The sequence below is a fragment of the Lactuca virosa genome, chromosome 8, assembly GCF_052849685.1.
Source record: "Lactuca virosa cultivar CGN04683 chromosome 8, Lactuca_virosa_CGN04683_v6, whole genome shotgun sequence".
Lineage (NCBI taxonomy): Eukaryota > Viridiplantae > Streptophyta > Magnoliopsida > Asterales > Asteraceae > Lactuca > Lactuca virosa.
Window position 1 is genome coordinate 18,152,594 of NC_136433.1, and position 72,089 is coordinate 18,224,682.

At 36.4% G+C, this 72,089-nt stretch overlaps 3 protein-coding genes across 4 annotated transcripts; 2 read left to right on the plus strand and 1 right to left on the minus strand.

Moving 5' to 3' along the window:
• Positions 1-19,659: 19,659 nt before the first annotated feature.
• Positions 19,660-22,608, plus strand: LOC145132879 (auxin response factor 16-like). Of its 2 annotated transcripts, none has more exons than XM_079067830.1 (4): positions 19,660-19,773; positions 20,340-21,459; positions 21,550-22,316; positions 22,394-22,608. In XM_079067830.1, exons 1-4 carry the CDS (start codon positions 19,742-19,744, stop codon positions 22,449-22,451), a joined length of 1,977 nt encoding a protein of 658 aa, XP_078923956.1. In that variant the 5' UTR covers positions 19,660-19,741; the 3' UTR covers positions 22,452-22,608. The 2 variants fall into 2 exon arrangements, with proteins under 2 accessions (XP_078923956.1, XP_078923957.1); XM_079067831.1 differs by lacking the exon at positions 19,660-19,773 and adding an exon at positions 19,957-20,108.
• Positions 22,609-26,458: 3,850 nt separating this feature from the next.
• LOC145129867 (Zn-dependent exopeptidases superfamily protein) lies at positions 26,459-31,342 on the minus strand. The gene is made up of 13 exons (XM_079064684.1): positions 31,161-31,342; positions 30,572-30,921; positions 30,244-30,482; positions 30,007-30,163; positions 29,860-29,937; positions 29,701-29,775; positions 29,486-29,605; positions 28,715-29,402; positions 28,473-28,629; positions 28,285-28,394; positions 28,092-28,204; positions 27,077-27,425; positions 26,459-27,002 (listed from the first exon to the last, which is right to left on the minus strand). Exons 2-13 carry the CDS (start codon positions 30,890-30,892, stop codon positions 26,692-26,694), a joined length of 2,718 nt encoding a protein of 905 aa, XP_078920810.1. The 5' UTR covers positions 30,893-30,921; positions 31,161-31,342; the 3' UTR covers positions 26,459-26,691.
• A 1,295-nt stretch (positions 31,343-32,637) lies between these two features.
• On the plus strand, positions 32,638-33,384 carry LOC145130137 (uncharacterized). Its single transcript, XM_079064984.1, has one exon. It carries the CDS (start codon positions 32,638-32,640, stop codon positions 33,382-33,384), a length of 747 nt encoding a protein of 248 aa, XP_078921110.1.
• Positions 33,385-72,089: the final 38,705 nt, after the last annotated feature.

Here is a 72,089-nt window from a genome sequence, read left to right on the forward strand (position 1 = left end):
AAAGGACTGGAAATTAGTCGTTGTACTCATACAAATGTACAGGTTTCATGTGTAGATGAGAAGAAAAACTCTAAAAAGAATCCAACATGATGTAAGCATTGAGAGTCTATGAATGCCAAGAAAAATTATCCACGGCAAAAAGTTACAGTTCATCTAACAATCTCTTATGAGCGGGATACTATGGAAAATAATGTGATTTTGTTTGCAGATTCACATATTTATACATAGATATTGGTTTGAGATGCAATGCATAATATGTAGTGAAAATTGATTTTGATAGCATATGAACTCCCGAGTATAGCCAAATTAACTAGGAAGTTAACCATGAAGCTTTCAACATTTTTAGAATGGGTTATTATAAGTGGTGATAATTTTTTATGATAGAACGTGATAAATATGTGTCTTTAGATATATAATTGTTGGTTGTGACAATGTTTTTTTATGTGGTTGCAATTTGTTTCTCATTTTATCGGATGTTGATATCTAGTGATTTGTTGGCTTATATGAATGAAGAAATCTGTCCATTATGTTGAAAAAAATAAAGCGCCTATAAAACTAGTCCACAAATATGATGTCATATTGTCTCGATCAAACATACTTTCGGGATTTGATTTTGATTTTTCTTTTGTTTTGAAGTGTAAATGAAAGTGAATTTAATTTTTGGAGAATGTGACTAATTAGGGAATGGCTTGAAAGATTAGTATATATAACTGTAATGGTTTGTCACATGACATGTTTTTTTAATTAGAAGGGTTGTGTTCTATAGATTTTACGGTTTTTCCATGTATATTTTGATATTTTTAACTATCAGCTAGTGACTTAATGTGTAAAACTTGACAACCACCTCCTCATAGGAGACTAAATTTCAAATAGTAACATGTCTAAAATTTAATATTCATTTAATGAAATTTTAGTATATTAATATGAAACATGTAATCATTTAATTGGGTAGGAAAATTTGTAAGAACAAACGTAGAAGGATAATTAGGTTGCGTTTAGTTACGGAAAAACAGTTTTCATTTTCTGTTTTTTGTTTCCCTTTTCAGTTTTTGTTTTCCGTTTTCAGTTTTCATTAGAAAATTTAGAAAACGCGTTTAGTTAAAAGTTATTCGTTTTTTATTTTCAGTTTTAGAAAATTAGAAAACGTGTTTAGATGTGTATTTTTCTATCGGTTTTTATTTTTAGAAAACGGTAGCGGTGGTAGGATGGGCGTGGGGACGGTGGCGGTGGTGGGGGCATCGACAGGGGGGGGGAGTGGTGGTGGTGGTGGTGGCGATGGCAGCGGGGTGGCGGCGGTGGTGGTGATGACAGACGGTGGTGGTGGTGGTGACAGTTGTGACAATGCTGGTGGTGGTGATGGTGATGGTAGGTCGGTGATTTTGGTAGTGGTGTTGCGTGAGTGAGTGTGTGTGTGTGTGTGTGTGTGTTTGTGTTTGTGGGGTGGGTGTGAGTTTGTGGGCATGGGTGTATGTGTTTGTGGGGGTTGGTGTGTGTGTGTGTTTGTGTGTGTGTTTGTGGGTGTGTGTGTGTGTATGTGTTTGTGGGGGTTGGTGTGGGTGTGTGTGTGTATGTGTGTTTGTGGGGGTTGGCGTGTGTGTGTGTGTTTGTGGGGGGTGGGGGTGAACTTGGGAGTGAGTGTGGGTAGGTAGGGGTAGGTGGGTTGGAGGTGCGATGGTAGGTGGATGGGGTGGGTGGAAGTGGGTGTGTATTCATATTTTAGAAAAATTTTGGAATTAGAAAAATGTGGAAAACGGTTCATTTTTCCGCAACTAAACACACCCTTAATTTCTAAATCCAAAAATCTATGTTTCAATAAGTCAAAAAAGAGATTATCTTTAGGAAACCTGTTTTAAACATAAATACTCTTTCTATATAAAAAAATATATTTTTAATTCTCTTTATTTTTCATTAACTACTTTGTTGAGAATCTATACGACACATATTTGTTAGCAACTTGTCATTGTAATCCTAAAATTGTCATGAAAATCAAATAATCAAATTAAAAAATATAATCAAATTATTCGATACAGTAAATCAGTTAATAAAAAAAATATTAAATTGAATAAAAATGGATAATTGATTATCGAGCAGTTTTATTTCTAAGATTCTGTTTTAACTAAACTCAAATAGCATAACTAATATGATTGTGAAACTTAAATACATAATGGATTATTAAAATATGTAAGTTAAAACGTTATAAAAACTTACTTATCATTTAGTCTTTACCATAAAAAAATCATTTATGTATATTCTATATAATATATAGAGAAAATATATTTTTAATTGTAGTGGGGAGCCGCATAATTTGGATCTTCTTTTAATCCCTTGCTCTTTGTCATTTTATTTTCTTTCTCATCCGAAATTATATTGTAAAATATATGTTACTATCAGTTAGACATACTTATTTAGACATAGTTAGAAACGTTTCTTCTATTATTGCATGCGTGCCATGAAGAATACGTAAATGATCATTTATGAAATTGATCGGTGTCGAAAACAAGAGTTAACAATAGGACTATGTGATTTGCTTAATTTTCAAACAAACTTAGGATTCACGCAAAGAGAGTACGAGCTAGTGAGCCATGGTTGAGCCACAATACAATTATGACGTCTACCAGTACAATTATAAAATAAATATAATATGCATTCAATATTCCTCCATAGTTTGATTGTGGGACGGAGATCAAATCTTCAAACTAAACTGAAAATTAGTGAATAGCCAAGTTAGGAGACATTTGATGAAAATATCGATATAATGAAGCAACTACAAAACATGAAGCAAGAGAACAAGCATCATCAAATGCCACTTTGTTCCCAACAAAATAATTTAAAGACAAAATTACAAAAATATCCATGTGGTTTACCAAAAGTCACAAAGTCAGTCCTGCTAATCTTTTTTGATGCAAATGGTCCTTGTGGTTAGCAAAACCTGCAAAGATGACCCTTTTTTGAAGTTTGTTTGAAAAAATGAATTAATTGGCTGAAGGAAGGGAGGAAGTGTTGGTGATTTTATATCACTAATGTTATTTAAGTGTAATCGAGTTAATTTGTTGATCAATGTCACTTTGACAATTATTGAACAAATCGGTATGGTGCGGAGTGCACATTTGTTTAATTTTGTCTTTGTTGAAAGTATACTGCTATTTAGGGGTGAAGCCGCTGAACCGACGGGAGTCCGGGGGCAGCGCCCCTGGGAGCGGGGTTCAATGGGCGGCAGCCCCTGGCGGGCTCCAAGGGTCAGAGCCCCTGGCTGGGGTCGAGCTGGATTTAAGTTGGTTTATGACGTTTTGGACAGTTTTAGGACATAAAAATTGTCATGTGGCAGTTTTAAGACAAGAAATTTTTCTGGTTATATGATCATATTCGAAGTCTGTTGTTGGTACACTTCTTGTTCATAACATGTTGAACATTCTCTCTTCTCTTTTTTCAATTCTGAGTCTTATTCGATTAAAGATTTGGAGTACCACCCAAATACTTTAATCTGAAAGTGAAACCACAATTCTCAGAATTTTCAAGACCTTCTATACACCAATTTCTTACAGGAAGGCTCAAACTTGCGACTTTCACACCTCTTATATTACAAAAGCCTTAAACAATTGAGTTGAATACTCACTTGGTTATACTTTCCTAAAACTAATTTATATAATAACAAAAACGTTAATAAATAAATAATTAATTAATTACAATAAACATTTTTTTACATAGTTTTTTTTTTTAAATAAAACAAAATGTATTTTAGTCGAATTATTAAAAAAATATAGTTTTTTACAAACAATTTGTATGTATTTTTATGTAGTTGTTTTACGTAAAATATTTTTTTTATGTCTTTGAAGTAATAACAATTAACACTACTCATGACATATATATATATATATATATATATATATATATATATATATATATATATATATATATATATATATATATATATATATATATATATATATATATATATATATTCTTTTGGGTCGCTAGTTCTAAAACCGTTTTTTTCGTTATATGTATTAAAAACAACTTAACAACGATTTTGTTATGTATATAAACAATTTATACGTTTTTTTAATGTCAAGAGTACTATTAATTATCGTTATTTCAAAAAGATATATCACTATTTCTTTTCATCTTCATTTTAACCATACGATTTAGAACTTGGTTAAGGCTTTTGTAATATAAGGGGGGTGGAGGCTGCGAGTTCAAGCCTTCCTCCCTTCCTTCAGCTAATTAATTCACTTTTTCAAACAAACTTCAAAAATGGTCCCTGTGGTTTATCAAATGTCACGAATTCAGTTTATACTTGAAAAGACGAAAATGCCCTTATAGATTCAGTCCCTAACGGCTAAATACTAACGGTGTTAGTAAAAATGGCCATCCTTGTAGGTTTTGCAAACCAGAAGGACCATTTGCATCAAAAAAAATTAGTAGGGACTGACTTTGTGACTTTTGGCAAACCACAATGACCATTTTTTTAATTTTGTCTGACGTACTCCGCCTTTACTTTCAACAATTTTGTGTCTTGATCCTTTAAGACAACTAACCCAACCTCAGATGTGACCATTCTAAGATGTCTTAACCTATAAAGTCATTGACTTTAAGCCTTTGCATGGCTAGAAAAGTACTAATGCAACAATCTTTAACTTCTAATACACTCTCATTGGCGGAGCATTATTAGGGCCAAGGGGGGCTGTGGCCCCCCCTGATTTTTTTTGGGTTCTAAATAGCCCTTATAGTTTCATTTTATACATTTTATACCCAAAAATATAAAATTTTGACATTGGCCCCCCTACTTACCAATTTTTATACATATTATATATTTGGCCCCCCCGAATCAAATGTTGAAGCTCCGCCCCTGTACACTCTAATCTAATTTACTCATGCATGAGCCAAAGGGAATGATCAAGCAACCTTTTTTATGAATCTATAGGTCCTAGAATGCAGTAAATGACAACTACAATCCCCTGGAGTGCTCCAAACTCATAAAGTTCCAATCTTGGGGACAAAAGTTCATAAAACTTCAACCATGAAGATCTAATGAAAAGCTTGCCAAGGTATAGACTTTATACCTGAAAATGATGCACAAAGAGGAAAGGTTGTTGGATCTACAAGCTTGCTAACACCCACTCCTTCTTCCACTACAAGCTCCGAAAACACTAAAAAAGCTTGCAAAAGCTCACACAAGCAACTGAACTAGAAATTAGGGTTTAGGGAGGGAGTGGTGGCTGATAAGGATGATCAAATGAGGACATCATGTTCTTTAAATAGGGAGCAACCCTAAAAATCAGGGTTTGAAGTTTGGGCTAGTACGCCCGGTGTACCACACGTACGCCCAGCTAGTCATACGTCGGGCGTACTAGCCGATCATCCGCGATCCAAAGCTGCATGAGTACGCTGCGCGTACTCTTAAGTACGCCCAACGTACAACCAAAATCGCAAGCCTTCTATTCAAAGGACCAAATGTGCCACTTTTGGCAAAGATACCAGAAATAATAGAATACTTGATATTGGGATGTTACTGATGGGTTTTTTAGCATAACAAACAAAAATCCTATATGTATATGCAACCCTAAATCTATGTTTTCTCTAATTGAACATACAACTTTGAACATCAAATAAGAAACCATGGAACACCTAGAATATTTTCGAAATTACTATGTAGGGTTAGGAAAACATACTTTAATTGTTATTGACAAATAACAAAGAAATCATTGTGTTGTTGAAGCCTTGAGAGCAAGCACCACAAATGTAGTTCCTCTAGTGGTTCACACCTAGCACTAGCAAGAGGATGAGAGAGGAGAGAGGACAAGGGAATTTCAGAATTATCTTAGGCAAAAGGATGGCCGAAAATATGAGGGGTTAAGACCCTTTATATAGGTGAGGTAGCTTAGAGCCAAAGCTAGGGTTTAAGGAGGAAACCCTAATCCCTTAGCTTAAGGACCAAGCAGCCCATGAGCCTTCATCCAGGAGCCCTTGGACGGAAATTCTAGGGCCTTCCTAGAGTTTTCGTCCAACCCCTTCTAGGGAGGTTCTAGAGTCTCTTTCCTCAACTATCAATAAATTTCCAAACAACCCCTGCACTTTTAATCAATTCAATTAATCCTAAAATTAATTCCAATTAATTTATGATTAATTACTAATTAAATAATATGATTTCTAATTAATATATTATTTTCATAATACATTAATAAATCATTCTATTCCAATTTATTAATCAAATGATAAATTTACCTTCTCTCTCCAAAAGTTATCCTATCCAATTGCTAGGTTTGAGGGCGACCTAAAAGGATTGTGCTACCATCAATTCAAGTTTATAGCAATTATAGTTATGGGCTTAGACACCTAATCCAACAGTCTCCCACTTGGAAAAGTCTAATAACTATAGTTTATAGTATAACTTCTAAGCTGATCAGCAAATTGTAGCTCTCAAAAGCTGTTATTGAACTCTAACCCAGTCAGTTACGTGTCCTAAGATAAGTGATCATATAATCCTCCGTTCTGCAAGATATCATGCACACAAATGACATGGAACAAAATCAATCTCATTGTCCAATACTTTGTTTCCTGATTTCTAATTTGTAATGACAAAGAACTACTGATCGAACACATCAATTTAGTCATGCCCGGGCCCGACACTATAAGTCAACACCAAATTATCGAGGGGCCCAAAGATATCGCTTTTTCCGTTAGGGAAAAATGAACAGATAAACTTCAAATTATATGCTGATACTATTTACTCAATAAATCATGCACAACAATATGTTTTATAACATCAAGTTAGTGATGCGTTTACATATTATCAATGCACAATTGATTTGCAAACCACGACTCATATATCTTCGTTTAAATATTATAAGATGTTATCGTCTCATATTTACTCGTGAAAAATTCCATGAAGTAATTCTCTGAGAGTGGGTTAATCCAATACTTAAATTCTCCATTTCAAAGTACTCATGAATATTGTAGCAAAACTATTGCTATGTCTAAAACTCATTTAGACAATCTACAAACCAATTCATGACAATCTTAATTCACTACTTACTTCCAAAAGTATGATCGATTGTGGATATTTGAATAATCCAATTATTCGGGAAGTAAAACATCCAAAATGAAACACAATAATAACCAGTTGACAAAAGATAGTAAACAATACTCATAAATAATTCTCCATTATTTAATCATCAAAAGTCAATTACATTTACTTTGTTACAAGTTTCTAAATAACTATCTAACTACTAAAACTAACATCATCTTTCAGACCAATGCTCCTAGCATGCTGAACGTGCTTAACCATACTCAGACCCTTTGTGAGAGGATCTATAGGATTCTCTTATGATGATACCCTCTTCACGATGACGTGAGCTTATTCTACTCTATTTCTGATGAAATGGCATTTTTTGTCGACATGTCGTGATCTGCCACGATCTCTTGGTTCCTTTGTCAATGCAACCACTCCTTCATTATCACAGAAAATCTCTGTTGGATCTTTGATGGATGGAACAACTCCAAGGTCTCCGATGAAGTTTTTCAGCCAAATAGCCTCCTTCAATGCTTCGCTCGCTGCTATGTACTCTGATTCACAGTTGGAATCAACCACCATCTCTTTTTTGGAACTTTTCTAGGTTATCGCTCCTCCATTTAAGGTAAACACCCAGCCAGATTGAGAACGGAAGTTGTCACTGTCTATCTGAAAGTTGGCGTGACTATACCCGGTTACTCTCAACGTATCACTGCCACCAAGCACAAGGACCCAGTCCTTAGTTCTTCGTACGTACTTGAGAATATTCTTGACTGCTATCCAATGAGCTCTACCCGGATTTCTCTGATATCGACTAACCATGCTAAAAGCAAAAGCCACGTCAGGGCGAGTACATGTCATAACATACATGATTAATCCAACGGCTAAAACATATGGAATCCGACTCATTTCTGCTATCTCTGCATCAGTACTCAGACTCTGAGTCTTACTCAATTTGGTATTACTTTGGATAGGCAGTTCTCCTTAATTGGAATTCTCCATACTAAAACGCTTTAGTACCTTTTCAAATTATGTACTTTGACTAAGTCCAATTAGTCTTTTACTCCTGTCTCTCAAAATCCTTATCCCTAGAATATAAGTAGCATCTCCCAAATCCTTCATAGCAAAACACTTTCCAAGCCAAGACTTAACTTCTTGCAGAGTTGGAATGTCGTTTCCTATAAGAAGTATGTCATCAACATACAATACCAGGAAGGTTACTATACTCCCACTAGCTTTGACATATACACATGAATCATCTTCACTTCTAGAGAAGCCAAACTCTTTGATCTTCTCGTCAAAACAAAGATTCCATTTGTGAGAAGCTTGTTTCAATCCATTGATTGATTTCTCAAGCTTGCACACTTTATTAGGATACTTCGCATCTACAAAACCCTCTGGCTGACTCATGTAAACATCCCCAACCAACTTTCCATTAAGGAAAGCGGTTTTGACATCCATCTGCCAAATTTCATAGTCATGAAATGCAGCTACGACTAGCATTACCCTAATAGATTTAATCTTAGCTACTGGTGAGAAAGCCTCGTCATAGTCAATCCTCGGGGTTTGAATAAAGCCTTTCATAACCAACCGTGCTTTAAAAGTGTGTACCTTCCCATGCATGTTGGTCTTCTTCTTGAAGATCCATTTGCACCCAACTGTCTTACGACCTGGCACATTGTCAACCAAATTCCAAACTTGATTGTCATACATGGACTTGATCTCGCTGTCCATTGCCTCTTTCCATTTAGCTACCTCAGGGCCTGTCGTTGCTTCGTTGTACTTAGAAGGTTCATCTAAAGTTACCAGTGTACTATAACTGATAAACGTATCACCATCTGTAATAATAAGGAAACCATAGAACTCATGTGACATTCTAACTCAACTGGAACGTCTAATAGGTAATGATTCGTCAACCGGTTCAACTGGAATTTCTTCCTCAGGTTGAGCCCTAGCGTCTTCAGAGGTTCCTTCATCATTGACTCTTGAATTTCTTCAAGATCAATGGTACTCCCACCGTCCTCTTTTTATATGAGCTCTCTCTCGCGAAAAAATCCCCTTCGTGCTACAAAGACCACGTTCTCCCTAGGTCTGTAGAAAAAATATCCACATGACTTTTGTGGGTAGCCGATGAAAGTACATCTCTCACTACGAGGTTCAAGCTTGTTGTGAGTCTCTCGTCTAACGAAATCTTCACAACCCCAAACTTTGATATGTGCTAACGAGGGAACTTTCCCTATCCACATTTCGTGAGGTGTTTTGGCAACCTTCTTTGTTGGGACAACATTAAGAATGTGGGCGGTAGTCTCTAAGGCATACCCCCAGAACGAGATTGGAAGTGAAGCTCGACTCATCATGGAATGAACCATGTCCAACAAGTTCTGATTACGCCTCTCAGCCACACCATTAAGTTGTGGTGTTCTAGGAGGTGTCAATTGTGAAGCTATTCCACATTCCTTGAGGTAGTCGTGGAACTCGATACTAAGATACTCACCGTCTCTAGCGGATCTAAGAATCTTTATCTTCCTACCCAATTGCTTCTCGACTTCTTGTTTAAACTCTTTCAACTTTTCAAAGGTTTATGACTTATGCTTGATTAAATAGATATAGCCATATCTGCTATAATAATCAGTAAAAGTCACATAGAATCGATTTGCATCCCTTGTGGTGGATCTGAAGGGCCCACACACATCTGTGTGTATGAGGTCCAACAAACCTTCACCTCTTTCACAAGAACCAGTGAAAGGTGATTTTTTCATATTACCTAATAAACAAGATTCGCATGTATCATCTGACCTCAAGTCAAATGATTCCAACACTCCATCCTTTTGGAGTTGGGCGCTGCGTTTCTTATTAACGTTTCCAAGACGACAATGCTACAAGCTCGCTTTGTCTATACCTTCAGACGAATCAGTATGAAAAAACTATTTCCTAAATTGGATACAATCATCACAGTTTCATATACACCATCACAAGGTAAAGCTTCAAAATAAAAACACCATTTTTAAAAGCAGAAATATAACCATTCTCATCATTAAAAGAATATCTAAAACCTTGTTTAAACAATGCATGAAATGAAATGATGTCTCGTGTCATCTATGACGAGTAGCAACATTTTATTATATCCAAACCTAACCCACTACCACTACTAGAAAAACAGCCTTTTACGACGTGCAATCAATGACACACGTCGATCGAGGACACGCATTTGTGCGTGCCCTAAAAATTGATGTCAGATTTCCAAAATATGAAGAATAGAGGGTACGCATTTTTGCATGCCCTAAAATTAGTGTCTAATAGAAAAAAAAACACGGAGGGCACCTTAAATAAAATGTGCATCGTCTAACTATGTCGCTTTATAAATTTTAATGAAACGCGCGTTTCATTCGAGGGGGAAATGAAATCCCAAAAATTAAAAAGTCCGCTTTGTTTCCACCGGCTGAAAACCCTAGCTCATCCCCGCCGAAAACCCCCTTTCTTTCTTTCTTCTCTCTCGATTCTCAAACCTCCACCGTTTCACTTCTCCACATCTGCTCTCCAACTTTGCATCTCCAGCGCAATCCTCCGACAACTTTGCATCTTCGTCGCTTGTGCCCATAACTTCTCCACATCTGCTCTCCAACATCTGCTCAAGTTTCTCTGTACGTCCGGTTCTTGTTCGACGACCGGAGATTGAGACACTGTTGGTGGACCGAGCAAGGCCATACACCGCTGGGTAGACCCTCACACCGCCCACCTCTGACCACAACTCCTTCTCCCATTCTTCCTGCCCTCTATGATGAACCTCCCCCAACACCAAGGGAAAGGAGAAGTAAAGAATATTCAAGAACTTGCTGAACTTGATATTGATGGAAAACACTACTTTTGTGAAACAAGGGATATAACACGACCTTTTCCGAGTCATGCTTCTGTTCGAGACCCCGATGAGGAATTTGTTTGGAATGGATGGTTCTCGAGTCCTTTCAGACGAATTGGTCTGGAGCAACACTGTGTCATTTTACTGTAGGTATTAATTTCTTTATTATCGCATCCGCTACTACAACGTTGTACTTGAAGAAATCTACCCATATAACATTATCATTAGATGCAAAACACTGGTAGATTCAAATTGTAGAAAAGTTGAGAATGCAACCGGAATTAGGGCTCTAGATGTTATGCTACAACTGGAATTAGGTCTCAAATCAAATGATTACTGATAGTGGAATGTCTAATGAATTTAAAAGCTTTCTACCAATTAGTTTTTTCCCAAGGAAACAAAATAAAACCTTACTAACTCCTTTAGAAATTGATCAGCTATTTATATCATCATAACCTACTTAATTGGGCTAAATGACTAGAATACCCCTGTCGGCCTAAAGTCATGATTCTAATTACACAATATTATTGTCTTCTTCTTCTTCTTCTTCTTCTTCTTCTTCTTCTTGTGTAGGTAAACCTCAGAATACCCCCCAGTGTGAAAATTCACCTTGTCCTCAAGGTGAGCATTGGGAAATTGGTTCAAAAGAGCATCCCAGATCTCTCAAGAAGCTTTAAAAGCTGATAAATTCTTCCATTTCACCAAAACATGTAATTGCTCAGGAGTTCCTAGATTAAGGTGGTGAACATCTAAAATATCTTCCAAAATAGCCCTTAATTCTATATATACCACTTTGTGGAATGGTTTGCATAACATGGGAGCTGTATTGGTTGTAATTGGTTCTGCTCTTAGGGTGGGTACATACATTTGCTTCTTTTTGACTTAAGCACTTAAAATAGGATAGATAGCTAGAAAACCTGGCTTAATACAACTCATGTTAAATTTGATAAATATAGTGAAATTTTTTTTTGGAATGTAGGGTAACATGATTATTTAGTCTTATTCCAGTCTATAATAGAAACAAACCTTATGATGCAACACTTTTCCATACAGATACAAACATCTTATTCCAAATTTCTTGCATCTGCATCGCGAGCTGGTTCAAATCCACAACTTTCCGTTTGGAGTATGTCAAAGTTGTCGCTATCCTGGTTATACAAGCTTCATATAGAAGGTGAGTTAAGTATATAAGAGGGTACTTTCATTTATTGAGTTGGCTGGGATAAATGCGAAAATTGCAGGGTACTTTCATTTATTTGTTTATTATAGCATCCTACTTTCAATATATATTTTTTTATTAAGGGATCATACTTTGAAAAACCTACAAAATTACAATATTGTAATTAATGAACTTATGATGCGAACAAATATATGAGAGTACATTGTTATTTCTTGAATGATTGTAACAAACATTAGAATGTTGTTTTGTTTGTAGGAAAAGACTGTTCCTGCTCGTAATCAAAAGACATCATCAGGAGAACTAGAGAGCTATTGCTTGATGTGGTCGTTACGCGCCTTGTTTAACTATACATGTGAAATGTTAGGTACCTCGACTTTTGTTATAGGCTTCATTTACTGGTGATATTTTGTATACACAAACAATATAATAGTGAAATGTTAGGTAACATTGTCTTTTGACTTGTGGTGTATAATGTTTTTATTATTTGACATTTAGATGAAATTGAATGCTTGGTATTATATTTGTTTATGTATTATACATAAATGCATGTTGTAAATGTGTATCGTAAATGCACGTCGTAAATTTGTATCGTTATTTGGCTGCTAAGTTTATGACACGCAAATACGTGTCATATTCATATATGACAAGGGATATAATGATACGCATTGCGTGTCGTAAATGATTGCTGAAGTTTATGACACACAAATGTATGTCATCTTCTTTTATGACAGGGGCTTTAATGATACGCAATGCGTATCCTAAACGCGCGTCGTAAGGTTACGACACGCAAATGCATGTCGTCTTCCTTTATGACAGGGCGTTCCTTGATACGCATTGCGTGTCGTAAATGAGCGTCGTAAATGTGTGTCGTAAATGCGCGTCGTCTGAAGACGACGCGCAAAAGCGTGTCGTCTCTCGTTATGACAGGGCCTTCCTTGACACGCATTTGCACGTCGTCTGAGCGTTTTACGACACACATTGCGCGTCGTAAAAGGCTGTTTTTCTAGTAGTGTACTAAGAACCAAGCCATAAACTCCAATCTTGGTAACATGTGAAGATCACCTATTCCCCATGATCAAGTTCATCCTTCCATGCTCCACATCCTCAATTTTTCTTAGCCCCTGCAAATCAGAACAAATGTGAAATCCACATCCTGTGTCAAGGACCCAAGAACGAGAATATGATGAGTTATTAGATAAAATAGTGTAAATACCTGCCGAGGTTGGATTCACTTTGCCATCCTTGATGTCTTGCAAGTACTTCAGGCAACTTTGTTTCCAATGCCCCTTGTCATTGCAGTAAAAGCAAGTGGCCTCCTTTAGGTCGGAAACAAGGGGAGCATCAGAACTAGACTTTCCTTTGGGTCCACTAGTAGATGACCCAGCTTGGGACTTTCCCTTCCAGTTCTGCTTAGGAGGACCTTTCATCTTTTTCCCTTTCCCTTGACCAATGGCCAGAACAGGAGCAGCAGCAGGAGTGGAGGCAATACTCTTTCCCTTCATTCCTGCTTCAGCTGTTCGCAGGAGGTTGTGCAATTGTGACAAAGTAGTTTCATTGTTGTTTAGATGATAGGCCATTATGAACTGATCATCACAACTTGGCAAAGAGTTCAACACTATGTCGATTGCCAACTCTTCAACAAAATTCACATTCTGCTTAATGAGCCTATCCACGTTTCGTTGCATTCTCGCAACGTGGTTACTAACAGACTCGCCATCCTTCATCTTGCTTGCAATGAGGGACTTTACCACATCGTACTTTTCTTGACAAGCTTGCTTATGGTACTTTTGCATAAGGTCCTTGTTCATTTCGTACGGCCAGTAATCCTCATAGTGTCTCTGCAATTCTAGAGTCATTGTGGCCACCATGATGCAAGCAAATTTTGTTGCATCATTGTAGTGTTTTTTGTAGGCGTCCATTTCTTTAGGAGTGGCCTTTGTTTCATCGATTTCATTGAGCGGTTTCTTGAGGACATACTCCTTGTACTCAAAATGAAGGGCAATCTTGATGTAGCACATCCAATAGTTATAGTTGGTGCCATCCAATTGCACCTTCGAGCAGATGTTCAACAGGGAGAAGTTGTTGTTGGAGGAGGAGGAGGAACCAAAAGCATCAGCTGGAGTAGACATCTATAAAAGAAAAATAGTTTTAGTTAGATAAGAGTAATCCTCAATATAACACCCAAAATGAAATATCAAGGCTAGGATCCAACTAAATAGTTCACAACTTAGAAAAGGGATGTCGTAATCTAACTGTAAATTATATAAAGGTAGGTAACTGATGATTTACTAATTTCACCATCGAAAACGAAATTTGAACGAATTTGGTTTTTAATGATATTCCTAGATCTTTTATGATTCATTGAACTTTTCAATGGCATGCTTAATCTCAATTATGCTCTTCCATTTGTGACTGAGATACCGAGGATCACAAACAAGATGTGAATAACCATGAAAATTAGCTTGGTACTCTCGATGTCATTTATCATCTCATCTTAATGTGCCAGGTACCTACACGCGCTCCATTAACCAATGATAATTTTCGATACACCCATTGCCACTCTTTATTAGTCCCTATTAGTGTGCCGGTTAATAACATACGCTCCACTAACGACTTATAAAGTGCAATGTGCAATTTCATGGGTTAGCATACCAATTCATATTTTTCCTAAAGTAAATAAGATTGGGAATTTTTTATAAAAGGTTTAGTTACTTCTTAATTCATTATACTTATTAATTAGGATTTAATTTGTCCTATCAAACCCGTTCAGCTAATGACCCTCCACCAATCAAGGGAGCGGTGGGTAAGCGTGGATACCCAATGACGGTCATTTTATAAGCCGCTTCCTTAAGCTCCCCTTATAGATCGGTTTCGTGAATGAGGCGTACTAGCGGTTCGACTGACTTATTCTTATACATATAGTAATTATTAATCATTTAATTTTACATATACTATAAGGTGTATTTTAAACTTTTCAAAATACTAGGTTTAATTTATTAAATTTTGAAAATTAAAATTTAAATTAAATTTAATAATTAAACCAATTGATTTAATAATTATCTATTAATTAAACATTTAATTAATTTATTAAAGCAATTTAGGATTATCCAATTAAATTAATCAAGATAATTTTATCCTAATCCTTCCCCTTAATTTTCGAAAATAATGGGTAGGGATAAAAAAAATTTATAATCATCCTATTCAACCACATAAACTGATAATTACCAAAAATAAGATAACCCTAATTTCATCTAGCAATTTTCAAAAATAGTGGCTTGGAGAGGAAGGTAAGGATTCCATCCTTACCTTATTTTCAAAATCTTGAGGGGCAAGGAAACCCCTCCAAGATCGAAACTTGTAAGGTAAGGGCAAGGGTTTCAACCCTTTCCTAAATTTCGAAAACTTAGGGCCTAAGGAACCCTAATTTTGAAATCCTTGTCCAATAGGGTTTAATTTCCATAAACCCTAATTTGATCAAGTCAACTATTGCAATCAATTCAATAGAAAACAATCCAAGGCTCTGATATCACTGATGAGTTTTTAAGCATAACAAACAAAAATCCTATGTGTGCATGCAACCCTAAATCTTGATCTATGTTTTCTATAATTGAACATACAACTTTGAACATCAAATAAGAAACCCTAGATCACCTAGAATAATTTCAAAATTACTATCTAGGGTTAGGAAAACATACCTTAATTGTTATTGACAAATAACAAAGAAATTCTTGTGTTGTTGAAGCCTTGAGAGCAAGCACCATAAATGTCGTGCCTTTAGTGGTTCACACCCAACACTAGCAAGATGATGAGAAAGGAGAGAGGATAAGGGAATTTTGGAATTCTCTTAGGCAAAAGGATGACCAAAAATATGAAGGGTTAATGCCCTTTATATAGGTGAGGTAACTTAGAGCAAAAGTTAGGGTTTAAGGAGGAAACCCTAATCCCTTAGCTTAAGGACCAAGCAACCCATGACCCTCCATCCAATAGCCCTTGGACGAAAATTCAAAGGGCCTTCCTAGAAGTTTTCGTCCAACCTCTTCTAGGGAGGTTCTAGAGCCTCTTTCCTCAACTATCAATAAATTTCCAAACAACCCCTACACTTTTAATTAATTCAATTAATCCAAAAATTAATTCCAATTAATTTATGATTAATAACTAATTAAATAATATGATTCTAATTAATATATTATTTTCATAACACGTTAATAAATCATTTTATTCCAATTTATTAATCAAATAATAAATTTACCTTCTCTCTCCAAAAGTCATCTTGTCCAATTGCTAGGTTTGAGGGCAACCCAAAAGAACTATGGTACCAACAATTCAAGTTTATACCAATTATAGTTATGGACTTAGACACCTAATCTAACAATTACAATTCTCCCTCGCTAGAATCAGACTTCGCCCTCGAAGTAATCCTCAGGAAACAACTCGGGTTATTACTCACGCATCTCGGACTCCGGTTCCTACGTCCACTCCGAGCCTCTTCGGTGTTGCCACTGCACTTTGACCAAGTTCACTACCTTGTTCCTCAATGTCTTCGCTTTCCGGTCTATAATTGTCGCAGGCTTCTCAACGTGGTTCAGACAATCATCGACCTGAATATCCTCCAAAGGGACCACATCTGTCTCATCAACTATACACTTCATCAGCTGGGAAACATGGAAGGTATCATGAATCTGTCTCGACTCCCTCGGTAGCTCCAACCGGTAAGCCACCTTGCCTACATGGGCCAAGACTCGGAAAGGGCCAATGAATCTAGGGCCCAACTTGCCCTGATTCCTGAAGCGGATAACACCCTTCCAGGGTGACACCTTCATAAGCACCAAATCCTCCACCTGAAACTCTAGCTCAGAGCGTCGAACTTTCGGAGAGAGGAGAATGAAAGTGAAAAGAATTGGAAATAAATTAAAGAGAAACTATTTTGAATTTGATATTATTTTTTGAAAAGATTAAGAGAGAAGATAAAGGATTATCTAATCTTCTAATATTCCTGCCAAATTACATGGATTTGGAGGGAAGTATATTTATCAAGCTATGTTTGTTTCCTATCTTCATTTGCTTTCTTTATAACTTATGAACGTCGACATATAATTTCATTTCCCCCTTCTCTTTCCATATTTTCCTTTTTACGTTTTTCTTTCATTTACTAAATCAGGAACTAGGTGTTACGAATGCATCAATATTTGCAAAATATCAGAGGGGGTCATGATACGTCGATTATATCCGGTGATGTTCAAGTCACCAAGAATGACATTTTAAAGTTTGTTGTTTAAGTTAGATCGCCTAAGCAATTCAGGCCCGACCTTAAAGGGGTGCATAGTGTGCAACCACAGGACCCCATAAAAAATAGGGCTCGGATATTTTATATATATATATATATATATATATATATATATATATATATATATATATATATATCCTTTTACGTACTGATATATGCAAACTATTTGTAGTTCAAGAGGCTGGGGATGCACTTTTAGTTCAATCGTTTTTAATCCACCATGGTTTGATTCCATGCTCCAACGCTTTCTTTTAAAATTTAATTAACTAGTTTGAACTTTGCGACATAATATATACACGTTTACGTAGATAATTAACAATGAATCTTGTAGTTCAGTTGGCTGTAAGTGGTACCTTATGTTATATACCTATACAGAGTAGGTTCTAAGCTTGTTCCCTCACTTTTTTTTTTTTTTTTTTAAACTAATCAATTTCCTTATATTTAAGGGCTATTTTTCTATCCTCTATATCACTAGACCGGCCCTGAAGATATCTCATGGGAGCAAAGATACTAAATTGTATGTTTGACATGTATGACGATCCATGTTGTGTTGCTAACTTTTCACTTTCATAATCTAGTATAACCCAATTTGGTTTACTGCAATTTTTGACATGTTTGACCTATCTGATTCGTTTTTTTAGCTATATAGCCAAGTCAATCAGTTTATAGATATATTGACTAGTATTGTCACCTCTAATTGCAACACAAAAAAAAGTGAAATGCCTTTTAGTGTTAGTAGTGATTATAATTATAAAATACAGTAGTGTTGCTTATAATAATGATTATGTTAGATTGAATCTTCAAACACATGGCATGCTTCTCAAGTCATTCAACATGCATACAAAAGGCTACATGTATGTCTCTAACATTATGCTAGAACATAATCCTGTCAATGTTCAGGTCTCTAATCAAACACTTTATGTGGCATGCTACCTTATGTATTCGGTCACTTGTGATGTAACGTTTTGAAGGAACCTAATTAAACAAAATTCTCACAATATATCATGTTAACGAAATATATCTTAATATCTTATGATCGTCAATAGAATAAATTCTTCGCACCAATCTTTATATATGATGTAAATTCATGATCCGTCAAAGTAATGATGAAGGCGTTGCATCCTAATGCATTATCCAAATGACAATTTGGATGTCGCGTTGTGGATTTACCAATAATATGACTTTGAAAAAAAATGTGTTATTTAAAAAAAAATAGTAAACATAAATGTATACACGTATAAAATGATAGATACATACTACACGTTTCATATGTTGTAAAAGAGACATAATCTATAATATTATTTAAAAAGAAAAAAAAGGAGAGAGAAACTTGAAATTCTGATTCAGTTAGTGGTGATTGCAGGACACGCGCATAACTGTTCGAGTGGGATAAGAGTATCCATTAACGCGGAGATTCAGATCTGATCAAAGTGTCAAGAACTCAAATATGTAAAATTTTATTATGACCCCCTCAAGTTTCAAAATACATTTTAGATACCCCGTAATCCACTTCTATCCATCTAGCAAGTCCAAACAATCTACCGACCAATTTTGTGGCTTGAATTTCGGGAAAGGAGGAATAACAGGATTCGGAAGTTGTAGATTTTCATGGAAATTTATTCATTTTTAAAAAAATTAAATAAAATCAATCTAAATTAATAGTTACTGAATACTATAAGCTAACCATTTAATTCATACGGAGCATAATTCTAGCCATTGTTAATCAAGACTCAAGAGGTTTATAAACCTTGTTTTGGGTATTTATCGGTTTTGAGGTTAAACTTCATTCATTGAACTTGATTATTATGTAATTATATGTTATAAAAAAGTTTTATAATCATATACATAAAAAAATAGTACAAGAAAAGAATAGTGACGCCTAAATACTTATTGCATTCATTTCTCTTGTTAAAATTTGTCATAGGAGTTGGTAATATGATTCAATTCAATTGATAACAAAGTTTTTGGGATTAACAGGCATGGTATTCACTAACTTCAAAAATAAACTAAGATGGTGTTTATTTTTTGGCAAAATGTTTTTTTGACTTTTTCAAAAACAAACACCACCCAAGTGTTGACTTAGCAGCAAATGACTAAATTATGTGTCCTATTAACAAGCATGTTAATCCTAACATCGTCCTTTTTTTCAAATCTGTACGGTTACATGACTTCTGATAAGGGACTAGTTATGTAATAATAAAATATGTGATCCGTTTATCTATGACAACTCGAAACTTTTTGAGGGGTGTAAATGTAACATTTTCTCCACCAGAGTCCACAGCGATATACAAGGGAGTCGGTATTCTGGAATCTATAACAAACCCCGCAAAATCTCTCTCTCTCTCTCTCTCTCTCTCTCTCTCTCCTACACACATATATACATACACATATATGTAAGTATCTGTCTGTTGTATGCCACCGTCTGGTCGGCAACGAAGCTTCAGGTGAACGACCGTTCTCTCTCTCTCTCTCTCTCTCTCTCTCTCTCTCTCTCTCTCTCTCTCTCTCTCTCTCTCTCTCTCTCTCTCTCTCTCTCTCTCTCTCTCTCTCACACACACACTTGCTTATATTCTTTTTTTATTTATCCTTTAACCACTTATAAATACCCATTCACCTGCAATTGCATTCACTATTTCTTTATTTCAATCAGAATTCAACTGTGCCAAATTAAACTTCGAGTTTTCTAGACATGGGGATTTTAGGAATTAAAAGAGACTCGTTTCTTTCTTTAATGGCACTTCAGTTTTAACTGCTGTCTTCTCTACTACTTGTACATTAGGTCTCTCTCTCTCTCTCTCTCTCTCTCTCTCTCTCTCAGTGTGTTTTTGTGTGTGTGTGTGTCACTTTCCTTCTGGTTTCTTGATTGATATATGAATTATTTAAGTTGAACCTGCATTATTTGATTGTAAATGAATCAAGATTCTATCATAAACGTATCAAAGTCTTGATTTTATGTCGTAGAATGATGAATCTCGCAGCCATTTGACGCGTTTTCTTGTTTGGTTTACAGATTCTTCGGCGTCACAATGATTAACGTGATGGATTATGAGAAGAAACCCATGAACGAAGTGGAAAAAAGCTTGGATTCACAGTTATGGCATGCATGTGCTGGTGGAATGGTGCAAATGCCGCCATTAAACTCTAAGGTTTTGTATTTTCCTCAAGGTCATGTCGAGCATTCCGGCACCAGAAATGTTGATTTCGGTGATTCCCGGCGGATCCCACCTTACATTCCGTGTCAAGTATCCACCGTCAAGTTCATGGCGGATTCCGAGACTGATGAAGTTTATGCTAAGATTGGGCTTTTTCCTTTAAGAAATGTTCAAAGCGATTGTGATTTTGATGATCATGTCGAGAATGATGGGTTTTTAGGGTTTGATGATAAGAGAATTAATGAAAACAAAGAGAAACCCTCTTCTTTCGCCAAGACATTGACTCAATCTGATGCGAACAACGGCGGTGGATTCTCTGTACCAAGATACTGCGCCGAAACTATTTTCCCAAGGTTGGATTACGCGGCGGAGCCACCGGTTCAAACCATCTTGATGAAGGATGTTCACGGCCAGATATGGAAGTTCCGACATATTTATAGAGGGACTCCCCGCCGGCATCTTTTGACCACCGGCTGGAGCAATTTCGTCAACCACAAGAAGCTCATAGCTGGTGATTCCATTGTCTTTTTAAGAGCCGATAACGGCGAACTCTGTGTTGGAATCAGGAGAGCAAAGAGGGGAATCGGCGGAGGCTTTCTCGAGAACTCCACCGCTAATTCTTCCCTATACGGCGGAGGGTTCGCCGGATTCCGACCACAAAACGAGAAAAACACCAACAACTCCCAGAATGACCAAAGAAAATCGAGCGCTGAATTAGTGAAAGAAGCTGTGGCTCTTGCAGCTAATGGGCAGCCATTTGAAGTTGTGTACTACCCACGAGCAAGCACGCCGGAGTTCTGTGTCAAAGCTTCGACTGTAAAAGCTGCAATGAGAATTCAATGGTGTCCTGGAATGAGGTTCAAGATGGCTTTCGAAACCGAAGACTCATCAAGAATCAGCTGGTTTATGGGCACAATCTCCTTAGTTCAGGTCGATGATCAAATCCGTTGGCCTAATTCACCTTGGAGGCTTCTTCAGGTAATTAATTTCTTGATTTCATTCTTAATTAATTATTTTAATTCGAGTTCTTGACATTGTTTTTGTTGGTATTCGTGGGATGAATTGAAGGTTGCTTGGGACGAACCAGAATTGTTACAAAACGTGAAGCGAGTCAACCCGTGGTTAGTTGAGTTGGTGGCGAGTATGCCGGCGATTCATATTTCGCCATTTTCGCCTCCACGAAAGAAGCTCCGGTATCCTCAACATCCGGATTTCCCGCTGCTTACGAGCATTCAGGGAGCCAGGCATAGTTGTCAGTTTGGACTAGATCATCATCGTCTCCGGTTCAACCAAATGCATCCGTTGATTAATCCGTTCCCATATGGGTTCACTAATCATGTTCATGACAACTCTTTCACCAGATTCCCATTTCAGGAACGCGATGAAAACATTTCCTCTTTCTTAACGATCGGAACCCATAACCCCCCAAAGACTACTACAAGTTCGAAGAAAAAAGACAATGAAAATCACAAGAGAAAACCCATGTTCGTGTTGTTTGGACAACCGATTCTGACAGAACAGCAGCTATCAGAGAGTGGTGTCTCCGGTGACACAGCAGCGAATCTCTCTGATGGATCGGTGGTTCTTCAGACAGCTGGTTCTGTCCGGAGCTCTTCCGAGGAAGATGGGCCATGGCCGGAGACAGGCCATTGTAAGGTTTTCATGGCGTCAGAAGACATGGGTCGGACCCTCGACCTGACAGCACTTGGATCTTACGACGAGTTGTACATAGAGCTTCGTCACATGTTCGGTTTACAAAAACCAAATGCATGGCGGAACTTGGTCTACCGGAATGCTGCCGGAGTAACAAAATCTACCGGCGACGAACCTTTCAGGTAATGGTCGTACACAACATGCAGAAATTCTGACATTTTTTGTTTGGATACTAAAAAGTGGAATTTGGTTGTTGCAGTGAGTTCTCGAAGGCGGCACGAAGGTTGACGATTCAAACGGATTCCGTTAAATATTAGGAAATTATGTTTTTTCTTTTTATTTTCTTTGATGATGTGTACAGTCTAGGTTTTGTCTCTTGAAGTTTTTTTTTTTAATTATTATGTTTGGTTGTTTTTTGATTAACTTATGTTAAATAAATAATTTGTTAATGATATCAAGTTATGTTACGCAAAATATTAATGTTAATCCCAAAGGATTAGAAACAGACAGCTTGCTCACGTGTGGGTGGTCCGGCTTACGTGCGTTTTGTTTTAATGCGTGGAGTATATCAATAACTGTTTAAATACGAGATATGTTCATGAGTATATATTCTCTTTTTTTTTTATTCTTAAAACTAAATATGATGATTACAATCATATATCATAGGTAAGATTTGGTTGTGTAAAACATAGATAATTCAGTAGTTTATTGTTGGAAAATGACACAAAAATACGGATCTCCTTCAACTGAATGTTCTTTTTACATTATTTTCATGTAATATCATGAAAATTGTTTTTTTTTTTTTTAAATATAGGAGTTAATAGTGAAAGAAAATCACAAAAATAAAAAGTCTTTTAATAAAATAATATTTTAAGTTACTAGACAAAATAACCACCAATTTTGTGTAGACCCATGGTGAAAATCAATTGTTGTTATGAAATTGTGTTTTGTTTTGATCCATCAGAATTTTTTTTAAAATATATTAAATGTTTTTATTGTTGGGATTAAAGATCAATAAACAAACAAACACAACAAGTAAAAATGAAAAGAAAATAAATAACACAAGGATTGAACCCGGATTCTTTGAAGATAGAGATGTCTTAGATAAATATTAATGAAATATTGATCTTGTTGTCATCTTCAAGGATTGAACCCGGGTTCGTTGGGTGTTATGGCATACTGTCTATCGGATGTCATTGCCCGCTGCACCAAACCGCCGTAAAAAAAAAAAAGAATTGAAACTTTTGTTATTGTAGAGATATTCAAAAAATGATTTTTTTTTTCTGCTAAAAAATCATAGTATGAAGTGGGCTGTTAGATATTGTGAGATTCAAAAAAAATTTTGATTAAAGAAATGAAAATTTTATATTAAATATGAAGGACTAGTTTTTAGAAGTTTTGAATTTTTCAATGGCACCATTTCACTCTTAATGCTCATTTTTGTATCAATATCAAAAGGGTAGTTTTTTTTAACGGTTTACCCTATTTTGACAATTTTTGTGATTTTATCTTTATTAATCTATTATCACAAAGCAAATTAAGCAAGTTTTTTCTTTTTAAATAAGTGCTTCATAAATGGTTAATATTGTAAAAGTTTTGATATATAATACAATATTAAGTGGGCATGTGTAACAAGACTTGCGGCGTTTCGATGGTCGGGAGGACGTCTCGATCTCACGCACACACCAATTAATGTGATTTAATTTCGGGATTTATTTTGTAATTTATAATTTATTAAAATCGAAAACCAAATTGCACGGCTGTTTCCCCTAATTGCACACCCACCGATAGGCTTGCCTGTCGGAAATAAATTGCCTTACTATATATATTATATAATATAAAAAAGGATGTTTCTTATATATGAAAACTAATAAGATTGGTTGAAAAGGAAAAAGGCTAACAGATATATGTCAATATAGAATATAACTGATTTAAAGAAGAGGAATCTTCAAAGATACAAGTAAACAAATAAGTCAATCACTAGAAAACTAAAAATATCGAAAACAAAATAAATAAAGAAAAGGAAATTTGAAGAAGAGGAATCTTCAAAGATATATACCACGAATCGAAGAGGCTCAAGATCCCATATAAGATATTTGGTCAAAAAGTCAAACATACAATTTTTTTTTTTTGTATATTTTATTTATGACTGGATGTAATATTATTGAATTTGGTTTATAGAATATGAATGGAAGGACATTAAAGTCAAGATGAAATGGAAAAAGTCAACACAACACCTAATATATGGCATAGCTTTGTGTGTTGTAATTCAAATTTATGTCAATTTTAAATTTTTGTAACTCAAGTCTCGATATACATTCTCGAGCATGATACAAAATAGCACGATAATGCACAAAATGATGAAATATCTTGTGATATGATAGATAGGTCGTTCTACAAATGGACACAAACACCATAAATATAGTGTACAATGCAATATTAATTCTTAAACAATATAAACAAGTACAGAAATAATATATATACCAAATGTGAGGCTTATTCTACCACCTTATACATAATATATGACCTAATCATTTTACCATCACTTAATGGTCTGTTTTACACAATCTACTATAATTATCAAAAATTCCAACTATCAAAAAAAAAAAAACTTTGCAACAACACCTATGATTAAGAGTTTGATACAAGCAGATAGAACGTTTATTTAAAACCCTAATCCTAATGCACTATAAATATAATTCGAGAAATAGATGGGTCTCGACGTTTCCAAACTTAATTTCCGCTTGCCAAAAACCATAATCCTAATGCATTATAAATATTATTAATTAGGGGTGAGCAAAATACTTGTTGGCACCGAACCAAACCAGAATCGGAATCAATATGGGAACCGAATATGTAATTCAGTACGATTCTCAATTCCTCCATATCCATAAGTTCGGCTCTTGGTTTTTGTTTTCCGGTTCCACTGTGGTTCTGGTTTCTGAACAAAGCTCACACCTAACTATTATTCTAACTTACTAACCAAAAAACTTGGTCGACCGATTCTTTCAAAAGATCGAGAGTTTACAATAAAAATTAAGTATTTAATAATAATAACACTGGCCCACAACAACGCAAAAGGTTGTTGTAATACCCTTCTAGCTACTTGCTTGGGTAATAAAAATTCAGTCATTTAATAATAATAATAATAATAATAAATCTTTTCGTAACGAAAGAAAGTTTGTGTCATTATTCTTTTCCAAAAAGTCACATTAAGTATATTAAACAACGAACTTTTAGCTTTTGAAAAAAAAAACCATATATATATATATATATATATATATATATATATATATATATATATATATATATATATATATATATATAAAAGAAAAAAAAAAACTTCATCTGGGAGTAACTTAAACTTTTATTTTAAACAAAATAAAATCATAACCTAAGAACTACTTCCAGTAGTTTTGGAAACCTTTTAGTTTTTTTGCAATTTTACATCATATCCAAAGTCTTTATATCGTGACCCGGACGACATATTGTAGGTTGTTCAACCGGTTTTGGTTTTGTTTCGGTCGTCGATTTTGGTTTGATAGTCTGTAATATCTTATTTGCCAAGTGAGTGAGTAATGTCATCATTCTTTATTTCAGTTCAGCCAATTCTTCGTGCCTCCTATTCGATTCTAGCCTCATTGATGCCAAATCCTTTTCCACAATCGTTCATCTACTGCAACTTGATGTTGATTAAGTTCCACCTCCACCTCCAAATCTGGTACCTTATTCATGGTTGTCGATGGTGCGAAAGTATCCCGATCAAGAGTAAATCGATGAAGTTTATGTGAATAGTAAATTGATGAAAGTAAAATGGATGAATAGTGTCTATGGTGAATAGTAATCAATGAACAATATCCAAATGAATCGTAATTGCAAGATATGTTTCTAGAACCTCTCGCTCTAATACCAATTTGATACAAACCAGATTGAATTTTTATTTAAAATACAACTAGAAAAAAAAAATGCCTACAATAGGTACAAGTTGAGGCTAACCCACTTGGCTAATATGGTTTCTAACAAGGAGGTCATAGATTCTTACACTAACTCGTCGTTTAAACGAATTACCCAAACCCGACCCGATACCCGAATTACCCAAACCCGAATTTAATTTGGGTCGGGTAATGGGTATTTTTTTTAACATGAAAAACCCGAATTACCCGACCCGAAAATCCGAAAAAATTACCCGAATTACTCGTCGTTTAAAAAAAAAAAAGTAGTGGTCTCCAAGGGTTTCGAAAATCAATTTTTGCCTACCAAAAACACCAAACCTTACCCTAATACCCTTATAAATACTATTATTCTAACTTCCAAACAAAGAAACTTTGTCAATTACAAAAGATCCTTGCTTATTTTAAAAAATAAACCTCTCCCTTATGGCAAGTTTGTATCATAGTTATATAGACAACAATCGAACATCAAACAATCATGTTGAACATCCAAAACTATAGTCTAAACATAATATCAGTCGACAAGATTCTGAGCATAAATTTACCTATCAACAATCAAAAAAACTTTCCTAGAAATCGATATCAAAGTTTAAATTTGTATGGTTAATCAGAAATTAACACGGAGGTTACTTATGAAAGCTAAGGTATGTGGAGACGTTGACTTCCCAAACAATGAGCACCATGAAGGAAGCTTCTCAAGAACCCTTTTGACTTTTGGAGTCAACCTATCAACATCTGTCCTTAATTTCAACAAAAGCTCATTCTCATCATTTTCCACCTGAGTTCCATTTTTACCCCAATAAAGTGTCAAACCAAATCTTCTAGAAGCATTCTTCCCTCCAGAATACTGAATAATATGCCATCCATCAGCACTACTTTTCGTCCCAGTTTGTATCAGTTCCTCCCCATTTTCACCATCTGAAAGAACAATGTCAAAAAGGGCAAGGGCAAAAAGGTCATTTTAGTAAAAGAGTTAAACACAGTAGTAGTACCTTTGAGTCGAAAATCTTCTATTTTATTAGTATTGATTGCAAGAGACCAACGTGTTGACTCTTTAGTATCGATTGTAACTTGTGTAAGTCTTTCATCTGTTGTTGAATTATCATTTTCTACATTTAATGTTGGAATATCTGATTTACTCCATCCATTTACCGAATTGCCCTCGGTCCAACAACTATATGAAGCAGTGAAAGTGACAAAATCAATAACTTTTTCTCTTCCACATTCAAACCCTTCACCAATATGTTCAATCTCCTTTGTTAACTTTCCAGGGGTAGTTGAAAACAATGAAATATAAGAACTTGGTTCTTTGTTTGCTGATGTGTCCACAACATGAACAACCTGAAAAACAAACGTATGCATTTTTTACTATGAGTGAGTAAATGTGACTTATAATCTTTAATTTCTAAGTAAACTGCCAAAAAAGGTTAGAAATTTTCATCTGTTTAGGTCTAAAAAGGAATCTTTTCTTATTTTTGGTCCTTATGTAACTAGTTGGTTGTTAGATTTTTGAAATGACCATTTTGCCCTTGGACCAAACACAAAAAGGACAATATACCGCATAGTGACATGGACCAAATTTGTAATGTACTCAATACTCATGATTTTATTATTAAACTCTTTTCTAATTATAAGGGATATTTAATATTTTTAAGTGTGGGCTTAATCTTTGTATACATAATTGATATTTTAATATTTATAAAATTTAGTATCTAGATTAATCTAAAATCAAGAATGTTCAGAGTGTAAATACTATTAAACAGGTCCAAGGGCAAAATGGTCATTTTAATAAAGACCAAAAATAAAAAATATATACTCCTCTTTGGACCCAAACAAAACAAAATAGAACCACATGACTGTTTTTGCAGTTTACTATTAATTTATTAATGATTTCTATCTTTATGTTATTTTAACACCAAGATCCTATCTTTATTTATTTTAACACCAAAAAAGTGGGACCCAGAAAGTGAAAAGTGTGAAATGACCAAAATGGACAAAAAAAATTACATTTACTGCTCTTGAAATGTCTTCAGTGAATGGTGGGATGATTCCAGATATAACTGATGTTAATGAAAGGCCAAACACAATGAAGCTTCCAATTGCAATGAATTTCTTTGCACCTAAAAAGGATAAACAAGTAAACAACCAAACAAAAAAAAACAATTTTTATAAATCAATATTTTAATAAAAAATAAAAAACCTGATATGTGTATGTATGAAAGGAGGTACACCAATGAAAGGCATACAACAGCTGATATGTACACAGCAAGTAGTAAACTCCCTAACCACTCTGGATTCCCTCCAGGATTCCTGAATTCATATAAAATGTAAAAACATTTTGAAATACAAAAGAAGTCAAAATTACAAAAATGCCCATGGAGTGAATACCTGTCAAAACGAACACCCATACCAACAACTGTCCCTGCCAATCGAACAAACATGCCACCAGAGATTAAAAATGGTATAAATAATCCAAAAATCAATGTTATTGTTTTAAGTGCCTTTGGTGCTCGATTTGGGGATAAAGTTGCTTCAAGCAATCCATCTAAAAAAATCAACAATTTATATATCATAAATCACAATCTTAACTTAAAAATAGCTAAAGTTAATTAATTAACTCATGCACTTACAAGCAAAAGCTGGGGAGACAAGCCATACAAGGGCAAAATAGGAAGATCCAACTTTAAAATAATGTCCCACAACAAGAAGAATAAGCCATTGTAATAAACCACTTTTATATAACCACCTTTCAGCTTCTAATTTGGCCCAATTTTGTTTCACCACATGAGAAAGAGAAAGAGAAAGAGAAAGATTCTCCATTTTTTTGAAAATATATTTTTGTAATAAAAGATAACCAATATGTTGACCGGTCAAAGCCCCGAGGAAAGCAGGGGAAAGGAATAAACCTCCAACTAGCCATGGATTTGAAATAAAGGGAACTGGAGATGATGATATGAAGGGTAGAATGAAGGCAACACCAATTGAGAAACTTAAAGAAAAAATCCACATAAGCAGGATGCTAAAAAATGATAAGGCTAATGAGATTGCAGATGTTGAACCACCCATCATAACTGATGTACCCCATATCATCATGGATTGCATTATCACTGAGTTGTATAACATGTTGGCTAAACTTTGTCTGAATACAACCATGTATGTTCCCAAAATGTCAAAATATATGGCGGGATCATGTTGACTTTTGTCATTGGATGCCATTTTAGTGAGTTGAGAAGATGAAGCAGTGTGAAGAAGAAAAGCAAGCATGTTTTCTCCAAGGTGCTGAAGGGAACCCGGTTTTAAAAGTTTCAACTTGTCATTCTGCAAAAGATTATCGGTTTTTTAGTTTAAGATAATATTTGAGAAGTTATTTATAATAATAATGATTTGAAATTCAAGAATACCTTTGTGTGATATACAGCTGTATTGTCTGCATAAGCAAAGTCAAGACCTGAAAGACCAGCAACTTCTTTGTAAACTTGAAAATCAGTAGCAGATTTTATGACACCTGATGTAAAAAGATCCTGCACCACTAAACAAAAACTGAACATAAAAATCATGAATTTAAGATTTATAAAAACTAACATTATATATAATTTTAAAAAAAAAGGAATATCACCTGAGCAAGAATTTGACCAGAGGGGTATTTTGCTACCAATGCATAGTTCTCAATTGCCCATGGGTTCGGACCCGCCTGTCAAAATGAGCAACAAATTAAGTGACAGTTGACAAATTAATTTAGAAAATTAAAATTAAAAAAAAATTCATTAAACAAGACCTGAAAAATAGCAGATGCTCCACCGATGCCCATGGCTTCCAAGTCTATAGCCATATGTATGCTACTACTCCATGGATGCTGTAAAGATTTTATAAGTTAAGTTATAACTTAAACACATGATTAAAAATAAGGGTAAGAGAGAAACACCTGAGTAATAAAGCTATGGGCTCCATTTAAGCCTTCTTCTTCCCCAGTGTTAAACAAGAAAATAACAGAGTTCTTGAAACCATGAGCCCATTGGGAGATTCCTCGAGCAAGCTCTAACATAACAGCTACACAAGAACTACAGTCACCAGCTCCTTCCCTTTATAAACATAAGACTCCATTTTCATTTTGAAGTTGATAAAGAGAATAAGAGGTAAATCATAAATGGAAGAAACTTACGCTGAGAAGACAGTGTCTATGTGGGAAGAGACCAGAATCGCACTATCTACTTCTTCAGATGTATATTTTGGCGAGATTCTTAAAACAACATGTTTAAGATCTGAATAGACAAGTGTTTTCCCCTTGAAAAGTCCACTGACGAGTATATTAGCACCAGAACTTGCGTGAAAAAGATCAACATCGACGTCGACTTCCCAGTGAGCTGTCGTCTTTATTTTCTCAGCTTCCTCTAAGACATACTTCGGAATGAAATCGGAAAGGAGAAGAATTAGCAGACAATCGTGTAAATGAGTGTAATTTAACTGGTTAAAATCGATCGTAATTGTACCTGTAAACCGAGCTCCAAAGCATCAGAACCAACAGGATGAGGACCCAATTGAGTCAATGCTTTGACGTGCTTCATTGCCGACTCCTCGGAAAACCCTCTTTTCCCTACCTGATCGGCGGAAAGCGGCTCCGGTAAATTCTCGAATTGATAATGATGAACTGCCCATATTCCGTGTATGACTAAGATAAACAAAGCGAGAACTGCATAAGGTGATCTCTTTGCAGTCACTACTACATTCTTAATCTTTGTCTCGTCTACTGGCTTCACACCATCACTGGTTTCCTTTGATGTATCCGGAGAATTTTTTGACCGGTTTCTCATTCTATACAGTTTGTAAATTGATCGAACACCTGGAATGCAACAAAACAAACACCACTTTTTATATATCGGAGCCTCAAATTAACACCAGTTCATGTACTGTCACTTAAAATTTCGATATAACGTTTGCTTGAAAAGGAATCTAAGCAGTAATTCAAGGGAATTTACAATGATCGAGTGTCTTAATTGGGTTTGATTCATCTTTCAACATGGGATATAACAAATAATTAATGAGTAAAATTGAAGGAGAACTGAATCAGTGAAGACGAACCTTGTTTGGTGTTTGAATCTTTTCGGATTGGAAGAATGGATTTGTACGAGAACTAATCATAGAACATGGGAGATTTATCTTGTTTGTTGAGAAGATTGGGAAAAGTTGAGAGCTTTGGAGAAAATATTTTCTATTTATAAAGGGTTGTAGGATTTGTTGTGGTAAATCAGTTTGACTTTTAGTCAGATTGTAAATGCAAGATTGCAAGTGACGCAATGCGATTGGATGAGTATGTACTTATCTTCCAATAAATGAGCCCCAACGCCAACCCTAGCATTCGCAACGCCCAATTTTCAATAAAGTGATCGCACACAAAATTGAATAAAACATAATAAATGTGTATCTAGCTAGTAATAACAATCAAAGTTTTACTTTTACATTGGATTACAACACCATTCGATTCAACATAATAATAGAAAGAGTAAATTACATGAATGGTCCCTATGGTTTGGAGTAATTTACATGCTTGGTCTCTAACTTATTTTTTTAACTCGGAAGGTCCTTACTGTTTGTTTTTGTTACACATTTGGTCCCTACAGTTTGTTTTTGTTACACGCTTGGTTACTATCTTACCTAAAAAAATTATTATTTAAATACGTAAAAATGGTGAGGTAGGTAAGTTAAGGTGAGAGAGGCGAGGTTGGGGGTGTGTTTATTTAAATAAATTAGAAAATCAAGGGCAAAATAGTCTTTTTAGGTAAGACAGTGATCAAGCGCGTAACAAAAACAAACAATAAGGACCTTCCGAGTTAAAAAATTAAGTTAGGGACCAAACGTGCAAATTACATTAAACCATAGGGACCATTCATGTAATTTACTCTAATAGAAACATAATAAATGTGTATCGGAGCTAATATGGCATCGAAGAAACATTGGAGGCCAATCATCGACAAATTCCAAGCACGCTTATCAACTTGGAAAGCCAAAACCCTTTCATTCGGGGAGCGACTCACCCTTATCAAATCAGTCCTAAATAGTCTCCCAACTTACTAGCTTTCCCTATTTAAAGCTCCATCTGGCATTATAGATGAACTTGAAAAGTTGCGAAGAAGGTTCTTATGGGGTGGGGACGACACCAAAAGCAAAATTCATTGGGTCTCATGGTCAAAAGTTATAGCTTCTAAGAAGGATGGTGGCCTTGGGGTGGGTTCATTAAAAGCTCAAAATTTGGCACTGCTTACAAAATGGTGGTGGAGATTGAAGGCAATATCGGGGGGGGGGGGGGGGGGGGCTATGGCGAAAGTGCATCAACAGTATACACAATTTGTCAAATAAGCCAGTCACTTATATTGCTAATGCCTCACTAGGCAGTGCCTGGTGTAATATTGCTAAGGCAATAAAATCTCTCCCTGAATTTGACATCAATCATCAGGAAATCTTCACTCTAATGCCCGGTTCAAATGTTAATATCTTGTTTTGGAAGGATCGATGGTGTGGTTCCCTAACTTTACAGGACCGTTTCCCCAGACTATATGAGATGGAGTCGAAAAAATTGTGTAGGATAACAGATAGAATTGATCAAACAGGTTTCAAATGGAGGTGGAAATCGGCGACTATGGACGGGGAGGTTCTAGATGATTTTATGGAATTATGCTCCATCATTCAAGGATTTAATACAAATCCTACACCAATCGGACTTCGTTTTAACTTAAACCCAGATGGAAACTACACGGTCAATACCCTGAGACAAAAGCTAGACTCCTCTGTAAACCCTCACACTGGCATAGTAATTAACTGGGTAAAAGCAATTCCATTGAAAGTTAAATGTTTTGTTTGGACAACATTAATGGATAGGCTGCTGGTAGCAACAAACTTGGTGAACAGGGGCATTAATATGGCAAACACAACCTGCCCTTTGTGTAATGACGAACAGGAATCAGGCGATCATCTATTTGTCAAATGCCCAATATCAATCGAGGCGATATCTTGGATCTTTAAATGGTGTGGTATTCCAGCTACAAACTTTGACACAGTTACCGAATTCCTCAATTTCACAGCTACATGGGGGAATTGTCCAAGAAAAAGGGAAAGATTCAAGGTGGTGCTATATGGGATGCTTTGGTTTACGTGGCTGGCCAGAAACAACTCCATCTTTAAGGCGGTGAAACCGATACCAACTATGATTGCAGACGAGGTGATATCACAAACATATGCTTGGTTCAAATATAGAACTTCGGAGTTGAACTGTAGGTGGATTGACTGGAGTATATCTCCATTCTGTTAAAACTTTGTATTTTTCCTGTAACTGCCCACAAATAGTTGCTTGCTACTTGTGTTGGACTTTTATTTATAATATAATATTCGCCGTTTCCAAAAAAAAAATTCAACTTTAACGCCTTGTTCCCGAGTTCTACTTAAGGAGAGAAATGGGAGGATACGAAGGGAAAGTGAGGGGTGTCGAAGGAAAATCGTGTTCCCGAGTTTCACTAATGAAAGAAAGTGAGGGGAAGGAAATGATTTTGGAGCCATATTTTCCTTCCAAATTTTCCTCCCAAATTGGGCGGATTTTTGAAGAAAGTGAGGGGAAGGAAAATTTTAAGTTTTATTTTCTTTTTCTTCCTAACTCGGGAACACAAAAACTTAAAATTTTTCCTTTCATTTCCTTCGAACTCGGAAACACGGAATAATAAATATTTTCCTTCACCTCCCTTTCTTTTTGTCAAAATTTTCTTTCCATTTCCTTTAATAAATTTACAAAAAAACTCGGGAACAAAAACTAGTTGAATTGTAGTTCGAAGAATGTTCCACCAACTCACAAAATTACACCAAATTTCCTTAGTAATCACACACTATAAAGCCGACAAGTAGGATATGAGATAATCTTAAAACGATAGAGATTAGCCATAGGTTTCCATGGTGCAACCTCCAAGCTAAAACATTAACTTTACCATGAATAATTTGGTTCCAGCTACAAGATTTAGATGTAAGGGATAAGTAATGAATAGTTTTCCTAAGAGACGAGATGATTAAAAAAAACACCAAAGTTTTTCAAGCCCCAAATATGTTTATGTTTGGTACTCGAGATTTTCATTTCATCGCACATTGAAGAAAGTTTTAAGAGATCGCTCATTGTTCTACCACACCTAATTGAATGAATCCAATCCTAAGTTTGGGTAATAGAATAACAATTTAGCTACTAGTCTTTCCATGGTAGAACTGTGCAAAGAGCCTAGAAAACAAGGAGGCAAGTGGCCCGCATCCAATTCAATCATCTAGTTAGCACCATAATGTAACAACCCACATCATACCATATGGATTGAGTATATTCAAGTTCATGCGGATTTTCGATCTAAAAATTCATGTATAAATGGGTTACGAATTCAAACGGACTTACAACTTTTACCACAAGCTATAGAGAAGCATCAATATACAACATAAGAAATATCAAAAATAATGTCTAAATGTTTTTCTCCATGTTAAACCCCAAATGTACATTCTTTTGGCTATCACCAAAGGCATGTCAATGAACCTAAGTCCTCTAATGCTTCAATCATGAACATGGCGTCAGGGTCGGTCCAGACGGTGGGCAACCCGGGCGACCGCCCAGGACCCACGTCTCCCGGGAGCCCAAAATTTTTGGGCTATGTAGTGTATATAAAAAATTATTACCTAAATGATTTTTGGGCCTAAAGCTGGTTCAAACTCAAACTAGCTCAAAAGATAAACAATTTGACTTGCTTGTTATTGCTAATTGAACTCGTTTATAGTGAAGAATAAATGATATTTTTTTTTGAATCTTTATTATATTTGTCTTTAAGGGGTCATTTTTTTTCTTTTCGCCCCGGGCCCCATATACGTTTGCACCGGCCCTGCATGGCGTACATGTCATATAAAGAAATATATAAGACAAAAATATCAAGTAAGATACATAAATTTGTAACATAATATATGTATACATTCCAAATCATTTTCCTAATACATTTACTTTAAAATATTTGATGAAACAATTGTTTTAAACATCGTTTTAGTCATAAGCACTTTTTTAGGCCAATCGATCATTATAAATAGGTCTCATTGTACATCTGTAACCCTTACTAAAAAGTGTGTGTACGACTACTCTATTTCTACAAGTCCAGTAAAAAATCCCTCTTTAGGTCGTGTGTGGATTAACTGATCAATTTGATCCTATGAACCATGTTAAATGATGGGTTTTGAGCACTACAACATTCCTATGGTGTACATGCAAACCCTAAAGTTTTGGATCTAGTTTGTCTAATGAACATGCAATAATCATCCAAAGCCATAAACCCTAGATCTAGCATGTGATAATCAATATAAACATAAGAATAGGGTTTAGATCTTACCTTGATTGTTATGTAGCAATAACAATCTATTCCTTGTAGTAATAAGCTTCTAAAAGCTTAGAGTCACAAATGTCACTCCTCTAATGGCTCACAAACACCAAGAGCAAGAGGATGAAGAAGGAGAAGAGGAGAGGCACTCAAAAACGTCTAGAAACCCTAAGGAATCAGTTAGCCACGTTTTTGGTGCCCTAGGGGTGCTTAAATAGTGAGGCTATTAGGGTTATCTAACAAGGAAACCCTAATTTGACTGCTTAGGCCCTAAGCAACCCATGGACTCCTCCTTTAGAGGCCTTGGACGATTTCTAATGGGTTTCCCCATAGAATTCGTCCACTCCTCTAATAAGGAGTCCAATAGCCCAATATTCAACTATCACACAATTCACAGTTCTAGTCCCTTAAGTTTAATTAATCTCTTTTAGCCACAAAACTAATTCTTAATTAATTATTGACCAATATTAATTAAACAATATGATTTCTCCTTTAATATATTATTCATATAATATATTAATAAATCATAATTAATCCTCTCTCTCCATAATTCATCCTATCAAGTTGCTTTGGTGAAGGCAACCGAAAATGACCATGCACCATCGGGTCAAGTACATACCAAAATAGTCATGGACTTAGACACTAATCCAACAGTCTCCCACTTGGATAAGTCTAATAACTATTTTGCGTATGACTTCAGATCCTGATCAGCAATCGTAGCTTTCAAAAGCCACTTTCAACTCTGATCTTATCAGAAACGCGTCCTTTAGACAAGGGATCATATATTCCTCCATTTTAGATATCATATAGACGTGAGACATGGATTGAAATCATTCTCTCAGTCTATGTGTCATTTCCCGATTTCTGATTTATGACAACTGACTAATTGAACAAATCAAATCAGTCCTGGCCCAGCCGAGCACTTTCCTTTGTCATCACTAAATCATTGAGGGGCCCACAGATATCGCTTTTATCCCACTTTGGGTAAAAGGAACGGATAAACTTCGACTAAATGCTCGCTTGTACTTACTCACCGAATCACACACAATAATACGTTTTATAACACCAAGTTACTGGTGCGTTTACATATTATCAATGTATAACCGACTCGCAAGATACAACTCACACATCTCGGTTTTAAGAATATAAGATATTATCGTCTCACCAATCACTCGTGATAAAAATCCATGAAGCGATCCAAGTGAGCGTGGGTTTAATCCAATGCTCAAATCATGTAAGCACTCATGAACGTTGTAGCAAACTTTTGCTATGTCTAATACACTTTAGACAATCTACACACCAATTTATGACAATCTTCTTTCATACTTACTCCCAAAGTATGAGCGACTGTGGAACGTTCAAATAATTCGATTATTCTCAAATAACTCAATTATTTAGGAAGTCAAAACATGCAAATTGAAACACAAGAATAATACTAATCTTATATGGCCCCAAACTTTTGAGTATAAATAAAACACTTTTATTTAATCACCATATTGATTACTCATTATTTGTTGTTTCGGGTAATCAACTTCTTACTTGAATTATAACGACAATTATCCCATGCTCTTAGCATGCACACTATGTTTACTTATGGTCCTTACTCTGTGAAATAGTATAATTGAACAACATTTTCAATCACACTCATTTTACAATTCCCAATCCTTACCACAAGTGTAAGAATACCAAATTCTTGCCACTTATAGAATATGTTAGATTCTAACACTTTATGCAACAGTCCTTTCGTAATGTCATGGCACAAAAGTCACCAAGACTCGGCCAATGAAATTACAAAATGCTCTATTGGATATTGTTACAAGACAATTCCATAGACATGAAGTTTCACATTCAAAGTACATTCCTTTGAACATCCTTCTTGCATAAAAGTTTTTCTAATCTACACATAAACTCTTAACGTCCAACTCCCAATAAGGAAACATTTCCATATTTGTCATATGACAACTCATTATTAATAGAATCATATCTAATAATAATAATGTCAATATGGTCCTTCCATTACTATACTTCCAACTGTTCACAAGCGACCAATCCTTGGCGAACTTTTAGATTATCCTTGACAGTTGTTTAACTAATTCAGTCAAATCCGATTCTAGTCCTCTTTCCCTCTTAATGCCCTAGGCATTCGGAAAATTTTAGAACGGTCGAATATTACAATGACATGATACTTTACCAGTCTTTTGCTATAATATTTCTATTTGCCATGTTCTCACGATTCGAACTATGAAAAGGGATGCCGTAATCATAATCGAGTGTGAGAACGCAACAAATATTTCCATATATAGAATTCTCTTACGTTGAATCCTTTCAACATAACATCCATATATCTTTTTGACTAAATTTGAGTAAAATTTCTCGATCTAAACCTTTAGATTTGAAACGAAGTATAACATTCTCTCCCTTAATTATAGCAAAACAACTTTTCAACCTATGCAACTTTGCAAAGTGAAACTTTTGTTTTCTATAATTAATATTGCTAACTTGCAATAATAATCATGCTCCCACTAACATGATGATTATATCCATACCAGCATAACATTTATGCTCCCACTAGCTTTGACACGTATTCAGAAAACAACCGAACTTCTAGAAAACAATGCTTATTGAATTTCTTAAGTTCATATTTCCAATACGATGTGCTTCGATAAGCCTTTATCTAAGCTTCTCAAATTCACACACCTTCCTTAGATAGCTCACATGTGTGTCTAAACTAATTCAGAACTTATATCACTAAGTCCCAAATGTTCAGACTAATTGCCAAATCTCACAATTCGAACTATGAAGAGGGATTTCGTAATCATAAACGAATTTGAGAATGCAATTTACATAATCACTATCTCCTTAAAATCTCTCTTAGTGAAAGCGTTTCCTCACAATCATTTTCATGAAGGAGAGAAACCTTATGACACTTAGATTTTATGGTGCATGTGTTCCTATCCATGCAAATTTGTCATAAGCATAATCGTAAGATAATGTTTGTGACAAATTCAACCTCTTATGGACAGAACTTGTTCATTCTTAATTTCTTGCCATCAAGGGTCCCACCATTGCTTCCAAGTTATTTAGCAACTCACCTATGCCAGTCAATGTACTTTCATTAATCAAGGTGTTTGCCCTTATGCATTCAATTGAGAACTCGTAGAACTCATATGCATAATCACTCAACTGGATTGGCACATAAATAAAATTTTGTCAACACGATAGGTTACAATCCTCAAGTTGTGTGCTCGGGTTTAAGAGGATTACTTCTTGATTTGTTCTTGAAACTTTCCAAGATCTTTAGACTCCCACTGACCTCTTGACATATAAGATTCTCTTGTCGAGAAACATTTCTTGACAAAACAAATATTCAAGAGTCAGTGTATGTCTTTATCAAGACAAACCTACACACAATTTGGTATTAGCTGGTCTTTATCCAAGACATCACAACTTACCAAAATGTGCAAATGTAGAACATCCCTACTTAAGATTATGTCACTCAATTCATAGTCTTGGAGTATGACTCTAAGACTTGATATTGGAACGAAGTACGATATATCTTATTGACTTAACCATTTCTACAATTCACCATTCTTCTTCTTAGCCAAACTAGTGCACTAAGGTATCCTTAGAGGATGAATTGTAATATGGTTCCTACAATAACCAAGACGATCATAAAACACGATACAAAAGTACTCTCCCTTCTTCTTAGATTGGAGAAACTTTTATCTTTCTGCCTTCATTGATTCTTCTTATTCATTCTGTCATTCATTGAAACTTTTCAATGATTCAGAATTACACTTAATCTTATAAGCATAATCACGTTTACTAGACTTTTAGTAAATCATGACGAATAAACTCATCGTTCTTTGTGGTGGACTTGACCAGTGCACAACATTGTGTACCAGATCTCCTACTCCTTCACTTGACTCACATACTTATGTGAACAAAGAATTAGTTTCAATTTCCCAAATACGAAGATTTTCACAATACCAGTTGCATGATTCCAAGTTTCTGTCCAATTGAAACTTGGGTGATGAGAAACTTTCCTCATTTGGTAAATTTATGGCATTTCCGCAAATAACATAACTAAGAATCAAATCCATTCACAATATTGCTAACAATAGAACCATTCAAACACCAATTTTTCATAAAATCCATCGCAAGGAAACATAAATAAGATAAATCAAAATTTATTTTATTGCGGAAAAATATTGTCCTTACAACACGATTACAAATGAAAAACTATGCAAATATTATTTAGCAATCTATCCTAACTCTAAAGTAGTAGCTAAAATAATCCGATCTTTGAATCATGCGATCAAGATCCACTTCTTCATGATCAGATTTAGCTCACTTCTTTCCTTTTAAGCTTCCTTTTTATTCAAAAACATCAAAATGTAATCTTATCACATCATGTATTAAGAATCTCCAAATAAGAACTTAATCGAGTTAGATAGTGGATTTTACCTGAAGCAGAGTCATACATATTGACTCTCCCATCTCTTAGATCTCTCAGGTATTCAGGGCAGCTTCGTAACCAATGCCCCTTCTTTTGGCAGTAGAAACACATGGATTCTTATGGAATGGTACACGGGACTATCTCAGACTCAGCTTTTCTCTTGTGTAGAGAAAAACTTTTCTGGACTTCCAATGTTGCCATTGCCCATAGAGGGTTGGGATATTGATTTACCAGACAAATTTGCTGACCAGTGCGCCAAATCATTTCTGATTCAGCAGCAATAAGCAAATAAGTCAAATCAATAAGTGTCATGTCGTGTTCCATCATATAGTACTCTCTTACGAACTTACTATATGATTCGGGAAGTGGCTTAAGAACCAAGTCAACAGCCAACTTCCTTTAAACATCGACACCTAACAATCCCAATATGTAATCTTTTATGAGCACATGTAGACTTTCCATTTTCATGTCTTTTGCCAATAGGGCTTGAGTGAGCTTGAACTTTTCAAGTCTTCGAACACGTGGGTCAGGGAGAATTATTGGAGGAGGTGGAGGAAATGAAGCATGATTTCCATTTCCACAAAACAATCGTGGAACATCATCTTCACATGGAAAACTTTTTCCAAACGGATTTAGGAAGACCATAGTTGTCAGACTTTGACATCTATAAAACGGGAGAAAATTCAAGTTTAGTTGATTGATTCCTTAATAAAACACCCAAATGAGATATTAAGGCTAGACCCAACACAATATCCTACAAATTGGAAGAGGGATGCCGTAATCCAACTCGCAGAACATTTGAAGGTAGGTAAATGACGATTTACCAATTTCCACCATGAAAAACGAAAAGGAGGTTAAGTTTTAAATGAATTGAAACTCCTAGATCTTTTGAGATTCGTTGAACTTTTCAATTTCATGTTTAATCTCGATTATGCCCTTCATTTGTGACTGGGATGCCGAGGATCACAAATAAGGTGTGAATAACCATACAAATGTACGTGGTGCCCTCAATGTTACAATCACCTAATCGACGTGCCGGTTAACCACACACGCTCCATCGATCTATGACAAACATCGCGTCATCCTTCGCTACCAATGCCAAACCCAACTTAGTATGTCGGTTAACCACACACGCTCCACTAATTGTCTCGACAAGGGTACAAAGTGTAATTCCATGGAATTGCATCGATTTCACTTTTTCCTAAAGTAACTAAGATTTGGGAATTTAGTAAAAACATTTAGTTACTTTATTCATTATACTTTTAATGAGGAGAGGGGTTTGCCCTATCCTACCCATTCGGCTAACGACCCTCCACTAGTCAAGAGTGCAGTGGGTAAGAGTGGATACCCATTCAATCGCCATTTTATAGGCAATTTCCTTAAACACCCCTTATAGACCGGCTTCGTGAATGAGGCTTACTAACGGTAAGACTAGCAGTTTAAGTTATACATATATAATATTAGACTTTTAATGTTATATATAGTATAGGGTGTATTTTACACTTTTAAAATACTTGGTGGTTTAATTTTATAAATTACACTTTTAATTTAAATTAAATATAAACCATATCAAAATGGATTTATTAACTTTCTTTTAATTATATCTTTAATTATCTTAATAAAACCATAAGGGTGTAATTTGAACTTTTTCAAAACTAGGGTTTTAGAATTTAAAATTTCAAAAATTAAACTTTTAATCAAAATATTAAATTCCAAAACTTGAGGGCAAGTTTTGAAACATTTCAAAACATTAGGGTTTAACTATTTAAATTTCAAAACTAAAAGTTTTAAGGTTCAAATTTAAACTATAAAACCTAAAGGGTGAAAAATTGAAACTTTTCCAAACTTTATAAAGAACATTCTAGATCAACAATTCAAATAAGGCAATTAACAATTAATTTGGTTATCTAATTTTGACCTAGTCCAATTACTTGCAAGATAATTCACAAAATAACTAAAATAATTAAACATTATATTATAAGGCAACAAATATTTGATTAATTGGAAATTATCTACTATTTTGGCAAGGATAATCACCCAAAATCAATAAAAAACGGATTTTACTAATTAAAAACGTTTATGGTAAGTATCCCAAGCCAAAACAGCAAGTAAATCGCGAAAATAAGCTGCCAGACCCTTAGACTCGTCGAGTCAGGCATGGACTCGTCGAGTACAGCCGACTCGGCGAGTTCACCAAGTGACTCGGCGAGTCAAGCAGTCAGAACCTCAAATATTCGATTTTCAGGAAATATTCGATCATATAAGCATCAAATTCATTAACAAACAGCCCTAGGCTCTGATACCACTGATGGGTTTTGAGCACTACAACATTCCTATGGTGTACATGCAAACCCTAAAGCTTTGGATCTAGTTTGTCTAATGAGCATGCAATAATCATCCAAAGCCATAAACCCTAAATCTAGCATGTGATAATCAATATAAACATAAGAATAGGGTTTAGATCTTACCTTGATTGTTATGTAGCAATAACAATCTATTCCTTGTAGTAATAAGCTTCTAAAAGCTTAGAGTCACAAATGTCACTCCTCTAATGGCTCACAAACACCAAGAGCAAGAGGATGAAGAAGGAGAAGAGGAGAGGCACTCAAAAACGTCTAGAAACCCTAAGGAATCAGTTAGCCACGTTTTTGGTGCCCTGGGGGTGCTTAAATAGTGAGGCTATTAGGGTTATCTAACAAGGAAACCCTAATTTGACTGCTTAGGCCCTAAGCAACCCATGGACTCCTCCTTTAGAGGCCTTGGACGATTTCTAATGGGTTTCCCCATAGAATTCGTCCACTTCTCTAGTAAGGAGTCCAATATGTTGGATTAGATGTCTAAGCCCATAACTATTATTGGTATGTACTTGACCCGAGAGTAGCATGGTCCATTTGGGTTGCATATCATCAGGACAATTTGTTAGGATGGACTTTTGAGAGAAAGTTATTTGTGGTTCATTAATATATTATAAGTTATAATATATTAATATGAAATCATATGTTTTAATTAGTATCGATAAAGAATTAATTTGGAATTAATTTAGTGATCAAAAGAGACTAATTAAATCTACGGGGACTAATTATGATAATTAGTTATATTTATATGTGTTGGGCTTATGATCCATGTTGGACCAAGTTTATGTATGGATACATAAAGAGTTGGGCCACATGAACCATGGATCATAAAACCCATGGGTATGGATTATGGGTTATACCCATGACCCTTGGAATCCTACATATAAATAGGTTACTCCATAGCCAAAATCACCACTTCTTTTCTTAGAGAAATATGGAGGTGTTTTGGTGCATGGAATTCTCTCTCAAGAGCCACCTTTGTCCTAGGTGTGTTGTGATTCCATTTGAGGCATTTCATAATATTGGTGCTAAGCTCTTAAGGCCAAATACATCAAGACTTCAAGCCACATAAAAGGTATGTTTCCCTAACTAGTATATTATATGGTTTATGTCAAATGCATGCTAGTTATAGGTTTAATGCCTTGGAAACCATTTGCATGTATAATAGAGAAAACATAGATCCAAGGTATTTAGGGTTGTATGTGCACCATAGGATGTTGTAGTATACTAAAACCCAACAGTGGTATCAGAGCCATGGGTTGTTTTCTATTATATTTGATGTAAATGTATTTTTTCAAGTTGAAGGGAAAAAAAAAGAAAAAAAAACATGAAATTTGTCAAATTTTATGATAATTACTTGATTTTATGAAAAACTAATTATTTATAAAATTTGAGTCACTTTACTACAAGAGTTGAATTAGGTCAATTTATTAAAAGATAGAATGATATGATTATTTTATTTGTTTTAAAAGTTTGATCTAAATGGTTTTAAGGAGATACAAATTTTGTCATAAAATTTTGGAACTCAAAAGTTTTTTTTAAAGTTATGATCTTAAGAGTTTTGAAACTTTCATAAGTTATGGATGTGAAATGTCTCATTTATTAACTCTTTAGGTTATGAATTCCAAGAGTCTTCAAAGGATAATTGTCAAAGTTTCAAGATTTGTATTAGTTTATATGATTATCTAATTTCTTGAAAATTGTTGATGTGAATTATCTTTACTTATGAGTTTAATCTAGATCATAGAAAAATTATTTGATTATTGTGTTAATTGGAATATTTGAACTTAATGGTTTTTATGAACTCCATAACTTGTCCTCAAGTTATGGAAAGTGAAGAGTTTTTCTTTTTAAAGTGCCATTAAGTCTCATAGGTTATGAAAATAGAAGAGTCACTATTTTTAATGTCATCATTAAATGATTTAATGTCTTCCATAACTTGTCCTCAAGTTATGGAACTTGAATTTTTTTTTTCATTAAACCTTAATTAAACTCATAAGTTATTAAAATCCAAGAGTTTTGAAAGGTTTCAAAACTTGTCCTCAAGTTTTGGAATTTGTAAAGTTACCCCCCATGTATACTTTAATTCCAAACTAGACCTTAGAATTTTAAAAGTTTAAAATTCAACCCTTATACTATTATTATAATTTTAATTATATAGATATGTATAAGATAAAGTTGTCTTACCATTAGTAGGCCTCATTCACGAAGCCGGTCTATAAGGGGGGTATAAGGTTACTGCCTATAAAATGGCAGTTTAATGGGTGTCCACTCTCACTCACCGCTTCCTTGACCGGTGGAGGGTCGTTAGCCGAACAGGTAGGACAAGGACTATAATTATCCCTTCATTATAAGTATAATGATAAATACTAAGTAACTAAACACTTATAAATTCCCAGTCTTAGTTACTTAGGAAAATGTGAATAAGGTGCTAATCCATGAAATTACACTTTGCACTTTGTTTAAGCTGTTAGTGGAGCGTGTGTGGTTAACCGGCATACTAACCTGGACTTAACAAGGTAGGCAAAGGGTAACTTAATGTTTATCATAGTATCGTTGGAGCGTGTGTGGTTAACCGGCACATCGATTGAGGGGTAAATATTAAGGGTACCAAGTATATTTGCATGGTTACATCACACCCTGTTTTGTGATCCTCGGCATCCCAGTCACAAAACCTGAAGGGCACACTCGAGATTGAAACATGCCATTGAAAAGTTCAATGAATCTCAAAAGAATCTAGGAGTTTCAAAACCAATTAAAACCTAATAATACATTTCGTTTATCTTGGTGGAAATTGGTGAATCGTCATTCACCTACCTTCAAATATTTTATAGCTTGGATTACGGCATCCCTCTTCCAAGTTATAAAATAGTTTGTTGGGTCCTAGCCTTAATATATCATATTGGGTGTTATATTAAGGACTTAAATCAACTTTACGTGAATTTCTCCCATTGTTGATGTCTGGTTTAGACAACAATGATCTTCCCAAACCAAGCTTTCCTAATGAATATGACTTCCCGAGTTTGGCTCATGGAAGTCATACTTCTCTTCCTCCACCTCCTCCAATTATTCTCCCTAACCCACAAGTTCAAGGTCACTCAAGCCCTAATGGCAATCAAGGTCTATGTGTGATCACATCTTAGAGATGAAGTCACATATTGACAAGCCGGGAGAGTTGGGTGTCAAAGTCTTGAGAAAGTTGGATGTTCAATCACTTTCTAAGTCACATAGTGAGTTCCTTTGGGACTATTATGAAACAGACTATGACATGAACCTTAATGATCATATCTATTTGCTTGGTGCTGCTGAATCAGCAATGTTTTGGAACGATAGTAAAGCAAATTTGATTAGAAGATCAACTTCCAAAAAAAAAATTATGGACAGTGACAATGGTGACACTGGAAATTCAGAAAAAGCATTCTCTTCCCAATGGAAAGGGATTGACCATAGTCAACCCGGTTGACCAAATGGTAAAGAGAAAGGCTAAGTCTGAGATAGTCCCATTACCAAAGGGTCCATATGTTTATTTTTCCAAAGGAAGGGGTGTTGATTGCAAAGCTGCCAAATTTACCTAAGGATGTTAAAGTCAATAAGTTTGACTCTACATCCGGTAGAGCCCATTATCTAACCCTGTTAAGTTCTATTCTGAGATCCTCATTACATGATGTGACTGGGTCACATGTTGATGTTTTAAGAATCAAAGAATAGAGAGAAATCTTAAAGGAAGTATATGTTGATTCTGATCGCGAAGGTGGATTTCGATCGCATCAGAATTTTGAGCAGTTGCTTAAGAAGTTATGATATATTGCTAAGGAATAGATAACAATAATTTTCCATGTGGATTGTAAGGATAAGTTTTTCCGCAAAGTTTTAAAATAAAAGAAAATTGTTTAATTTTATTTATTTGAAGTATCCTTACAATGGTATTTGTGGAAAATTGTTGCTTATATGATTCCACTGACAGCAATATTGGAAAATGGATTTGATTCTTTCATTTGTGGTAGTGTCTAAATTTACCAAATCAGGAAAGTTCCTCATCACCCAAGTTTCAATTGGACCGAAACTTGGAATCATGCAAGTTGAATAGTATGATGAATGAGAACTTTCAAGCATTGGAAAATCAAGACTAATTACTTGTTCACATGGATGTGTGAGTCAAGTGAAGGACTAAAGGGATCAAGTACACATTCTTGTGCACTGGTCATGTCCACCACAAAGCTCGTTAAGACTATTTGATTTACTAAAGTTTAGTAAATATGGTTATACTTATAAGTTTAAGTATAATTCTGAAACATTGGAAAAGTCTCAATGTATGGCAGAACGAATGGGAAGAATCAAATTAGGCAGAAAGATTAAAGTTTCTCAAATCTAAAAAGATGGGAGAGTACTTTAGTATCATGTTTGTGATCATCTTAATGATTTAGAAATCATATCACAATTAGTCCTCTAAAGGTCATCTTAGTGCATTCTTATGACTAAGAAGAGGAGTCATGAATTGTTGAAATGGTTAGATCAGGAAGATGAGTCATACTTCGTTCCAAAACAATTCTTAGAGTCATACTCCAAGATTGTAACTTGAGTGACATATCTTAAAGAAAGGTTTAAAACACTTGTCAAATGTAAGAGTAAAAGTGTCCTACTCTTGTACATTTGAAATTGGTAAGTTGTGATGTTTTGGATAAAACAAAGATCAACTAAGGCCAATTGTGTGAAGTGTTTGTCTTGATAAAGAATCCGCATTACCTCTTGAATATTTGGCAAGATAGTCTTATATGTCAAGAGGATAGTGGGAGTCTTAAAGATCCTAAAAAGAATTTCAAGAACTAATCAAGAATAAAACCTGAGGTTCTTCACTAGCACACGACTTGAGGTTTATAACCTATCGTGTTGACATATTCTGTGCCCATTCCAGTTAAAGTTGGCTTTGCATAGGAGTTCTGAAAGTTCTCAATTGGTTGCATAACAACTTGGAAGCAATGGCAGGCCCTGTACTGCCAGGTGGCAAGAAGTTAAGATTGCATAAGTTCAGTCCATATGAGTTTGGATTTGTCATTATCCTTGTCTTGTGACTATGGTTTTGACGATTCACATGGATAAGAACACATACACCATAAAATCTAAGGGTCATAAGGTTTCTCTCCGATTCATGAAAAATGATGGTGAGGAAACACTTCCACCAAGTAGATTTGAAGCAGATGGCAAAAGGTCTAAACAATTGAGACTATGATTACGGCATCCCTTTTCATAGTTCTGAAATTGTTTAGACACACATGCATGCTATCTAAGGAAAGGTGTATGATTTTGATAAAGTTTTATCAAAGCATCTCGTATCAAAAATCTGAACTTTGGTAAGAAAGTCAATAAAGTATTGATTTCTAGAAGTCCAGCTGATTTCTGAGTACATGTCAAAGCTAGTGCGAGCATAAGTGTTATGCTAATAATCATCATGTTAGTGGGAGCATGATAATTATTGTTAGTGTTGCAAGTTAGCAATGTTAATTATAGAATCATGTCTTTAAGGGAGAGGATATACTTCATTTCAGTTCTAAAGGCTTAGATTGAGACCTTAATCATCTTTAGTCAAGAATATATATATGAATTTCATGTTGGATTGGTTCAACTTAAGGAAATTCTATATATTGCGTTCTCAAAATTCGATTATGATTACGGCATCCCTCTTCATAGTCAAATTTTGAAAACATGGCAAATAAAAATATTGTAGCAAAAGACTGGTCTAGAATCATGTCTTTATGTGAGACATCATGAATCGTGTACCATTTGCTTTGGGTACAGGATCGATTGCATGTGCTATAATATTTGTCATTTCTAAATTTTTCCAAATGCCCAGAGGCATTAAGAAGGGAAAAGGTCTAGAATTGGATATGACTAAAATGATTAAGCAATTGTCGAGGACAATCTGAGGTTTACCAAAGATTGGTTGCTCAGGGACAGTTGGAAGTATAGTGCTAATTTTGGAAGGACCATATTGACATATTCTGAAAAGAGGCATCTCTTATTCAGAAGTGATAGTCAAAATGAGAATATGGAGTTGTCTCCATAGGTGGAAGTTATCTGTGTAAGATTAGAAAACTTAATGCAAGAAGCATGTCCAAAGCAATGTACTTTGAATATGAGACTTAGTTTCCATGGAGTTGATCTCCATTGGAATACCTTATAATGACTGTTGACAAGTCTTTGTGACTTTGTACATATTCATTACAGGAGGGTCAGTGCATATAAGTTTAAAATCTAAACAGATTTCGATAAATGATAGGAATTTGAAATTCTCACATTTTTCGATAAGGATTTGGGAGTGTGAAATTAGAATCATTGAAATTATGTTCAATTGGTTTATTTCACAAAGTAAGGATCATAGACAAACATAGAGTGCATACTTGGTGTATGGCAAAGCTATTGTTTAATAAAAACATAGTGTACATGCTTGGAGCATGGGACAACTAGTGTTTTTAATTCAAGTATAAAGTTGATAAAACCGAAACAATGAATAATGAGTAATCAGTATGGTGATAAATAAAAGTGTTTATTTATATTCATAGGGTTTGATACCATATTTGATTCATTTATTCTTGTGTTTCACTTTGCATGTTTTGACTTCCAGAATAACTAAGTCGCTCTTCCTGAATGATTAAGTTATTCAAACCATCCACAGTCGGTCATATGTTGGAAGTAGATATGAATCAAGACTGTCATGGGTTGGTTTGTAGAGGTCCAAGTTGGTGGACAAAGTGGTGCTACAACACTCATGAGTGCTCATAAGTTCTGAGTATTGGATTCAACCCGCGCTCATTTGAATCACTTCATGGATTTTATCACGAGTGATCATGAGACGATAATATCTTATATTCTTCAAACCTAGAGATATGAGTTGTTACTATGAGTTGGTTATACATTGATTGCACAAAAACGCATTTGGTAACTCGATGTTATAAAACGTGCCTTTGTGTATGATTCAACAAGTAGTAGAACAAGCCATATGAGTCGAAGTTTATCCATTCCTTTTACCTTCGGGATAAAAGCGATATATGTGGGCCCCTCGATGATTTAGCAATGACACATGTGAGTGCTTGGCCAAGCCAGGACTGATTTGATTTGTTCAATCAGTCAGTCATCATAAATCGAAAATCGGGAAATAACAAATGGACAGAGAGAATGATTATAATCCATGTCTCAGTCCATATGATATCTAGAATGGAGGAATATATGATCCCTTATCTAATGGACAAGTCATTGACAAGGTCAGAGTTCGACAGCGGCTTTAAGAGCTACGATTGCTAGTCGGGTTATGAAGTCGTACTTGCAATAATAGTTTTAGACTTATCCAAGTGGGAGACTGTTGGATTAGATGTCTAAGCCCATAACTATTATTGGTATGTACTTGACCCGAGAGTAGCATGGTCCATTTGGGTTGCGTATCATCAGGACAATTTGTTAGGATGGACTTTTGAGAGAAGGTTATTTATGGTTTATTAATATATTATAAGTTATAATATATTAATATGAAATCATATGTTTTAATTAGTATCGATAAAGAATTAATTTGGAATTAATTTAGTGATCAAAAGAGACTAATTAAATCTACGGGGACTAATTATGATAATTAGTTATATTTATATGTGTTGGGCTTATGATCCATGTTGGACCAAGTTTATGTATGGATACATAAAGAGTTGGGCCACATGAACCATGGATCATAAAACCCATGGGTATGGATTATGGGTTATACCCATGACCCTTGGAATCCTACATATAAATAGGTTACTCCATAGCCAAAATCACCACTTCTTTTCTTAGAGAAATATGGAGGTGTTTTGGTGCATGGAATTCTCTCTCAAGAGCCACCTTTGTCCTAGGTGTGTTGTGATTCCATTTGAGGCATTTCATAATATTGGTGCTAAGCTCTTAAGGCCAAATACATCAAGACTTCAAGCCACATAAAAGGTATGTTTCCCTAACTAGTATATTATATGGTTTATGTCAAATGCATGCTAGTTATAGGTTTAATGCCTTGGAAACCATTTGCATGTATAATAGAGAAAACATAGATCCAAGGTATTTAGGGTTGTATGTGCACCATAGGATGTTGTAGTATACTAAAACCCAACACAATAGCCCAATATTCTATTGGATTAGTGTCTAAGTCCATAACTATTTTGGTATGTACTTGACCCGATTATGAGCATGGTCCTTTTGGGTTGCCTTCACCATAGCAATATGTAGGATGAATTAAGGAGAGAGAAAGGTTTAATTATGATTTATTAATATATTATAAGAATAATATATTAAAGGAGAAATCATATTGTTTAATTAATATTAGTCAAGAATTAATTAAGAATTAATTTTGTGACTAAAAGAGATTAATTAAATTAAGGGGACTGATATTGTAATTATAAGATAGTTACAAAGTTGGGCTTAGGATCCATTAGATGGCAATGGACGAATTCTATATGGAGGACCATAAAGAAATCGTCCAAGGGCCTTCTGGAATGGTCCATTGGACTGCTTAGGGCTTAAGCAGTCAGATTAGGGTTTCCTAGTTGCAAACCCTAATAGCCTACATGTATATATAGGACCCTTATGCCCCAAAAACGTGGCTAAGAGTTCCTCTAGGGTTTCCAGCCGTTTTTGGTGCATCCTCTCTCCTCCCTCTTCATCCAAGTTGCTTAGTGGTGTTTGTGACTCCATTAGAGGTGCAACACTTGAGGCACTAAGCTTTCTGAAGCCAATGATTGATTGTTATTGCTATATAACAATCAAAGGTAATTACTAAACCCTTATTTCTGTTATAGTTTATTAGATCAGGGTTTGTAAGTCTTGGATTCATTGCATGTACAATAGAGAAACCTAGATCCAAGCATTAGGGTTTGTATGAGCATATAGGATTGTTCTTATGCTTAAAAACCAGCAGTGGTATCAGAGCCTTGATTGGTTTCTGTTGTATGTGATGCAATTGTCGAATTCTTGCTGAAAAACGATTTTCTTGCCTCTGCCCGAACCAACTCGGCGAGTCAGTTTCTGGACTCGGCGAGTTGGCCCTACTCGGCGAGTTCAGATCGCTACTCGGCGAGTTTGGGACTCAGACAGAGGATATCTCGGGATTTCTTGCTGTTTTGGTGAAGAATAATTGCCTTATATGTTTTTAACTGATAAAATTCGAATTTTATTTTTATTGAAAGATTATCCTTGCCAAAACACAAGATAATTACCAATTGATTAGATAATAAATTCCTTATATGATTAAAATTGATTATTTGTATTAATTGGGTAACTTATCTTGCAAGAAATTGAATTAGGTCAAATATAGATAATCACTAAATTAATTGTTTGATTTATATTATTTGTTATTTGATCCCTAGTAAGTTTGAATAGTTTCAAATTACTCCCTTTAGGTTTTATAGTTTAAATTTGAACTTAAAAGTTTTGTTTTTGAAATTTAAATAGTTAAACCCAAATGTTTTGAAAAGTCTCAAAAACTTGCCCTCAAGTTTTGGAATTTAAAATTTTGATTAATAGTTTAATTATGTAATATTTAAATTCTAAAACTCTAGTATTTTGAAAAGTTCAAATTACACCCTCATGGTTTTGTTAAGTTAATTAAAAGTTTAATTAAAAGAGAAAGTTAATAAAACCACCTAGTATTTTAAAAGTGTAAAATACACCCTATACTATATATATCTAACATTAAAAGTCTAATATTATATATATGAGTAAAGAGTCAGTCTTACCGTTAGTAGGCCTCATTCACGAAGCTGATCTATAAGGGGTGTTTAAGGAAATTGCCTATAAAATGGCGATTGAATGGGTATCCACTCTTACCCACCGCACTCTTGACTAGTGGATGGTCGTTAGCCAAACGGGTAGGATAGGACGAAACCTTCCATTATAAATATAATGAAGTACAAAGTAACTAAATGCTTTTACAAATTCCCAATCTTAGTTACTTTAGGGCAAAATGTGAATTTGTATGCTAATCCATGGAGTTACACTTCGTACCCTTGTCAAACGTTAATGGAGCGTGTGTGGCTAACCGGCACACTAATTTGGGATTGACATTGGTGGCGAAGGGTGGCTCGATGTTTATCATAGATCAATGGAGCGTGTGTGGCTAACCGGCACATTGATTAGGTGATAGTAGCAATTGGGTGCACCACGTGATTCGTATGGTTATTCACACCTTGTTTGTGATCCTCGGCATTCCAGTCACAAATAGAAGGGCATAATCGAGATTAAACATGCCATTGAAAAGTTCAATGAATCTCAAAAGATCTAGGAGTTTCAATTCATTTAAAACTTAAATTTCTTTTTCGTTTTTCATGGTGGGAATTGGTAAATCGTCATTTACCTACCTTCAAATATTCTGCAACTGGATTACGACATCCCTCTTCTAGGTTGTAGAATGTTGTGTTGGATCCTAGCCTTGATGTTTCATTTGGGTGTTACATCAAGGATTCTTATCAACTACCTTGAATCTTCTCCTGTTTTGTAGATGTATAAATCTTACAATGGTCTTCCCAAGTCCCTTGGAACAAGCTTTCCAAATGAAGATGACGTTCCACGATACGATCAAGGAAATGAGAGTCAGGCTTCACTTCCTCCACCTCCTGTAATTATTCTCCCTAACCAACAAGTTCAAAGGCTTGAAAAGTTCAAGCTCACTCAAGCCCTTTTGGCAAGTAAACACGAAGATGGGAAACCTGTGTGTGCACACATCTTAGAGATGAAGTCACACATTGATAGGTTAAGGATGATGGGTTCGATATCTCAGATTAGAAACTTTTATGCAAGAAGGATGAATGTGAGACTTCACGTCTATGGAATTGTCTTGTAACAATTTCTGATAGAATACCTTATAATTTCATTAGCCAGGTCTTGGTGACTTTTGTGCTATGACATTACGAAAGAATCATTGCATAAAATGTTAGAATCTGACATATTCTAAAAGTGGCAAGAATTTGGATTGGGGATTGTGAAATGAGTTTCATTGGAAAAGTTTTTCAATTGATCTATTTCACAAAATATGGACCATAGGAAACCAAAGTGTGCATGCTTGGAGCATGGGACAATTGTGGTTATAATTCGAGTAATAAGATGATTTTTTGAAACAATAAGCAATGAATAATGAGTAATCAATATGGTGTTTAAATAAAAGTGTTTTTTTTTATTTACGCTCAAAAAGTTTTGGGACCATATAGGATTAATATTATTATTGCGTTTCACTTTGCATATTTTGACTTCCAGAATAACTAGGTTATTCGAACCTCCACAGTCGGTCATACGTTGGAAGTAGGTATGAAGGAAGACTGTCATGAATCTGACTGTAGATTGTCTAAAGTGTTTAGACATAGCACAAGTTTGCTGCAGAGTTCATGAGTGCTTTGATAAGATTAAAGTATTGGATCAAACCCACGCTCACTTGAATCACTTCATGGTTTTATCACGGGTGATTGGTGAGACGATAACATTGTATATTCTTGAAACCGAGACGTGTGAGTTGTTATTTGTTGGTCGATTGCACATTGATGATAAGTAAACACACCAGTAACTTGGTGTTATAAAACTTATTGTTGTGTGTGATTCGATTAGTAGGTGCAAGCAAGCATTTGAGTCGAAGTTTATCCATTCCTTTTACCCAAAGTGGGATAAAAGCGATATCTGTGGGCCCCTCGATGATTTAGTGATGACAAAGGAAAGTGCTCGGCCGGGCCAGTACTGATTTGATTTGTTCAATTAGTCAGTCGTCATAAATCGGAAATCGGGAAACGACACATAGACTGAGAGAATGATTTCAATCCATGTCTCATGTCTATACGATATCTTGTAGAATGGAGGAATATATGATCCCTTATCTAAAGGACACGCGTATCTGATAAGATCAGAGTTGACATCGGCTTTTGAAAGCTACGATTGCTGATCAGGATCTAAAGTCATACGCAGAATAGTTATTAGACTTATCCAAGTGGGAGACTGTTGGATTAGTGTCTAAGTCCAGAACTATTTTGGTATGTACTTGACCCGATTATGAGCATGGTCCTTTTGGGTTGCCTTCACCATAGCAATATGTAGGATGAATTAAGGAGAGAGAAAGGTTTAATTATGATTTATTAATATATTATAAGAATAATATATTAAAGGAGAAATCATATTGTTTAATTAATATTAGTCAAGAATTAATTAAGAATTAATTTTGTGACTAAAATAGATTAATTAAATTAAGGGGACTGATATTGTAATTATAAGATAGTTACAAAGTTGGGCTTAGGATCCATTAGATGGCAATGGACGAATTCTATATGGAGGACCATAAAGAAATCGTCCAAGGGCCTTCTGGAATGGTCCATTGGACTGCTTAGGGCTTAAGCAGTCAGATTAGGGTTTCCTAGTTGCAAACCCTAATAGCCTACATGTATATATAGGACCCCTATGCCCCAAAAACGTGGCTAAGAGTTCCTCTAGGGTTTCCAGCCGTTTTTGGTGCATCCTCTCTCCTCCCTCTTCATCCAAGTTGCTTAGTGGTGTTTGTGACTCCATTAGAGGTGCAGCACTTGAGGCACTAAGCTTTCTGAAGCCAATGATTGATTGTTATTGCTATATAACAATCAAAGGTAATTACTAAACCCTTATTTATGTTATAGTTTATTAGATCAGGGTTTGTAAGTCTTGGATTCATTGCATGTACAATAGAGAAACCTAGATCCAAGCATTAGGGTTTGTATGAGCACATAGGATTGTTCTTATGCTTAAAAACCATCAGTGGTATCAGAGCCTTGATTGGTTTCTGTTGTATGTGATGCAATTGTCGAATTCTTGCTGAAAAACGATTTTCTTGCCTCTGCCCGAACCAACTCGGCGAGTTGTATAAACGAATCATCGAAATGTTTTTTTGAGAATTTTTTCTTGTGAATCATCTTACAAATGAATCATCTAATGATTCATTTTGTTTGTTCGCGAAAAAAATATGTAGAAAAAAAAACTTCTTACCTTCCTACCAAAAATTTCCTTCTTATTTGATCTTGACTCTCTCTCTCTCTCTCTCTCTCTCTATATATATATATATATATATATATATATATATATATATATATATATATATATATATATATAGGGTTAGGTTCATGTGAGACAATAGTATTTTGTGAGACAAGGGGACCAAATCTTGACCACTCATCTTGAATAATCTAAGGCTAAAATAAAATCAGATTAGACAATAAGGAAGCACAAGGAGACGGTGGCATTTTTGCAATTAAATGGAACTTCAGGATTAGATCAAGGGTGCGGAGGGGCAGTAAGGGGATTTTACTGTCTATTTCATTCGGGTCATAAAAACTTTTTATATCCTCTTCAATCTTCTTCATTCTGATATGCAAAACCCTAAGTAACCTCGATTCGAACACCAAAATTCGTCTATTCAATCTCGATCATCAACATCTTCTACTTCGTTCTGATTCGGAGTTTCAACATTGTTATTTTGATTCTAAAATCGGATCAAGTTCTCGAGCATAAACATTCCTGAATCAAATGAAATCGAAGCTTAGTTTTACAACAAATGGATCATTCTACAGAATCGGATTCATATTTTGCATCAACAGTTAATCCAGGTGACGTATAATACTATAATTTCTTCTTGATTTTATATTTGTGGGTGATTTTGAGTTAAAATATTCTAATTGTCGATTTTATAATATGTATGTGATTATGAGTTGATGTATTCATCTATGAGATTTCTTCTCATTATGATTCTACTTTGCACCGATCTTCCAAAACCCCCAATAAAACCCTAAAAATCGATTTTGATTCACTGTCATTTTGATTTTAAACGTTTTTATTCATATTCTGATCTTGAATCATGTTTCTGCCAATCCTTCAACTGCTACTTCTTCTCATGATTCTTAGTTGAGGAAGGATTCTTCTCATCATGTAATAAAAGATTTCATTGACTCATTTTTGGCTGTTAACAATTTCAATGTTAATAAATCTACAATCCAAGCTATGTTATTATGCATAAATGAAGTTATTCACAAAATCTGTAGAGATATTCTTGGAATTTGAATTATAATTTGATTCAAGATCTTAGTTTGTTTGGTTTATCTTATTAGTTTCATACTTCTAGTGTCAGTTAGGTGTTTGGTAAATTTAGTGATCGCCCGCTAGGTGTTCGACATAATGCACTCTGTATTGATTTCATATTTTCTGCAAAAAAATTGTTATTGAAAATGATAGAATGTTATGCAAACATAACTTGCTTCCTAAATTGATTTTAGATGTTATTTTGTTTGAGTAATTGGATTATCTAGTAAATATTTAGTGAAATGTTGTTTGATAATTTGATATTCTAAGTATTCTAGTTTGATAAGAATATGGTACTTCTTAATTTGATTCAGATGTTACTTTGTTTGATAAGTTAGATGATCCAGTAAAATATTAGTAAAATAGTCTTTAGTAACTTAATATTCTAGGTATTATGATTTGTAAAGTTAGGTGTTACTTCATAAATTTGATTTAAGATGTTATTTTATTGATTAACCAGATGTTACTGCTTACTTTGATAAGTCAAAACTAAAATTTTGAGAATTTGTTATTCTATCCTGATATAACTGAATTCATCTCTTTATGTTTTAGTTCGATAATATTTGATTCAGATTTAAATTCTACATAATGAGATTCTAAATGATCTCTTGTAATAGGCTTTAGGAAGTTGTTAAACAATTTATTCTAATTTAGGAATTATTTTTCTGAAATTTATATTGTAGCTATGGTTAGTGTTTGATCCTGATTCACTATAGCTTGGGCTAGAAATGAACTTCTTTATTGTAGTTTCGGTTAAATATTTTTGAAATTATTTACTGTAGCTAGGATTAGAGTTTGATGCACATTGAAAGCTAATGAAATTTATTCTGATGTGTTCTTAATGCGATTCTGATGTGTTATTAATGCGACAGATGGAAATTTATTCTGGAATAGTAAGTGGAAATGTGAAATATTGACTTGGGTAAAGAAGGTTTTCTGCAGAATAAGAAGCATACAAAATAGTTATGCTTTGACCAATCAGATTCCAATTCCATAAGAAAGTAACTTACGAAGCAAAGGAATAGGGAAACGTTGATAAGGATGGTCATTAAAAATGATGAGGGAATGGATCGATGGAAGAAACATACTGGAAGGACGTGAATAATTTTTTTAGAATATTTGAAAGTCTTTGATTATGAATGACATGGTAGTGTTTTGTTTGTTTGAATATTGGTTATCTTTTTTTAGTTTTGAACAATAGGTATGGTTGTTTCAATGGCCAATGAATGTTTCACAGAATAATAGTCATGGTTAAAAAATAGTTCTGCTTTGACCAATCTGAAATATCATGCTTTTATGATCAAATGTTCATTTTTTGTTATAGTTCATGTACAATATTCTAATAGAGTGATGTTATATGTTTCTTTACATTTATAATATTCTATTAGAATAATGTTAAATGTTGTTTTTATAGATTTATATGTAATGACCTTTTTACAATAATATTTTAGAATTTATAGATATATGTAATGTTAATAAAACCTACTTACTGTGTATATGAGGAATATTCTAATATAATCATTTTATAGGTTGTATGCTTATGTATAATAATTCTATTTGAATAATGTTATATGTTTTAGAATATTAGAATATTACATATATTATATTTTTATGAACACTGAAATATTAGAATATTTCACTAGAGAAAAGTGGTCTAATGGTCTTAAGGTCTCAAAAAAATGACATTTAGAACATTCTATTAGAATAATGTTAAATTTTGTTGGTTTTTATAGATTTATATGTAATGACCTTTTTACAAAAAAAAATGAATTTATAGTTATATGTAATGTTAATAAGACTTATTTACTATGCATATGTAGAATATTCTAATAGAATAATTTTACAGGTTGTATGTTCATGTATAATAATTCTTTTGGAATAATGTTATATGTTTTAGAACATTAGAATATTACATATATTATATTTTTATGAACACTAAAATATTAGAATATTTCACTAGAGAAATGTGGTCTCATGGTCTCATGGTCTCATGGCCTCACAATATTAAGGTCATCTCATTTGAATCTAACGCATGATGTATGATGTTGATAATCTAATTGAATAATTTTATAGGTTTCTTGTTAAATAATTTCATTTATTAAATAAAAATAATATGTATATGTAGAATATTCAAATAGAATAATGTTATGTGTTATTTGTATTCATAAATTTATATGTAGAATATTCTAATAGAATTATGTTATAGGTTTTTAAATAAATAAGTTAATTTATTACATGAAAATAATGTGTAGTATATGTAAAACATTCTATTATAATAATGTTATATGTTGTTACTTTTCAGAGGTTTATACATAATGAGCTTTTTAAAATATAACACTACTTGATTATATCAACAACAAATATCAATGTAGAATATAACACATAACAATAATCAAATCTAGAATATTAGTCATAGTAAGAAAACACATTCAATTACATCATCATTTATAAACATGTATTAGAATATTACACTTATAAATTATTAAAAATAGAATTATACACTTCAATAAAATATTAGTATCATCAATATAGAACATATAATAATAGACTATATCATTAAATATGTGCACTATATCATGTATCATATTCTAAATGAAATATGGAACTAATTGAGTAGTTCAACAAACAAAAATCAAAGTAGACTATAACATTATATATATATATATATATATATATATATATATATATATATATATATTGTAACACCATAAATTTTCGAACAAACTTTTTTCATTTTAATTACAAAAATTCCCATAATACATTTCACAAAAATCCCAATTATCAAATTAACAAAACGCAGTTCCATAATTGTTTGATTAATAATCCAGGATCCTCAAAAAGATAACTCTTTATCTCGTGTGTACAATCGAGCCGTCGCCTTCCCGTGATCCTGAGAAGTACCTGAAACACATAACACATAACACAGTAAGCACGAAGCTTAGCGAGTGTCACACCCCGAAACCAATGGCGGAAACGTTCCGGGGCGGAGGACGTCATGCGTAGTATCACAACAGTTGTATCATAGTAAGCGAAGTAAACACAACCATTACATTATAATATGAATATTTACATTGTTCAAAAAAACATGATTGTACATAACGGTGTATAGCAAAAGCAAAAGATGTGACTTCAGGATGTTCCATCTTCTCCAAAAGTTGGCAAAAGTACCTGCCTATTGATGTCCTGAGAATACAAGCAGTTTTAAAATATCAGCATAAAGCTGGTGAGTTCATAAGCAGTTAATTCTGGTGAAAGAAATGTTTCCTTGATTCTTTGAAAAGTTGTTTCCCAAGAAAATCTCATATTTTCTTACGAAAGAGGTTTAATTATCCATTAGTTCCACATTAAACAGATTGTTTATGAAAGATTAAGTTATCCCAGAAAATCCTGTATTTTCTTATGAAAGAGGTTGATAGTTGATTATCCATACGCGAGTATCTACCATACTCGGACATCAGTTTTCTTTTCGAAGCTCTGGTTACACCCAGAGGAGTATATTAGCCGTATTTTCGAAGCTCTGGTTACACCCAGAGGAGTACATTGGCCGTATTTTCGAAACTCTGGTTACACCCAGAGGAGTACATTGGCCGTATTTTCGAAGCTCTGGTTACACCCAGAGGAGTACATTGGCCGTATTTTCGAAGCTCTGGTTACACCCAGAGGAGTAGTAAATTCTCGTTACCTAAGTTGTGAGTGCCATAACCGTACTGAGACTGGATAAGGCACGTAAATGGGCCAGTATCTTTTATGACCTTGTCACCCCTGAACCAAATGGTTCCTGTAACATCCAGAAATTTACAACCAATTTAAACTTTTCAAAAACAACCCATGTTCATTAAGTTATTACAAAAAGGTTTTCAATTCATTTATTATCAGAGTATCCCAGAACATCAACATAAAACTGAGGAGCGGTACGATCACGCCTTCGCCTTGCCACGATCTCCTGAAGTACCTGAAACAATACACTGAAACTGTAAGCCCGAAAGCTTAGTGAGTTACCCCCAAAAATACCAACCACAATACCATACACATATCATATCATATCATAAACAGAACAGCCATGCATATCGAGTCTACAGTGTGACTGGTCCGCCTGCACCACGCCTTCAGTCCACCCGGTCCACTCTCTCTCTCCGAGTCTACAGTATGACTGGTCCGCCCGCATCGGGCTTTCAGTCCACCTGGTCCACTCTCTGAGTCTACAGTATGACTGGTCCGCCCGCACCGGGCCTTTAGTCTGTCTGGTCCACTCTCCGAGCCTCGGCACGTCTGGTCCGCCCTCTTGGGGCCTTCAGTCTATCCGGACCGCTCGCCGGGCCTTCGGCCTAACCGGTCCGCCCTGGGTATGTTGGCCTACAGCACAAAGCAGGACCTGCCTCAACCCAACCCCAGTCCAACAACCATGTGCACATAAACATATAATCATATAACATCTCACAACTAATCAAACCGATCCAGCATATCACATAACATAGCAACATCCTAACCAGGATACCGACCTAACCGGTCACTAGCATAACATCATCCTATATACCAGGATACCGATCTTAACCAGGTCTCTAACGCATACCATCCTAACTACCAGGATGCAAACATAGCAAGCAATAACCTAACAAACAATACCCGGATTTCCATCCGATAAAGGGTAGGCCTTGGTGCTGTAGACCCTGTCAGTATAGTGAGAATAACTCACCTCGCAAATGCCGACTGAAAGGTTAAGATCAGCTGCTCCGATCACCGACACGAACTCCACCACCGAACACTACCAAAGAATCAATTCCATAAATACCAATAATTACCAAAATACCCCTGGAAGTCAAACTGGTCAAACCTTGGTCAAAGTCAAAGTCCTCAGTCAAAGTCAACCTTCCTGGTTGACCCTACTCGCTGAGTCAACCCGTTGACTCGTCGAGTCCCTATGCTCAGAAACTCCAATGCCACGACTCAACTCGCCGAGTCGCCCCAAGACTCGCCGAGTCCAACAAGTTTCGAGTACCTTCTTGCTCAACTCACCGAGTCATCCCTCGACTCACCGATTCACAGCTCAACCCGAAAAGGTTAGGGTTCCATGACCAGACTCGCCGAGTCCAAGGCAATCTTCAACAGACTCGCCGAGTTGTTCTTCCAACTCGTCGAGTCCATGCACAAATTCATACAACTCGTCGAGTGCACCCATGTGACTCACCGAGTCCAAATGTGACACCTTCATTCAGACGGTTTCAGGCCATTTCATTGCTTCCAATACATAGATCTGGACTCCCAGGGCCAGATTCACACGTAAAGTTTCCAACTTTACGTGCATGCAAGGCTCAACAAGCTCCAATAAGCTCAAAATGAAGGTTTAAGGCAAGGACACTCTCAATCAAGCCCCAAGGCTGATGCTTTCTGCCCTCATGGCTCCAATACAACCTAGATCTGAAGTTGCAACTTCAGATCTAACCTCTAAACCCGAAATGGATCCAAACCATGCTAAAGAATCCCCAAAACAACCACCATGGATGACAATAAGGAAAAAGACTTAAGGAGGTGACTTCTTACCCCAAAGATGAGTCTAAACTGATGTAGACTTCAGATCCACAAGCTCTCTTGATGCTATCCTCAACTTCCTCCAACTTTTCTTCACCAATTTCTTCTTCCAAGCTTCACTCTTCTCCACAATGGAGTCTCTCACGATTTAGGGTTTCTCTGGAACACTCAGGGAAGATAGAGGCTGAAATGAAGGCATATTGTTCTTTAAATAGGGTGCAAACCCTGCAAAATAGGGTTTCATATTCCAGCACGGACTCGCCGAGTCCACCCCCGACTCACCGAGTCGGGTCACTTATTCACGCGGTCCACTCGCGACTCGACTCGCCGAGTTACCCCTCCAACTCGCCGAGTCCAAACCTCCATTTGCACTTTTGAACTTGGGGTGTTACAATTCTCCCCCACTTAAATTAGGCTTCGTCCTCGAAGCCTGCAACAACACACCCCAGACGATACTCTCACAATACAGCTCCTGGTCTCAACCGACTCAGGTTCCTCCAACACTGCTATCAAACCCTATGAAGTCCAACTCTCCCTTACAGAGTCACGACAACTGCTTCAAACCAGCCACCGGTTTCTCTCTTTAATGATGTCCACATCAACTAAGTATCACCCGATGATACTTCCATCATTCTGACTTACCCACTCACTTGCCCCTTACAGATTTGGATATCACCATGAACCACCGGGTCCTGACCCGGTACCAAACTGCTATCCCTTTCCTCGCTTGTCATAACTTTATCGAATTTACTACTGGGACTTATCCCGCTTCCTTCCCGAATCCAACTCTCTTCTTTCCGTGCTGACAGGATGACACATCCTTCAGCTCCTGAGCAACTCTCATGAGCTCTCCTCCGCAATCACATATACAGGCTGAGCCTGCTCTACATCCTCGGGTTGGAAAAACCCGACACACTAACGATACCACCAGACATCCCCAGGATGAATTACCACTACATACATAACCCATGATCACTCCCATACCTGGATTCCAAGGACCTATCCTTGCGTCTCCTCCAAACTCCTCTGGTTCTACACCACCGGAATTCCTTCCGCAACCTCAACGGACACCCAATCCGGAGGTGCTTCCATACCGCTCGCACATTCGCAGTGCTCAACAACCATAATTGAAATACTCTCAATCATCCATTCTCACTACTGCTTTCACTTACGTGAACCAACACTCCCTCCCGGAGCTACATACCTTTCCCTTTCCTTATCCAAGGAAACCTACTTGAACCCTTTGCCATAACAACAGTGTCACTGTGCTCACACCCCACTCTACACTATCCCTTGTATAGTAACCGCTACTCCATGCATCGCACATGCTCTGAATCTGCTCGCAAGGACTCTCGGGTCCATGCACCGCCTTCCACTAATATGATCAATACCCGGGGCCTGACCCACTGCTTGCCACTGCATCGCAACATACTCAATCCATCTACTCATATAGATCTATCCACACATACAGAGTCTTCAGCATGACTGGACCGCCTTACCAGGCCTTCAGCCAATCTGGACCACTCTCAGAACCTTCAGCATGTCTGTACCGCCCTCCAGGGCCTTCAGCCTGTCTGGACCGTTCTCCGAGCCTTCGGCCTGACTGGTACGCCCACCGGCCTTCAGTCTATCCGGACCGCTCAAACTATCATACATCATCCCAAACTATCCTTCATGGGAATCTCTCCCGTACATACTGTTCTAGCCCTCTAGGGGTTCCGAACTCTAACTCCATTCCATCTACTCAGATCCCGGCCTAATCCTAGGCCTCACAACAACCAATCATTTTTTCGAAAACCTTGGTCTGTACCCCGCCTCATTTGTCTGCCACTTACTCATACCAGCCCACACTCTTGGCTGACTGAAACACTGCTGAATCCCAGACAGCTAATCAACCTCTAATGCCTGTCGATCCTCCTGAGAATTTTCCAATTCTCTCCACTTAGAGCACTGACTACCAACCACCGGTGACTCAACCGGCATAAATCAATCATCCCCACTCAACATACTCCTCTTATCCATGAACTAATTTCCTCTGAAACGAGCAACTTCTACATAATCACTTCCCGGCATCGCACATCACGAACTCTAAGGGAGTTCGACTCTTCGCTGAACACTTCTCAAATCACAATTTCTATATCCGGCAACAAGACCATACAATCAAATTCTGACCATCAATCCCTTGGATGCTAACCACCTACAACTCCTAGTTACTAACACTCCCAACCAAACCATGAAACACGCAGAACGGCGAATAAAATACAACACCACAAAAATAACCAGATAACCAGACAATAACGAAACGAAAAGATACCCGCAACCGCATCCGGCTCTGCCCTGACCTCCTCTGTTGTGAGCTGAAAAGCACGCCCCTGAGCCCTCGGAGGCTCCGCTCCACCCTGGCCTCCGCCAGTAATCCTCAAAGTGGCTGGTGCTGGAGCCTACACCGGTCTTGCAACAAGCTGTGGACAGCTGGCCCGCAAGTGCCCAACCTGATGACAATGATAACAAATCCTCATATCCTGAGCCGGGGCTGACTGTCGACAATCCCTCGCATAATGCCCCTCTCTCCCGCACTTGCGGCATGCACCACCGGACCAACAAACTCCGGTATGACCCTTCCCACACTTCTCACAAGTGTGGCTACCCTGACCTCCCAACCTGGAATCAACGGTCTTGGACCGTTTCGGCGCCGGCTGCGACTGCACCGGGGTCTGCCTCTGCTCTCGCAACTGCAACTCAATCTCCAACTCACGCCGCTGAGCAGCCTCCTGCAACTCCAGCAAAGTCTCGCACCTCTGCGTAGACACAAACTGCCTGATATCCGTCTTGAGCATACTCAGATATCGGGACATCTGAGCCTGCTCCGAAGCAAACTCAGGGCAAAACATCGCCCTCTCAGTGAACATCCTGGTGATCTCCGTCACCGACTCCGAATCCTGCTTCAGTTCCAAGAACTCCTGAGCCAATCTCTCCCTCTCAACCCGTGGAACATAACGGGTACTGAACATCTCCCGGAACTGATCCCATGAAACCGCAGCCCGCTGCGCATCCGAATAAGATCCCGTAGTCAACCTCCACCAATCCTTCGCCCCGAGCCTCAAAAAGTTCAGAGCACACCTCACCCTCTGATCCGCAGGGCATGAACACGTGAAGAAACAGCCCTCCACGTCTGACAACCATCTCATAGCAACGATCGGATCCAGAACTCCATCAAAAGTAGGGGCTTCGTATTATCGAAGTCCCGATACTGAAAACCCCGACCGGCTCCTCCACTTGTCGCTGCTACAGCCGCTGCAGCTGCCGCGGCAGCCGTCTCTGCTAGAGCCGCATAGCGCTCATCAAAATACTCAATCATGGCGGTCTTGATCGACCCAAACATCTCCGGCAACTCGGCCCGGAACATAGCAGCAACCTCATCATGCAGGATCTCACGAATCCTAGCATCCAACTCTTCCGTACTCATCTGTCCAATGACCTCGGGTGGCGCTGATCCACCCTGACCGCCCTCTCCTGATCCCGATCCGGATCCGGATCCACCCCCGGCATGCCTCGTAACCACCATACTGAAAATACCCCACAAGGGAAAATCAGATGCTTCCCCAATAACCCGGGAACCAACTCCCAACCCTACCCTAGGGGTTGTGACTTCCTTGATACGCGTATGGGTCCTGTGCTTTCAGTAGTACGGGCCCATACTACCTTCCACACCTACCCATATTTATATCAAGTATCACCACAACACCCTAGCGATAAACATATACATGGCAACACTCAATCCTCACCTCTAAATGAACTGCTAACTACCTCACATAGCAGGGAACCCTAGGCTAGCAGGCATCATATAATCAGGCAATTCTATCATGCAATTCCTGAAGATCCCTAGCCTAGTACTAGCATGCTGTTCTAACATATCACATAATCAAATAACTTGTATGGTATTTTGGGGTCTACTTACTGGCTCTGGCTGATCGTACCTCCACATCCTCCTCTACTTATTTTTGAAAACCATTTCGATTTCACTTTTTTAAAAACTCTCCTTGATTTGAGACTGGATTCACACGAATGTTCCTCCAATTCACTCAAACCAAGGCTCTGATACCAACTTGTAACATCCAGAAATTTACAACCAATTTAAACTTTTCAAAAACAACCCATATTCATTAAGTTATTACAAAAAGGTTTTCAATTCATTTATTATCAGAGTATCCCAGAACATCAACATAAAACTGAGGAGCGGTACGATCACGCCTTCGTCTTGCCACGATCTCCTGAAGTACCTGAAACAATACACTGAAATTGTAAGCCCGAAAGCTTAGTGAGTTACCCCCAAAATACCAACCACAATACCATACACATATCATAAACAGAACAGCCATGCATATCGAGTCTACAGTGTGACTGGTCCGCCTGCACCAGGCCTTCAGTCCACCCGGTACACTCTCTCTCCGAGTCTACAGTGTGACTGGTCCGCCCGCATCGGGCCTTCAGTCCACCTGGTCCACTCTCTGAGTCTACAGTATGACTGGTCCGCCCGCACCGGGCCTTCAATCTGTCTGGTCCACTCTCCGAGCCTCGGCACGTCTGGTCCGCCCTCTTGGGGCCTTCAGTCTATCCGGACCGCTCGCCGGGCCTTCGGCCTAACCGGTCCGCCCTGGGTATGTTGGCCTACAGCACAAAGCAGGACCCGCCTCAACCCAACCCCAGTCCAACAACCATGTGCACATAAACATATAATCATATAACATCTCACAACTAATCAAACCGATCCAGCATATCACATAACATAGCAACATCCTAACCAGGATACCGACCTAACCGGTCACTAGCATAACATCATCCTATATACTAGGATACCGACTAGGGATGAGCAAAAACGAGTACCCAGCCAAATTGCTAGGAACCTGAACCGGAACCACCGGTTCCTAATATATTAAAACTGAACCGGAACCACCAACAACAGTTCTTTGGATTTTGGAACCAGTCCCGAAACCGGTTGGAAGCGGTTTCAAACCGGTTACCCGGCTTAAATACACTTTTAAATTTTCTTACTATAAATCAAGGTTTTACTTCAGCTAAGAAACACTTTGAACACGATAGGTAACAAAGTTGGTTTAAACCAAACCAACTTAGACCCTGGGCAAAGTAGGCACGCCAAGAAAAGACTGTGAGGCCTTTCCCTATTGATTTCTTTACAAGCCTTCCCTTTTATAGGGAGAGGCCTTCCTCTTTTTTCCTTCAAACCACCGATGTGGGATATGAAGATTAAAACCAACTTCTCATTATTACTTCATCACATGAATTTATTCTTATTTACGGTATATAATTTTGCTTAAAACTTTTAGTGACTAACTTACTATTAATTCTTTGTTAATATTAAATGTGTTTCATACAAACAAACATAAGTCGCAACGTATGCAATATTTTATATCCAATGTGTTTCATGTCCACGATGTGAAGATTTATATCTTGAGATTGTATAATTAGATTACATAAAATTCATTTTAATATAAAAAGTTCCATTATGTTGAATTTTAATATAAAAAGTTCCATTATGAGAATTAAGTAACTAAAATGATGACTTTAATTTAAGCATTCAAATTCAACCCATATTATCAGATCTCAAGTTTTCAAGGGTAATGTATAACTTATTATTATTATTATTATTATTATTATTATTATATATATATATATATATATATATATATATATACATACAAATCAGTTTCGGCGGGTACCCAGCGGGTAGCGGTTCCGAAAAAATGAGAACCAGAACCGGAACCGCTTAAGACGGTTCCAAAACTTTAGGAACCGGAAGGCGGTTCCGGTTCCGGAACCGGCGGTTCCGAGGCGGTTCCGGTTCTGAAAGCGGGTACCCTGTTCCGCTGCTCACCCCTAATATCGACCTTAACCAGGTCTCTAACGCATACCATCCTAACTACCAGGATGCAAACATAGCAAGCAATAACCTAACAAACAATACCCGGATTTCCATCCGACAAAGGGTCGGCCTTGGTGCCGTAGACCCTGTCAGTATAGTGAGAATAACTCACCTCGCAAATGCCGACTGAAAGGTTAAGATCAGCTGCTCCGATCACCGACACGAACTCCACCACCGAACACTACCAAAGAATCAATTCCATAAATACCAATAATTACCAAAATACCCCTGGAAGTCAAACTGGTCAAACCTTAGTCAAAGTCAAAGTCCTCAGTCAAAGTCAACCTTCCTGGTTGACCCTACTCGTCGAGTCAACCTGTTGACTCGTCGAGTCCCTATGCTCAGAAACTCCAATGTCACGACTCAACTCGCCGAGTCGCCCCATGACTCGCCGAGTCCAACAAGTTCCGAGTCCCTTCTTGCTCAACTCACCGAGTCATCCCTCGACTCACCGATTCACAGCTCAACCCGAAAAGGTTAGGGTTCCACGACCAGACTCGCCGAGTCCAAGAACAGACTCGCCGAGTCCAAGGCAATCTTCAACAGACTCGCCGAGTTGTTCTTCCAACTCGTCGAGTCCATGCACAAATTCATACAACTCGTCGATTGCACCCATGTGACTCGCCGAGTCCAAACGTGACATCTTCATTCAGACGGTTTCAGGCCATTTCATTGCTTCCAATACATAGATCTGGACCCCTAGGGCCAGATTCACACGTAAAGTTTCCAATTTTACGTGCATGCAAGGCTCAACAAGCTCCAATAAGCTCAAAATGAAGGTTTAAGGAAAGGACACTCTCAATCAAGCCCCAAGGTTGATGCTTTCTGCCCTCATGGCTCCAATACAACCTAGGTCTGAAGTTGCAACTTCAGATCTAACCTCTAAACCCGAAATGGATCCAAACCATGCTAAAGAATCCCCAAAAGAATCAGGAAGAAGAGGGTGGTAAGTACTCTGAATCGAACCAAGAGATATGAAGCAAGAATATATATCTCATTACGATGGTTGGAGTGTTCTACTAAGCGATAAGCAAGGGAAAGTTACTAATGCCAATAAGTTATCGCTAAGAAACGAATAGGTAGCAACACTAGGAATGAATTTTTACAATGTATTTGGCTCTGACTAAAATACTCCTATAGTATTTTAAGTTGTACGGATACCGGGTAAGTTTTAGGCCTGTTGCAACACCAAAGTCACTCCCAAGCACATGTTGGTCATGTCTCGAATGAATATAGTTGATCAGGCTATATTGACCCTAGACACGATTACATAACTGCCCAGGTTTAATCGCAGTGTTCAACATCCATAATACTTTTGTTATGTTCTACTTAAGACACGGATTCTGGTACTATGATATACTTATATACTTTTCGTAAAAATACTTTATATTTTAAAAGTATACTTTTAGTTCAGAGCACTTCAGCCCCTTAGTGTTTATAGTTGTATACCATGTAAGGTTCGGTATACTTAGTTCACTATAAACAATAGCTCTGATACCAATCTGTCACACCCCGAAACCAATGGCGGAAACGTTCCGGGGCGGAGGACGTCATGCGTAGTATCATAACAGTTGTATCATAGTAAGCGAAGTAAACACAACCATTACATTATAATATGAATATTTACATTGTTCAAAAAAAACATGATTGTACATAACGGTGTATAGCAAAAGCAAAAGATGTGACTTCAGGATGTTCCATCTTCTCCAAAAGTTGGCAAAAGTACATGCCTATTGATGTCCTGAGAATACAAGCAGTTTTAAAATATCAGCTTAAAGTTGGTGAGTTCATAAGCAGTTAATTCTGGTGAAAGAAATGTTTCCTTGATTCTTTGGAAAGTTGTTTCCCAAGAAAATCCCATATTTTCTTATGAAAGAGGTTTGATTATCCATTAGTTCCACATTAAACAGACTGTTTATGAAAGATTAAGTTATCCCATAAAATCCCGTATTTTCTTATGAAAGAGGTTGATAGTTGATTATCCATACGCGAGTATCTACCATACTCGGACAGCAGTTTTCTTTTCGAAGCTCTGGTTACACCCAGAGGAGTATATTAGCCGTATTTTCGAAGCTCTGGTTACACCCAGAGGAGTACATTGGCCGTATTTTCGAAGCTCTGGTTACACCCAGAGGAGTACATTGGCCGGATTTTCGAAGCTCTGGTTACACCCAGAGGAGTACATGATGGGTTATTCAGCATTCTAACACTCCTATGGTGTACATGCAACCCTAGAAACCTTGGATCTATGTTTGACTAAGATACATGCAAATAATTATTTTTCCAAGGTTCTTATCCTAACTAGCATGGCATGGGGTACTTGAATCGAATAAAACTAGTAGAATTACTTACCTTGTAGTAGTAGTTGATTGCTTGGGGTTTGAGAGCCTAGCACCAATAATGTGGATGCCTCAAATGGAAGTCACAAATCACCACAAACTTGGAAACTTGAGAGAATAGTCACAAACTTCTTAAAATCGGCCCTCTTAGTTTACACACATCAACTAGTGCAATTTCAAGAACCAAAGCCTCCTTTATATAGTGTGGTGGATTAGGGTTACATCCATGTAAACCCTAATACCCATGTCTTTTCATTTCCATGAGATCCATGGGTTAAAGCTCCATGAAGTATCCATGGACTTTCCATGCAAGCCTAGCCCATTCCAAATAAGCATTAGCCCACACTATATAAATACAAGAGCCCATATTTAATTAGTCATACTTTTGATCTCTAAATTAATTCTAAATTAATTATAGATCAACACTAATTAAATAATATGATTTTATATTAATATATTAGAACTTATAATATATTAATAAATCATAACTTATACTATTCTCAAAAGATTATCCGTAATTGTTCGGGTGAAGTGCAACCCAAATGGACCATGCCGGGTCGGGTCAAGTACATACCAAATATAGGTATGGACTTAGACACTATCTCCAACAGTCTCCTACTTGGATAAGTCTAATAACTATAGTTGCAAGTATAACTTCAGGAACCGATCAGCAATCGTAGCTCTTAAAACTCTGTTGAACTATGAAGCGCCATTTTAGATAAGTGATCATATAATCCTCTATTATAGATATCAGTCGGACAAATACATGGAACATGGTCTTGCTTATTGTCCAGCATTTGTTTCCTGATTTCTGATTTGTTTGACATAGAACTTAACTGAACACATCAATTTAGTTCTGATCGGGCCCGGTACATAGGTCAAAACAAAATCATCGAGGGGCCCATATATCGCTTCTAATCCTAGAAGGAACAGATAAACTTCGACTCATATGTTTGCTCTACTACTTGTTGAATTACACACAAAAGCACGGTTTATAACATCGAGTTACCAATGCGTTTTCGTGCAATCAATGCATAACCAACTCATAGGCAACAAATCATATCTCTAGGTTTGAAGACTTATATGATATTACCGTCTCACGATCACTCGAGATAAATTCCATGAAGTGATACAAGTGAGCGTGGGTTGAATCCAATACTCAGAACTTATGAGCACTCATGAGTGTTGTAGCCCCGCTTTGTCTAACATCTTAGACCTCTACAAGCCAACCCATGACAGTCTTGATTCATATCTACTTCCAACATATGACCGACTGTGGAGAGTTTGAATAATATGATATAAACCATAACATAATTATTCTGGAAGTCAAAACATGCAAAAAGAAATAATAGTAAACGATTGACAAGAGATAGCAACACTTTACTCATAAATAACAGCTTTTATTTATCATCAAATGTCAATTACATTTTACAAATTTCAAGATTATCTAACTACTAAAACTAATATCATCCTTCAGCCCTATGCTCCGAGCATGCTGGAGATGCTTAGCCTGAGTCAGTCCCTTCGTGAGGGGATCTGTTGGGTTCTCATCCGATGATACCCTCTTTGCCACGAGGATTCCTTCTTCTATTCGATGTCTAATGAAGTGATATTTTCTGTCAATGTGTCTGGATCTCCCATGATCTCTTGGTTCCTTGGCTAAGGCAACCGCACTATTGCTGTCACAGAAAATCTCCATTGGCTCCTTTATAGCTGGTACAACTCTAAGGTCTCCGATGAAGTTCGTTAGCCATATAGCCTCCTGTGCTGCCTCGCTTGCTGCTATATACTCTGATTCACAAGTGGAATCAGCCACTGTCTCCTGCTTGGAACTTTTCCAAGTAATTGCCCCTCCGTTTAGAGTAAAGACCCAGCCCGACTGAAAGCGGAAATTATCCATGTCAGTCTGAAAGCTAGCATCACTGTACCCTACAAC

Bases quoted from the DNA above. Each gene is read 5' to 3' on its own strand.
- LOC145129867 (XM_079064684.1), bottom strand. From the start codon at position 30,892: ATGAGAAACCGGTCAAAAAATTCTCCGGATACATCAAAGGAAACCAGT. The intron at 30,483-30,571 runs GTACAATTACGA...TTCATTCCGAAG, and splicing joins CTTTGGAGCTCGGTTTACAG to TATGTCTTAGAGGAAGCTGA. The intron at 27,003-27,076 runs GTACTACTACTG...TTGTTCTTTCAG, and splicing joins AGAAGATTTTCGACTCAAAG to ATGGTGAAAATGGGGAGGAA.
- LOC145130137 (XM_079064984.1), top strand. From the start codon at position 32,638: ATGGAGTCGAAAAAATTGTGTAGGATAACAGATAGAATTGATCAAACA.
- LOC145132879 (XM_079067830.1), top strand. From the start codon at position 19,742: ATGCCACCGTCTGGTCGGCAACGAAGCTTCAG. The intron at 19,774-20,339 runs GTGAACGACCGT...TTTGGTTTACAG, and splicing joins GGTCGGCAACGAAGCTTCAG to ATTCTTCGGCGTCACAATGA. The intron at 21,460-21,549 runs GTAATTAATTTC...GATGAATTGAAG, and splicing joins CACCTTGGAGGCTTCTTCAG to GTTGCTTGGGACGAACCAGA.